The 72,089-nt window shown below is 42.9% G+C and overlaps 2 protein-coding genes, 1 long non-coding RNA gene and 2 other non-coding genes across 6 annotated transcripts; all 5 read right to left on the bottom strand.

Moving 5' to 3' along the window:
* Positions 1–717: 717 nt before the first annotated feature.
* On the bottom strand, positions 718–12,404 carry tcp1 (t-complex 1). Of its 2 annotated transcripts, none has more exons than XM_042095058.1 (12): positions 12,246–12,404; positions 11,438–11,523; positions 10,784–10,912; positions 9,856–9,953; positions 9,458–9,568; positions 8,596–8,777; positions 7,633–7,759; positions 6,596–6,771; positions 6,138–6,261; positions 4,989–5,181; positions 2,718–2,881; positions 718–1,245 (listed from the first exon to the last, which is right to left on the bottom strand). In XM_042095058.1, the coding sequence occupies exons 1-12, from the start codon at positions 12,316–12,318 to the stop codon at positions 1,032–1,034; spliced, it is 1,677 nt and encodes a 558-aa protein (XP_041950992.1). In that variant the 5' UTR covers positions 12,319–12,404; the 3' UTR covers positions 718–1,031. The 2 variants fall into 2 exon arrangements, with proteins under 2 accessions (XP_041950992.1, XP_041950991.1); XM_042095057.1 differs by having other exon boundaries at positions 718–1,248.
* LOC121712411 lies at positions 9,018–9,156 on the bottom strand. Its single transcript, XR_006032626.1, has one exon. It is a non-coding gene; the product is annotated as a small nucleolar RNA SNORA29 (small nucleolar RNA).
* Positions 10,089–10,227, bottom strand: LOC121712412. Its single transcript, XR_006032627.1, has one exon. It is a non-coding gene; the product is annotated as a small nucleolar RNA SNORA29 (small nucleolar RNA).
* Positions 12,405–22,945: 10,541 nt separating the features above from the next.
* On the bottom strand, positions 22,946–39,119 carry LOC121711908 (elongation of very long chain fatty acids protein 4-like). Its single transcript, XM_042095788.1, is given in 8 exon segments — positions 22,946–24,768; positions 24,770–24,924; positions 25,595–25,722; positions 26,018–26,189; positions 33,036–33,116; positions 35,459–35,646; positions 36,734–36,828; positions 38,835–39,119. Coding segments are annotated over 7 exon segments (924 nt in total). The 5' UTR covers positions 36,801–36,828; positions 38,835–39,119; the 3' UTR covers positions 22,946–24,635.
* A 782-nt stretch (positions 39,120–39,901) lies between these two features.
* Positions 39,902–56,009, bottom strand: LOC121711834. The gene is made up of 3 exons (XR_006032459.1): positions 55,999–56,009; positions 48,176–48,182; positions 39,902–40,021 (listed from the first exon to the last, which is right to left on the bottom strand). It is a non-coding gene; the product is annotated as an uncharacterized LOC121711834 (long non-coding RNA).
* Between the last annotated feature and the right edge of the window lie 16,080 nt (positions 56,010–72,089).

Genomic DNA, 72,089 nt, shown 5'->3' on the forward strand with positions numbered 1-72,089 from the left:
CGAGGTCCACCTTGAGGAGACATTGGCATTATGTGCCTCTATGTTTGATGTACAAGCCACAAGTGACTAGTCTATGATCTGTTACCCTATCAATGGAGAAATGGTTCATTAGTGTTGGGAGTGTTGTAGATCGTAAGTATACTGCCCTCCTTTGATTGTGATGAGAACTGCAGATGCAAGCTCTAGCACTAATGTTAATAATGGTCTGAAAGGTAGACTATTGAATCTCACTGTTCCTAGAAACGGTCAATCCAATATAGCTGCCATTCATATATTATGGTTCTTCACGAGTTAAAGCTGCATCTCATCTCAGGTTGAGAGATTCATTCTGTAGTGTTATTATATGTTTGCCAGATTATCTAAATGAAAGTGGCAGGTGAAATATTGCTATGAGCAGCCTTGGGTTGCTATGCACAACTACTTCATGTCCAGTATCAGTTTGCTCATGGTGCTTCGCACCGACTGGACCAGTAACACTATAGCACACTGAAAACTCCCCTTGTGGTTCTGAAACTGATTATTTCAGGCACTGTAATTGAAGCTAGTTGGTTTCTTGAGTTCTGAAACTGAAAACACCAATCATGCTTAATCATTACAACCAAAACCCATGACCGTGTTTGTTTAGGCATGTTAATGTGGGTTAGCTATGTATGCAGTTAATCTGTAACGTGTCACCAATATTTCGTGTAACAAAAAAAAGATCAGAAACTTTCAGTATTTCAGTAACAAATGAATGGCCACTCAACCATTTGGGTTTATTTTTCTGTAAGTGTCCCAAAAACAATAGCAACCAGATGATTGGATGATGTTTCAGTCCCCATGGCAACCTGTCGTCATCTCCTACATAATACACAGGCAAAAAGAAACAAAAACACAAAGTGCACATTCTACTCTAGCGACGGAACAAGCAGAGTGCTTCCATGTATATAAATACACACAAGGCCTTCGCTCGACTCTCAAGGAGAACCGCTGCTGGACCCAGAGAGAGTCGGAGTGGAAATAGGACAAAGAACCCGACCTCCCCTTTCCCTCTATCCCTCCAGGGATCCAGAATTCACGGCGTCCTGGTAAGAGGGGCCGCCCTCCTTCTGGTCGGGGAAAAGCTTGATGAGGTCGTCGATCCTCAGGATGGTGATGGCGGCTTCGGTAGCGAACTTGAGACTCTTGGTCTTCACCATGGTAGGCTCGTAGACGCCAGCCTGCTTGTTGTCGCGGGGCTTACCATTCACCAGATCCAGACCAATCCTGCAGTAAAAGAAAAAGACAGGCAAAATAAGTACACACAAACGCAAACATCTGATTATTGAGCGTTTCAAGAGTTCCATTATCAGCATCATAGTTGTTCCCACAAGGCTTCCGTTTTAACATTCCATGTGTTATCTTAATGAAGCGGAAGTAGATTGGGAACAAAATAGAACTGTTGAAACAAACAAAATTATTGTCGAAAGGGTCTAAAAAAGGAGGAACGGACATTAATTACAATAGTGATTACAAGTGGTTACGCCTGTTCACTTTGCAGATGTATTTACCCAACATGTTTATCAAGGTTCTGGTTCTCAAGTTCAAGATTTAACATTTTTATTTGTCATTAAAAGGAGAATTCCGGTGTGATATTGACCTAAAGTGTATTGAAACATGATACCGAGTGTGAACGTATGTCTCATAGCCCATCTCGGCTTGTCCCCTGCACTCCAAAATCTGGCGCTAGTTAGCCGATGCTACCAACAGCTTTTTCAATGGTGGTGCTTCGGCATTTGGCTAGCCATGCAAATAAATCACTGTTTTACACCATTTACGAGGCTCAATGCATCTCCACACTTCATTGGTAGACTTCCGAGGACCCTGACATTTAAAACGAGACATTGAGAACTTTGAAAAAGCACTGGATTCCAAAGCAGATTCCAAAAATAATTCAGTGGAAATGCATGGATTCCAGTTTCTTCCAGTAGTAGCAACTGGAATCCATGCATTTCCACTGAATTATTTTTGGAATCTGATCCCTCATCATACCTGTTCATTCTTACTCGTCGCTCGACTTATCGTGACTAAATTCAAGATGGCTGCAAACGCTAAACTTCGTGAAGATGCTGTCTGTATAAATCGTCTAGTAAGTAAACTACCAGTGCTTTTTCAAAGTTCTCAATGTCAGGGCCCTCGGAAGTCAACCAATTAAGTGTGGCGATATATTGAGCCTCGTAAATGGTGTAAAACAGTGATATATTTGTATGGCTAGCCAAATGCCGAAGCACCACCATTGAAAAAGCTGTTGGTAGCATCGGCTAACTAGCGCCAGATTTTGGAGTGCAGGGGACAAGCCGAGATGGGCTATGAGACATACGTTCACACTCAGTATCATGTTTCAATACACTTTAGGTCAATATCACACCGGAATTCTCCTTTAAACAGTTGCCTTTACAACGAAATGTTGCCAGCAAGGCCACAAAGGTGCAAAGAAGTCAAAGACTAAAAGTGACAATTACAAGACAAAAAAAAGAAAAATGATCAAGTATTATCAAAGTACAAAAAACTGTGTGTGTGGGGGGGTTATATACAGGGGCATCATAAATAATAATAATAATAATAATAATAATAATAATAAAGATAGCGTCTGTAGAGGCAGTATGACTATGAGAACCAGTTGCTATAAATGCCATTGAAAGTGCTCAAAGGTAAACTTCGTCAACCGATCCATTTCAATTGGACTGTTAGTCTCTCACCATTTGAGGTTCTTGCGCTCAGGGTTGACCTGGGCCTCATTGTGGAAGGCACGCAGCTTGGCCACAAGGTCAGTGGAATCCTGTGCTGCATTCACCGCCAGCGTCTTCGGGATGACCAGCAGGGAACGAGCGAACTCCGCTATAGCCAGCTGCTCCCGTGAGCCCTGACAGACAAACAAACAAACACGTGTTAGGAGAGAACATCTCCATACCTCTCCATAGACCGTCCACATCTGACAGACATTAACATAACAGCTTGCGTGCCTGGGCTTATGCTCTTCATACTGACTGGATGCACTCCTTAGTGACGTCAGATTCCCTGGGGTCAAAGGTCAAACTTACAGCCCATTACCCGCTAGGACTGGATGATCAAGACAAGTTTCTCTCTACTTATTAAAGTTCCCAAGATAAAACCATGCTGCTCAATATCAACGGCAAAGTCTCAACCCCAATGATTATGCAGGATAGACACATAACATTCACATATTTATTTTGTACAGCAAAATACTAGTACTTTGGTCAGTGGCCGCTATGTTTAAATGTGCTCTAAATTCTTCATATGAAAACACATGGACACCTGAAGTGTCTGATTGCCAACTGATAAGATCTTTGAGTGAGTGTCCAGTCCTTAGGCTTTTCAGAAACACCAGAGATGAGGTGCTTCTGTGTTTAAAGCTTCAGACTGAGATTACTGTATCCCACGCGTATAACCACACACACTATGGTTAAGTGAGGCGGCAATGTAAATGGGAAAGACTCAAGATGTCGGAGGGAAAACATGGATGTTCGCACTGACGTGAGGATTACTAATCGAGACCTGAGGTGTTAAATGCTGGTGCATTCCTGACTTGATGAGCTAGTCGGGTCTTGCCATGTCTAGTCCACTCTCTAAATGGCCACTGATTCTTTTCCATTTAACAGCATTCCTGCAATAACACACACATTAACAGCTTGCATGCAGGGCTCTACAGTGCGCCCATTTCACTCGCACATGCGAGTAAAAATGATGCCGTGCGAGTGCAAACAAATATTTAGGCGCACTGGTGCGACTTCTAACCATGTCAATGTTTGTCTACAAAATACACCGCAACATCGAGAAACATTACTGGTGCAAACCATAGAATCACGTCGCGAATGCAGCATAAAAACTACACCTCCCATCAACGTTAGCAGTTTACCGTTGTGACTCGCTAGTAGTCGCTTCTATCAAATCCAAGAGCACGCAGAAAAAGCGGAAAGTTAGACTAGCCAGCCAAGATGCAAAGATTGAAGAAATTAGTTCTTCTATCCACCGAATTCATTGGATATAGGAGGAACAGGATAAGATTCTGAGAATGCAGTGAGAGAAGGAAAGGTAACCTAACATGCCTTTTAGCCCAGTTGACGTATTGGCTGCAATATGCAAAATATAGCTGTAGCGAACGAACCGGCACAAAAGTACCCTCCCGTAATACTACCATTTTATTCAAAGGTAGAACGCTACTGACAACTCCAGGCTTCCACGCATGCATGTTTGTTTACACCGAATACAAGCTGAAGTGCAAAACGAAAGTAGGCCTAACGTTTGCCTACTGCCCCCATCAATGCAGATATTTCAAATAAAAACTAAAAGTATAAAACGTATATCCTTGATTAGCCTATGTTGGGTTTTGTGGAAGAGAAAATGGACTGTTTTAGTAGTAGTATTAGGCAGTATGCAGTCAGATAGGTCACCATGGGCATATTTGGATTAGCTATAGATGGATTCACAAATAAATAAATTAGCCTACATTTGGCAGGATACTTGATATACAGGCTAAATGCAAATATGGCAATGTATTATATTATTTTACATTAACAAAATGTAGGAAAATAGAACAGACTGAAAATAAAGCAGGCACTGATCTTTAAAATCCTGTTTCCTGTAGCCCAAATGTTGTCAGTCATTCTTAATATTCGCAATTGGTGCACTGGCATGTTTAACTGTTAGCTGCAGTATAATGTTAGATTATGTGCAAGTTAAGTACAGAACTGACTGTGCACCCAAATTTTTGTCTGTGCTCCTAAATTTAACTTGGGCGCACAAGTGCTCCTGAAAAAAAATGTTACTGTAGAGCCCTGCTTGCATGGCTGAGCACATGATCTTCATACTTAATAGACAAATGAAATATTCCAGATGCATCCGTCTATCGGTGTATGCGTGTGTCCATCTATCTGTGTGTGTGGCTCACCATGCTGTGTGTCTCTATGCAGGTCTGTGTGTGTGTATGCATGTGTGTGTCGCTCTCTCACCATGCTGGTGGCGTAGTTCTCCAGATAGATGGACAGAGCTGCCTCCACAGCGCCCCCTCCTGGCACCACAGACTTGGACTCCAGCACCCTCTTGACCACACACAGGGCGTCATGCAGCGAGCGCTCCATCTCATCACACATGAAGTCGTTGGCCCCGCGCAGGATTATGGACGCCGACGTACGCGCCTTTGTACTGATGCAGAGATAAAGACAGATTAGGCACTTGTGTTGCACTGACGGATTATCATATTATAAAACAGACCTGCCAAAATACCCTGCATATTAGAAAAAACTGGATAAACAAGGGCACCTGCCCCTTGGACTTAACCAAGCACCTCACCTATGCTTATTCATGTATAGCTCTTCCATCATTATTTAGTTCTGTGAATATCACTACACTGGACATCACTAAAGCATGCCTACACTGGTTTTATGTCCTGGCAGCAACTTGGGGCTAAGTGCCTTGCTCAAGGGCACAACTGTGGAAGCCGGGAGTTGAACCCACCACTTCTCAGGCTACTGCATGCAAGCCCAGCTCCTTAACCACTACCACCACTCCTTCAGATGATCATTCAATTAAAAGATCATGTTTAAATATTACATGTTTATATTCACTTTGGTCAGTGATAGTGGTGTTTAAATGGGCCTTGCTTTAGTAAACTTTAGATATGAGAAATCACAGATTGTCTGTGAAAGTGTTTGAATGCCAACTGATAGATCTTTGAGTGTGTCCAGTCCTTAGGCAGTTCAGAAACACCAGAGTGCTTCTGTGTTTAAAGCTTCAGACTAAGATTACTGTATCCCACGCGTATAACCACACACACTATGGTAAGTGAGGCGGCAATGTAAATGGGAAAGACTCAAAATGTCTGAGGGATTTTCATGCCTAAACTGGTTTAATGGATATCACTAAAGCTTGCCTACACTAGTTTTGTGCATTATTCGGTGAGTGAAAGGGGGGGGGCGCTATGAGTTGCGCCTCTTTTCTCCTGCTCTAGGGGGCGCTATGAGTTGCACCTCTTCTCTCCTGCTCTAGGCGCTCGTCTCCATCCCTACCACATGCCTTCCCTGCATTTGGCTTCCGGAATCTCACGGAAGACTCCCAATGACAATGGCTACATTGAGGAGTGAAAGTGCGGCCATGCTCACTTCTTGACAAGGATGAGTTCGTCATCACACACTCTCTCCTGCACCACTTCCTCTGCCGCACCCAGCATGGACGCCTCGAACGTCTCCTCACCCTCCAGGTTGGACAGCGATGCACAGATGGTGGCTGGGCAGGGACAAACAGCACCATCAGACTGTTAAGACGCAACCATTCCTACTGACCACTTAGGACATTAATTTGTTTACAAATCAAATGGCAGTTAAGTCACCATGGTTTCACTCCTTGGATTTTCTTATATGGCAAATTACTTGGGAATATCATCTGACATACATAATAACTTTTAAGAAATGCAATACACAACAATGCATTTATTTCTTACCATTTCATGCCTTTATTAATTATCTACCACTTTATAGGACTTCATTCCAACACCTCAAGAGGCAAGAGAAGAATCAGGGCTGAAACAAGGCTGAATTAATCCCCATCCCTGCCAACCTACCTCCGGTTGCCTTGGCGATGCGTTTGAGGTCCCTCTTGAGCACTCGGCGCACGGCCATGGCTCCGACGTCCTCGAAGTACTTGAGGCACATGTCATCGATGCCCCCAGTGGTCAGCAACACATTGGCCCCTGACGCCAGGATCTTCTGGATGCGCTCCTTGGTGATGTCAGATTCCCTGAGGTCAAAGGTAAAAATGCACATTCCATTACATACTAAGTCGGGATGATCTGGATGACAAGTTGACCACTACTGATGAAACTGCTGTTGAATATCAATGGAAAAGTCCTCCAGCAGGGGGCAGTGTCCCTGGAGCAAGTCAGGGGGATAACCCTCAGCTAACCACCACACTATAATTACATGTATTCATTTAGTAGACACTTTTAATCCAAAGTGACTTACATATGTCAACTACATTACAAGGGATTACATTGTCCCCGGAGAAACTTGGGGCTACGCGCCTTGCTCAATGGCACAACTTCTCAGGCTACTGCATGCTAGCCCAGCTCCTTAACCACTACCACCACCCCTTTAGATGATAATTAATTTAATAGATCACGTTTAAATATGACATGTTTATATTGACTTTGTAACACACTTGGGTCAGTGAAAGTTGTGTTTAAAATGGGCCTTACTTTACTAAACTTTAGATATGAGAAATCGCACAGATTGTCTGTGTAAGTGTTTGAATGCAACTGATAGATCTTTGAGTGTGTCCAGTCCTTAGGCAGTTCAGAAACACCAGAGTGCTTCTGTGTCTAAAGCTTCAGACTGAGATTACTGTATCCCACGCGTATAACCACACACACTATGGTAAGTGAGGCGGCAATGTAAATGGGAAAGACTCAAGATGTCTGAGGGAAATCATGGGTGTTCGCACTGACCTGAGGATTACTAATAAAGCCCTGATACGGGTCCAGTCCTGACGTGATGAGCATGAGAGACTGAGTGTGTATGTGTGTCCGCATGAGAGACTGAGTATGCATGTGTGTATGTGTGATGGAGGGGCAGTGTGATTGTGTGCATGCTCCTGTTTTACCTCTGTCTGATCTGGTCGAGCTTCTCTGGGTCACTGATGACCACCTGGACACCCAGTTTCATTTTGGTCTTCTGCAGGCTGAAGTCCAGACAGGCCACCTTCGCGTTGGTCACACGCTTCGTCATACCTAAAAACACACACACACACACACACACAGTTGCATGTTAAAAGCTTTTTACTGTGCAGTTAATACAGACATTCAAACATTTACACTGTCAAACGCAAGTATATAAACCAAATTCTCATCTATGACCACTAAGTTACAAGATCATATTTATCTTCAGATCTTCATATTGACTGATGCTCAGGACAACCATATATTTCTACATTAGAGTTAGATATGCAATCACATGGAAGGCATTATAGTTAGTTATTACACGGCTCTTCAGAGTGCTGCAGAAAGTTCCATTCACATGAATGGGCCTTCCCAACTTTCGGGCCTATGTTAAATCTATAAATCACCGGCAAAGTATATAATCACCGCTGTCAATGGCAACAGGTTGATTAACATCTTCCATATCCCTCCGCAAGAATTCCGTTCGCTTATTGCAATGGAATTTCATTGAAAAGTTCAATCCGCTGCGCGTCGGGGTTCTGTTCTCCCCGTCGGGACTTATTTTCTGATAATTACCGGTGGACAATACATTATCCCTTACATATGCAGTCACATGGAAGGCCTTTTCCAAGTGTCCAGTCCTCAGGCAGTTCAGAAACACCAGAGATGAGGTGCTTCTGGGCTCAAAGCTTCAGACTGAGATTACTGTATCCCACGCGTATAACCACACACACTACGGTAAGCGAGGCGGCAATGTAAATGGGATATAGGGCTCCAGACACGTTTAGCCTCGGTGCCACACCTCCAGGGTGTCATGTCAAGGGTGGCGAGCTCAAATCCAGTGCATGACTGTACCATCATTTAATGGAAACCAGTAATGCGCACACACACACACACACTGGCCTTACCTTGGGAGCCGACGGTGCAGTTGAGCGCGTAGCCGTTGACCAGGTAGCTTTCCTTCTGACTGCGTCCGTGGGCCTTGAGCACGTTGACGGAGTTGATGGGGTAGCGGGCCACGCCCCTCCCGTCCACAAACTTCACCGCCAGCGCCGCGTCCACCACCATGTTGGCGAAGAAGTCAGCGTCCCTGAGAGGCGAACGGGTCAAGGAGCGGCACGTCTAGATGGCGTCTGATAGCACAAACGGCTAACAGCACAGCACAGCACACAACACGGATCATGTGCTCTTGTTTCAATGATGTACTTTCCCCTGGGGATCAATAAAGTATCTATCTATCTATCTATCTATCTATCTATCTATCGGTCAGTTATGTAACGCGACAAGCCTGCATCACTGCCAGGCCCAAGGGTGAAGGAGCAGTATGTTTAGATGTCTGTACTGTCAACACATATAGAGGTAGCAGAGGACAGCTGCACACCCCTTCAGATCTTGACAGAGTTGCTCTTTCCTGTTAGCATAGCCACACATCCGAATATGGAGCAGATGTACAGTACTAAAACAGGAAGTGAATAACCATTGTGCTATATGGGGGAGCCAATCACCAGTAAGCACACTGACCACTGTCCACGTCCAAGCTAGCAAACTGGCAATTACTTCAAACTCCTGAGAAAGCCTTTTCTTGAGTTACAGAACCTCATTAATATTTCCTGACTAATCGTTACTGATGACCCTAGTCATTAACTCCAAATGGAACATATACAGAACAGAGTAGGAATAGCAATACATTACTACATTTGGAAAAAAGCATACATAAGATACGGGTATTGTGTTTAAGCCCTGAGCAGTTAAACTTGAGGGAAAGGATACACTCCGATGATTTTGGAGGACATGGAGGTCTTGGCGGCGTTGACCAAACATTCCCTGCCCAGGTCATCTGTACCGATGGTCAGGTTCTCATTGATGTAGCGCACAGCCTCCCTGTTAGTGGACAAGACACAGAACACACAGTCAGTAGAAATAATTATTAGCAAGGCTAATGGGTGAAATGCACGTTTACGTGAATGGGAGTGTTCATGCATAACAGTCTAAAACTAGTGGTTTTGAGTATGTGTGTGCATCTGAATGCAGGCGTTCTATTATGCAGGTCACTAAATCTCCCAAGGTGTGTGTGTGTGTGTGTGTGTGTGTGTGTGTGAGAGAGAGAGATATGCCACCTAGTGTGTGTGTGCATGCATGTGTGTGTAGGGGAGGAAGGGATTGCATACTTGCAGGCTAGCCGGTATCCACTGATGATGGAGGTGGGATGGATCTTCTGTTTCACCAACTCATCTGCATTCTTCAGGAGCTCGGCAGCAATGATCACCTAAACAGACACATACCAATTACATCATGCTCTCAAAATAACTCCTTACCGTTTACTTTAATCAACACACACACATTCCGCAGGGCACTGAAAACATCTGCTTGCCACTAACATTGCAATGCCTCAATCATTTATCTGTGAATGTTCTATCAATACATATAGAGGTAGCAGAGGACAGCTGCACACCCCTTCAGATCTTGACAGAGTTGCTCTTTCCTGTTAGCATAGCCACACATCCGAATATGGAGCAGATGTACAGTACTAAAACAGGAATTCATCATTGAATGATCAGATCATAACTGTAGTCCAATGCAGCATTAGCTGCACAGCTAAAAACAGAGCACCACATCAAAGTACAGATGAGGAGAGTTCAACACACAAACAAAGCTACTTTCCTGGACTTCATTTGCCCATGAGGTGTGTGGCAGAATATACGATTAGCATCATTGTCTGTTAAATGGTCAACCCGGAAGTGAACCCAAACTTTGCAAGAAGCTGTTGCTTTATCTGAAAGCATCTGCCACTTTCCATTTTCTTTAAATTGCTGTCTTCAGTTGATTGGAATGATCACATAGCCCACCCTACCCTCTTCTGTTTTATTAACATCTTCTGAGAACACTAAATAGACCTCTGAAGTTTGCCTACAAAAGGACCCGAAAGCTGCCATGTTCGCCCATATAAGGAGATCCGGATCTCCTTATATGGGCAAAGATGGCAGCTCTGGGTCCTTTTAATAGGCGAACTTCAGAGGTCTATGACCAAACACCACTGCATGGGCCCACCCGTGTGTGTGTGTGTGTGTGTGTGTGTGTGTGTGTGTACCAACTCACCACAGATGTAGTGCCATCTCCGACCTCTTTGTCCTGCAGTTCTGCCAGCTCACAGAGCACCTTGGCAGCCGGGTGCTCCACCTCCAGCAGCTTGAGGATGGTGGCGCCGTCGTTGGTGATGGTCACATCCTGTCCACACACACAAATTCACATCATCTCTCGCTCCTTCACAAGCAAGTCACAGAGCACTTTATGGATATTTGCTGATGCTGGTTGGCTGAAGCACTGACCGGTACCAGCTTCAACTTGACCATCTTTCATGTTTTACGTTGGTATAATTCAAAGCAAGTCAGGGCAAATCAGCCATTTCACAATTTTTTTTTTTTTTTTTCAAGCGTATACATTCCTAAATATTGTACTCAACCCAAAGGGATTTCAGAAACAGCAAAGTGCCACGTCTCTTAGTTAAATGTTTGGGCTGAATTTACTTTATCCCACGCGTATAACCACACAAACTACGATCAGTGAGGTGGCAATGTAAATGGGAGAAAAATGTTCAATGTATTTGGCAAAGCCTCAAGCAAATACTAAGCAATAAGTAGCATGAATCAGATTATATCCCCATAATCAGATGCCTAAGAGGATACAATATATTTCAGTAAGTGATGTAAAAACAATAACCAGCATAACATCGCTGACAGACAGAGCACTTACCCCAATGTCATCCACCAGCATCTTGTCCAAGCCCACTGGTCCCAGAGAACTCTTGACGATGTTGGCGATGGAGGATGCGGCCATGACTGTGCAAGACAGACGCGCAATTTAATTTAATAGCAGGGAATTCAATTATCCCCGTACAGATCAAAACTGCGTCAGTCAAAGTTGATGCAGCCAACATACAATTTAGTGTCTTGTCAGTTTTGTGCACTGGTTGGACGACTAAGAGCATCCACCCAAAATTGACCACTGACATTTTTTCTGTTCCCCGCTAGCGAAGCCATTCATTGCTATGAAGAGGAATGAATGGTACTAGAGCGGGACTATATATGATCAAAACAGCTGTTCTGTTACAAAGACAACATTGCGCACCACCAACACCTTGAACATTAATATAACATTAATATCAGAACATCACAAGGATAACTTATTGACAACCTCAAAGAAGCTGCCAACTTAGCATGCTAATATTAGCATCAGCAACCACACAACAGACCCGTTATGTCAAATGATTTCGCATAACACTAGCCTGCAAGCTAGCACATGTTTTGAGCAAGTTCCAGTTTTTGACGATCATTACCACCACCATTTACTATGCTTATGGATATCGACAACCGCAATCTAGCTCATAGAACAGCCAAAATAAAGTTGATAACTGCAAGTCATCTGCACACGTGCGGCATTAGCCAGATAGCTAGGTGGCTACTTTACCTACGTAGCTAACGTCATATCTTCATCACCCTACCGTGTCGGCTCGCAACATCATGTCGTGTGATTTTACATAGAAAAGAGACATTTTCCTCACCATTTTGACTCCTAACGGAGTCTCCAGACGTCCTCTGGCCGAGCACAGTTAATGGACCTTCTAGCATCGACATCTTGAGCCACCACCTACCAGCCAAGAAGAAAGGGAACGATGGACACAGTGCATTGTGGGTAAACCGGTTAAACGCACGGATTTGTGGGTCGACTCCAGAGTTCGGTGGAATGTTCCAGATGGGCGTTTAGAGAGGGCACATCCAAAAGCCTGTCCTCTTGGATAGCGGCTGTTTAAAAAATGCTTGAAATATGTTCATGAATGTCATAAGATATGTTGATATGTTTTCACTTTCTGTGGAGAATTGTATCCCCCAGCCAGTTTTCCTATTAGCCTATGCGTAGGCTATAAACTACATCCCCCATAAGGACATGCGACTACAGTAGGCTATGTGTGCGGGTTACCTCCACTGGGTACTACATCAATGTATTATTAGGTTTGGACCTGTGATTAGGTTAAGTCCCTGGTTTGCTCACAACCAGGCTTGTTTTGACAGGTTTACTTTGGGCAGATGCTGTATCGTATGTAGGTCTCCTAAGCCTAAAGTAACCTCCTAAGACCCAGTAATTCATTTTTGTCCTCTGGGGGGCATGACTCTAGCCTTTAAGTCAAAGACCATTTATGCCATCTGTTTGAGTCCTAGTAGGACTCAAACAGATGGACTCTAGAAATGACACGAGCTTTCTGATTATGTCACAATTATATGTGTGGGGTTAACAGAACTCACTGTCTGTCTTTCTTTTCTAAATGGCAACATTGCATTTTTGTTATTTTATAGCGAAAAGAGGTAGGCTTAATTGATTATTTTTTGCAGATATTATGTTTTCATTGCTAATAATCAACTTGTTTCCTGAATATGAGTCTTAACTTCAATTAAGAGAGTTTTCAGAAATGGCCAGTCATTTGAACATTTTCAAAACTTTTATTCAATGTCCTTACAGTGGACAGCAGATGTTACTAACTCTTGATTTTAAATGTCCGTGCTTCAGAAGATAGAGGGCTGAGTGAGGCACGTATGGGTTTTCTCATAATTTTTCTTAAATGTTAAAGGGTAGTCAATCTTAAAGGTGCAATGCAAGGTGCAGTCAAAGATTGTTAAGGCGGAGCAAGATACTTCGTCGTAGTTCATGTCTATGGGCGCGAAATGGGGATCGAATCCTGTCTGCATAAAGAGGCGTGTCGATGACGTATTGACGAGCGTAAGTTGCAACCGGCCAACAGCAGCGGCAGAAATAACCGGCGCACACCTGATATAAGGTTGATTTTCTCCAGACTGGATTGCTCAAAAATGCTAAAAATGTACCTGAAATGTTCAGAAGGGTTTGGGATTTAGGGATTTAGTATAGCCTGCTTTTATTATCCATGCCCACTGTTCTATGTGTTGTACGCCTAAGGACAATAAACACGAACGAACCATTAGCCTGCTAGCCTGCTTGCTCATTGAAAAGAGAACTGTTATAAAAGGGTGTTTAGCGAGTGGAGCGAGTGAGACAGCTCCCATGCATTGCAAGAGGGACGATCATGAAAGGTAACAACTGTACCTCTGCCATTCTAGGGTGCCCCACACACACACTCATCACTAGGGTGCCCCACACACTCATCACTAGGGTCCATAACACATTCATCACTAGGGTCCATAACACACTCATCACTAGGGTGCCCCACACGCACACATCACTAGAGTCCATAACACACTCATCACTAGGGTGCCCCACACACACTCATCACTAGGGTCCATAACACACTGATCACTAGGGTCCATAACACACTCATTATTAAGGTCCATAACACACTCATCACTAGGGTGCCCCACACGCACACATCACTAGAGTCCATAACACACTCATCACTAGGGTGCCCCACACACACTCATCACTAGGGTCCATAACACACTCATCACTAGGGTCCATAACACACTGATCACTAGGGTCCATAACACACTCATCACTAGGGTCCATTACACACTCATTACTAGGGTACATAACACACTCATCACTAGGGTGCCCCCTACACACACACTCATATAGGCTCCATAACACACTCATCACTAGGGTCCATAACACACTCATCACTAGGGTGCCCCCTACACACACACTCATCACTGGAGTCCATAACACACTCATCACTAGGGTCCATAACACACTCATTACTAGGGTCCATAACACACTCATCACTAGGGTGCCCCCCACACACACACTCATATAGGCTCCATAACACACTCATTACTAGGGTCCATAACACACTCATTACTAGGCTCCATAACACACTCATCACTAGGGTCCATAACACACTCATCACTAGGGTGCCCCCCACACACACACTCATATAGGCTCCCTAACACACTCATCACTAGGGTGCCCCACACACTCATCACTAGGGTGCCCCGTAGTAACCGTAACAGCACTCCATCACAGTGCTCATCTCTGGAGGCAGCCTTAAAATCACTCCAAGGGCACACTCCTTCCTTGGCACATCTATTTTCATTTAATGTTGCAAATACCGTAAGATCCCATTGTAACTCAATGCAATAATATTATGTTAAATTGATATTTTCTGAAGAATGATGACCCGATGTCCACTGCAAGGGACATATGATAAAAAAATAATATTTTGCAATAGTTTTCTTCAACCATAAGAGGCTATACATACATCAATGATCCTCTGCGAATAGGCTTTAATCAGATCTGTAAAGTGTATACAATTCTTGGAGAGGGTGAGTACTGTGGAGTCTTTGGAAGTCTGACTCTGTGGAATTAGAGACAAATAATGGTTTAATTAATGTAATCGCTCCAAAAAACACGGCCCACAACAGGGCAGGGGGCCAAACTCTCCTTTTGATGAAAAGGTACAACAACTACTGTAAACTTCAATACTCCAGGAATATAACAAAACAATTTAAAATATGGAATAGGCCTAACTGCACTAAAAATTCTGATGCTTGTAGTGATGATCAAGATGATGATGATGATCAATAGTCGCTCATTTAGACCATGATTAGAGCTGCAGGAGCTAAAGCTAAAACCCACAGTTCTCCTCTTGGCCAGACGAGGGCAGTGTATTCATCATACCATATGGTTCCAACCACAGCTTTCCTATCAGCTGATTCTAATTAGCACAACTCTTCGGCCAGATAAAGATGAGCTAATTAGTGACAACACCTGTTGAGCACAAAATGAAACAAAAGCAGATGAAAAGCAGATCCAAAGTCCACAGGATAGGGGAAAAGCGATTGGAATGAGAGATATGACATAAATGACACTTGGTTGGTGGCATGTTGAATCTGCAACGAGTGGCTCTGTTGTAATGATTCTGCTGAGCATGCTAGGGTGGGACCCTAAACCCAACCCTTATACCACCTTATACACCGGTAAATGACCGAGGTGAAGTTAGTTTGATATTTGATATTCGGATATTCAACAGATATTCAATTTTTTTTTTAATGTGGCCGGTTTCACCCCATGTTTGCAGACAACGTACAAACAGATGACCTGTCTACTTGCCCGTCTATAAAGTACCTTCTGAATTACCTTCATAGTCTTTTTTGTCAATAGCTTTGACATCATGTGACCTAGTGACTCCAAACCAATGCAGAATAGTTATCCTATATGGGACTCAATAGACACACCTCTTTCTATGGTCACTGTATGCACACTGTATTTTATATGAATATTTTAAAGAAAATACATTATTTCCCATAAGGAATGCTCTTCTTTTTTCAATACCTCCCAACCCATGTGACCTAGGGACTCCAAACCAATGCAGAATAGGGGGGGGGGGGGGGGGGGGGTAGGGGGTGTCGGGGATTCCATGTTCCATATGTGTTGTGCATGCATTACTTGAAAAGAACTAGCTCCAGTTATGTATGAACAGTGAAGGTAACAATCTCTTGTGAAAAACGTGAACTTGAAGATGTGAAAATTGAACAATATGAACTATGAATATTGAACAACTTGAAGCTAAAGTGTGAACATGCTTAACAAAATATGGGGACAAAACATGGGAACTAAACATGCATTACGAATATAATCAGTGTGAGCCCTGCTTGTTTCCCTGCAACAAGAAGCTTCCATCTGGGGGTGATGGAAGACAGTGACACCCTCAGTGTGTTTGAAATGTCCAGTCGATTGCGCAATTTGGTCTTAGTTGCAGTCATTGCCGAAAACCCGGCCTCGCATAGATATGATGATGGGAAACGTTTTCAGCGCTTTTACAGTTATCTCGGGATATTCTGCTTTGGTTTTGATCCAAAAACCCGCCAGAGAGGTTTCCTTATACACACTCTTAAGACCACCGTCATTTGCAATTTCGATCAACTGCTCTTCCTCCTGCGCTGACAAGTTAGGACTATTCGGGATATTGACAAATGGGTTGCGGACCCACTCATTGGTTTGCCGTGGATCTTTGGAGGATGGGAAGTAACGCTCAAACTCATTTGAAAGCGCAACAAGGTGATCGCGCACCAGCTGCGAGAGAAAGGGCCCTGCCTCAGTCTCTCCCAAAACCCCCACTACTGTTTGGAACATATCAAATACACCCCGGTCCACTCGTCGTCCCCACAAATCAAGCTTGCTTTAAATGCAGCGACTTTATCTGCCAGTTTAAAGACAGTCGTCATTCTCCCCTGGAGTGACAGGTTGAGGTCATTAAGCAACCCGAATATGTCACACAGGTAAGCGAGTTTTGACACCCAGTCCTCATCACTAAAATGTGCAGCTAACGGTGACTTTTTTCTGTAAGAAATCTCTGCAGCGGCTCTCGCAACTCAAACACTCTGGCCAGTGACCTGCTAAAGATGCTTGTTTTTTGTTGCTCATTCTAGCAGTTTAGCTAACTTCATGTGACACTACCGTTCGCCATGAACTGATCAAGTGAAGTGAGCTGACCTGAGGCTGCGCAGCGCTGAAGGCAATATGTAAAAGTGTTGAAGGCGGGACAGACAGACGTAAGAAAATAGACCTTGCAAAATGCAAACATGCGTGCAATCAAACAACTGCATATAGACCTATGCCATGTAAAAACGTGACATTATTGCGAATTAAATTTAGTTTAGTTTGCATGCATTTTTTTTTTTAACTCATGTCGTAGGCTACGGCCTGGTTAGGAATGTCCTGCGGCCCGGTGGTTGGGGACCGCTGTTTTATATGAATATTTTAAAGAAAATACATTATTTCCCAAAGGAATGGTCTCCTTTTTTTCCAATACCTCCCAAGTCATGTGACCTAGTGACTCCAAACCAATCCAGAATAGTTACCCTATATGGGACTCATCAGACACACCTATTTTTATAGTCACTGTATGTACATTGTATTTTATAGTAATATTAAAAAAAAAATACATTATTTCCTATAAGAAACGATCTCCTTTTTTCAATACCTCCCAAGCCATGTGACCTAGGGACTCCAAACCAATGCAGAATAGTTATCCTATGTGGGACTAATAAGACACACCTCTTCTTATAGTCACTGTATGCACACTGTATTTTATATGAATATTTTAAAGAAAATACATTATTTGCCTGTCACAACCAGTCCAGAATTTTTTTTTGCCGGTCCAGAAGCCTCGTTTCCTAGCCTGTGACTTGAGATGGTCCTCACCGGCCCTGACAGTACGATCTGGCCATCATGAAACCAGCAGAGATGGAACAGCTGAAGGTGGCTGTGGAGAAGCAAGGTGCGATGCTAGGCAATCATCAGCAGGAGCTCGTACAGGTGAATCAGAACCTCGTGACATTCCTTGAGAGATTCAACACCCTCTCTGGTCAAGTGCAGCAGCTGCTTAACCCTCCTCAGGCTCCAGTGCCACTTAGTCCTGCACCTCCAGCTCCTGGTCCATCTCCCTCTCCGTCACCTTTCAGAGAACCAAGGCTCCCTGCTGCCCAGCCATATGATGGAGATCCAGGTACCTGCCGTTCTTTCCTCTCACAATGTTCTCTCTCTCTTGAACTGCAGTCCCTAGCTTTTCCCACAGAACGCTCCTGTGTAGCTTACGTCATCACCCTCCTTACTGGAAAGTCTCGAGAGTGGGGGACAGCCCTGTGGGATTCCAATGCTCCATGCTGCTCCAGCTACAGGGACTTCACTGAGGAGATGAGGAGAGTTTTTGACCGCTTTTTTTCCGGAAGAGAAGCAGCGAGGGAGATCATGGGACTCCGACAAGGCTCACGGTCAGTTTATGATTATGCCATAGAGTTCCGCACGTTGGCAGCGTCGTGATAATGATAATGATAACGCCCTGTTGGATGCTTTTTAAATGGCTTGTCTGATCCTGTCAAGGATGAACTGGTCTCAAGAGAATTGCCCTCAGATCTCTGTAGTCTAATGGATTTGGCTGGTCGAATCGATGCCCGCATCAGGCAGAGAGTGAGGGAAAGGACTCCCGCTCCTCTCCGGTTTCAACCTCCTGCCTCTCCTTCACTCACTGCTCCACCTGTGGAGCCCATGCAGGTTGACCGTGCCCGGATTACAGCAGAGGAGCGTCAACGCCGGCGGGACATGAAGGCATGCTTCTACTGTGGAAAGGTGGGCCATTTTTGTCAGGCATGTCCTTTAAAAGTAAATGCCCACCAGTGAAAGTAGGGGGCCTGGCGGGCACAGTCCAGCATCACTCCCCTATTAATCGTTCCTATCTTCCAGTCACGCTCATTCATGAGAATCAGTCCCATGTCCTTCACGCCCTCATTGACTCAGGTGCCGATAGGAATTTAATTTGTTCAGCTGAGGCCTACCGTTTTGGCATTCCTGTAGTTGCTCTTGATCAGCCCCTCACTGTCCTGGCCCTTGATGGTAGCTGTTTGAGTTTGATCACCCACAGAACAGTTCCTGTTTTGTTGAGAATTTCAGGAAACCATTCTGAAATAATATTTTTTCATGTCATTGAGAAACCCCATGTCCCTATTGTTCTTGGATTCCCCTGGCAGTCCTTGCATAATCCCCATGTTAACTGGTCAGATAACACCATCTTGGGATGGAGCCCCTTCTGTCTGTCCTCCTGCCTCAAATCTGCTTTCGCTCCTGTTTCTCCTACCCCAGCTATTGAGGAGTTCCCTGACCTGTCAAAGGTTCCCCACGAGTACTTGGACCTCAAGCCTGTATTCAGTAAATCACAGGCAGTCTCCCTGCCCCCCCATAGGCCATATGACTGTGCTATTGAGCTCCTTCCAGGCACCTCTCCACCTAAGGGTAGACTCTACTCCCTTTCTCCCTCAGAAAGGGAGGCCATGAGCAAGTACATTTCAGAGTCACTGGCGGCTGGCATCATTCGTCCGTCATCATCCCCTGCTGGAAGAAGGATGGTTCCTTGCGCCTCTGCATCGACTACCGTGGACTGAATGACATCACTGTTAAGAACAGATATCCCCTTGCATGGTGGAGGTGGTGACACGCTCTCTCCCTCTCTCTCTCCCTCTCCCTCTCCCACACACACACATTAGGTCATGCATAGTCTATCACAAGATGATGGGAATGCCGGCCCTGTATGGATAGGGATAGGGAGTCATTATCACTACAGCAAAAGGCCTGCTACATAAAAAAAAAATGTCAGCCATTTATTAGTAATGATTTACACTGTTGATTTGCTATCTATTTCCCTGATCATTTAGGACATACACTATGTGTTCCTTTTTGTGTGTTCATGTCCTTGTGATGTGTGTGTCTTTGTCAGCTAAGAAAAAAAACAAAAAACATCAACAAAAACAACAAAAAGAAAAAAAAATACTAACATTGTCTCTTGTCTTGTCTCGTCATCTCACTCCTGATCTGTGCCTTGCCGTGGCAAATGAGCTTTTGAACTAAACAGGTCTTGTCTACTTGTGTTTGTGTGTCATCTGAATAATATATATGTGCCCCATACATGGAATCAGAGTGCCTACTGTATGTAGTAAATGGAAAATCTCTACAGCAAAAGGCCAGTCTACCGCTACATGCATTTGGTTTGTTTCTGCCATTTATTAGTAATGATTTACACAGTTTGTTCACTACTTACTATTTACCTGAGCATTCAGTATTGTGCAATATAGCATACAGAAGGTGAGGGACATTTTGGGGGGGAAGAAGTGGTGCATTTTATCATGCGACTTTTCATGAAAATTCTATAATCCAAGATGGCCGCCGCCATATGACATCATAATATGCAAATTAGATATAAACATTTAATCTCTACCTTTGGGTCATCCTTAATATTTCTCTAATTTACAGAAAGTCTCTATCTCTTATCACTTTTAAGATATAGCCTTTTGAAATGAAGATGTCAAAATTGATCGTTTCGGAAAAAAACCTCTGGCGCCTAAAGGGTTAAGTCATGCCATGTGGAACACTCTTTGCCAGATCGTCACGTCTTTCAGTGTGGATTCTTGCGTTGTCTCATGTTCTTGCTGGATTTACTGTTTTTTGACCAAGGATTGTTTTTGGACTTTTGTGATTTTGCCTGAACCTTTTTGGAAACCTTTGCTTGCTCTTTGTTACCGACCTCTGCCTGTTCTGACACGTGAGTCTTGCCTAGCCCCTTTGCTTAACTGCCTGCAGCCTACCTGTGTACCGAACTCTGCCTGTTTTTTGCCACTCTGGAGATCTGCTTGAGCCCTGCCTGTACTGCTGCCTGTGTTTTGTCTGCCTACCTGTGTACCGAACTCTGCCTGTTTTTGACACTCTGGAGATCTGCTTGTGTTCTTCAACATTAAAACCTAATTAACCTTTAATCAGCTTCTGAGTCTGCTTTTCGGTCCACAGTCCCTTACCTGGCCTCACCGGCCCTGACATTGCCATCATGAATGGTCTCTTTTTTTCAATACCTCGCAAGCTTTTTTCTCTCTAGACATCACAGATCAACATAGAACTGTTCTGCTATGTGATACTAATCAGACACATGTCAATGTGAAATAATATTTTGCATGAACTATTATATTTTTTTTTTTTTGGGGGGGGGGGTATTGAAAAAGGAGACCATTCCTTATAGGAAACGATGTATTTTCTTTAAAATATTAATATAAAATAGAGTGTGCTTTCAATGGTTATAGGAAGAGGTGTGTCTGATGAGTCCCATATAGGATAACTATTCTGCATTGGTTTGGAGTCACTAGGTCACATGATGTCAAAGCTATTGAGAAAAAAGACTATGAAGGTGATTGAGAAGGTACTTTATAGACGGTCCCTAAGTAGGTCGGCTGGGAGCAAGTAGACAGGTCATCTGTTTGTACATTGTCTGCAAACTCGGGGTGAAACCAGCTGCATTAAAAAAAATTGAATATCCGAATATCAAACTAACTTCACCTCGGTACCAAACCGAACCGCCCTCCAAAGATAGACTTTTCCATCCATCCTTTATATACTCTAATTCACTCTTACTGTATGTGGCACCTGGGTAAGTAATTAGCAGGAATTGCAATTACATAATGATGCGTTTTCTCAGCACCAACTTCATTAAATTCCCTCTGATAGCCTATTGTATGAACATGTGTGTCTCTGACCCTTTCTGTAGGGGGACTCCTTTGTGGCGGATTAGCAGATCTTCTCCCGTCTTGACGAGTGGCCTGAATTCGCCAGCGACGTGCAGCAGTGACGTGTTCGTAAGCTCTTTTCCACAGAAAGCCAATTTGACTGCCGGCTTAAGAGCCTCCTGTCTGCCAGAAGCCCAAAGCCCTAGAACTCCGGTGGAGCTCACGACCATGCAGAGCCGTGAACTCCCACACACACACACACACAACTCACACTTATATACACAGATACTCTCAGAACACACATTCTCTGCCAGTGACCAGGCACGTCCACCAACAGCATGCAAATGCTTGAGTTTCACTTGATATCATCGAAGACCAGTTTATGGCTCAGGTGACAGGAGTCACTCGACAAAAACTTTTATCACAGAATCTGATTGGATGACCTGACTTTGCACTAGTATTTTATTGACTGTCTATGCACAATTTAAACCAAATTTTGCTGCTCTTATTTTTTTCATTATTATATGTGCCCTCTTATTTACTTACTTTTTTGTTTACTGAATGTTATGTTTGTCTGTGGACTTAAATTGGTAAAATATGTCTTGTCTTCACCGTGGGATAGAGAGAATCGTAATTTCGATCTCTTTGTATGTCTGGAACATGTGAAGAAATTGACAATAAAGCTGACTTTGACTTTGACTTTGAGACTCACAGTTATGGGCAATGATCACGTCATGCAGCTGATAGGCAGCTTTAGGTAGGATATGGTCACCCAAGAGTGGATGCATCTATCTGGTTCTGAAAAAGTAACCTTGTTCATAAAATTAACCTTATCCCCAATCTCAGTCATCACTTTAACAATGCTTGTCAGGCTACAGATTGAAGACTTAGCTTCTAACTGGTGGAAGCTAGACAGTGTGTGTGTGTGTGTGTGTGTGTGTGTGAGGGTACAACATGGGGTGGTTTAGGGTTAGAATGACAGATGGCTTGCCAGTCAAGTGCTTTTTTGGGGTCAAAAAGGTCAAAGTGTTTATAATGGGGGGGGGATGGGGTAGCCTGTGTGTGCACATCTCTGTATAAGTGTGGTAGAGGGGATAGCTAAGGGGATACCTTAGTATTCAGCACGGAACACTTTAAACCACCCACACACACTCACACAAACAAACACACACACACACACATAATGCTATAAGGAATTATGCAAAAAAACAACTCTGCATGATATTATACACACACACACACAGACACACACAGATAGTAACTAGCAAGATGTGGCATCTTCTTTATTTTGGTATAATCTGCATCTGTTTTTGTCATGAAATAACAAATAAAAAGCCCTTCAGTTAGCAGGCTACTACTTTTAGTCTCTGTGGGCCACAGGTGACCTTCACAAAAATCTCACAGAAATACCTGCATGTAATCTTCCAGAAATGCACTAGTGCACACACACACAGTCCACAATACATACATGATCAAGCACAAATGCAATTGATTAACACATGACTTGAGGTACTAAATCAAGTCAGCTATTGTCAGACGCTCCGATATTCAATTGCTCTTTGGGGTTTTAATGAAACGGCTACAAACTGATTTCATTACCAAAAAAAAGAACCAAAAAAAAAAAAAAAAAAAAATTTGAATGTTTACATTGTACTGTTTAAAAGACGTTTAAAAAAAAAAAAAAAAAAAAAAACCTTCTATAAAGCCTGCATGTAATCTGAAAGATACCTAGCCCATATTTAGCACAAATCTCTTATTGACCAATACCGTTTTATTCCAGTTATAAAGCACTCCAGTAGACCCAAGTCCAACTACTGTCCCCAGCACTGAAACCACACACTTGTGTGGGAGGCTAATGAAGTTAACATTTTCTTTTTTGCCACAGGGGGTTCTTAATTCTGGAATGTTCTATCCCTAACCGAGTTGTATGGTGATTTGGCAGCAAAATTGCCTCAAGACGGTCCCAGCTCTGCTCCTTCCCCTTCGTCACAGCTTTTGAGGCCCGCAAAAAATCTGATTCTGTTTCTCCTGCATCATATATCATCATGTATTTTGATTGTTTTGGTTTATTTTGAGTTAGATCTTTTGGGAGTTGTGTGTTCAGGTTGCCAAAGACATCCCTCAATCCTGATAGGCTAAATGGCCATCATTCCATCATTTTGTTTAACATTTATAGACTGAACATGATAATGGTAATGTCTGCTTTTTCTTTTTGTTATTGCAGTTTATACAGCAGCACTCGTCAGCAGGGTGCCACAAGTAGGCCTACTGTAGGTATCACACAGTAGACCTGTCCCAACCTCCTAAAAACCAGACGAGAGCTTTGATTCCTGCTGAAAGCACAGAGGGTGGCCTGATCTAGCGCCTGCAGACCTAGTGCCCTGTGAGTGGTGTTGAAGCAAAGCCAAGCAGAGAGGGTGCTGCTAACATTAGATAGATGGGTAAATAGATAAGGGGGGGGGGGGGGGCTGGAACAAGCAGAAAAAAGTACGAAAAGAAAGAAAAGGGGGAGAAACTGACAGGACAAGAATGAAAGGAATAGGAGAGGGAGAGAGAGGGAAAGAGAGAGAGAAAGAGAGAGAAGAGAAAATCCATATCCTATGAATATCTGAGCATCTCTGTTTGGTGTGTGTTGTGGTGTGTTGAGAGAGAGAGAGAGAGAGAGAGAGAGAGAGAGAGAGAGACAGACAGACACTGAAGAAAATTGCACAGTTAGGTACATGCGGTACTGAGGACCTGAAAAGAGGGAGAGTGCGACACACAACAGGAAGTGAAACGGAAGCACCACCTACACACATCCTCTTCCCTTCCTGTCAATCAATCATATTCTCAACATAACCTGTGGGAGTTACACAAACCCCGCCTTCAAACCCCACCCCGGCTGGTCCTCCTCTGTGTTTATTGGTCCAGGCGAGACAGATCCCTCCCCTCTCCTCCTGGTATTGGCCCTAATCTCTCTTTGCCCTTCCTTTCTTCTGCTTCTTCCCGTTCTCCTCCGACATCACCTCGTCGGTCATCTTGCCGACGCCGTTGGTTAGTGTGGAGACGTTGCCGTTGGCGACAGCCTTGGCGGCGGGGGTGGCGCGGCTTGCGGCGGTAGGTCTGGTAGTAGAAGTTGCCGAAGAGGATGATGAAGGTGATGGCGTAGCAAATCAGAGTCCACTGCATCCAGCTAGGGAAGGGGCAGCCAGTGTACAGAGAGTGGGCCGCGTGGCCGATAGTCACGTGGAACTGGATCTGTCACACACACACACACACATATACACACACACATGCACACACACACATATACACACACACACGCACACGCACACACACATATACACACACACATGCACGCAGGCACACACACACACACGCACACGCACACACACACGCACACACACACATATGCACACACACATGCACACACACACACACATACACACATATACACACACACACATATACACACACACATGCACGCAGGCCCACACACACAAACACACGCACACACACACACATATACACACACACATGCACACAGGCACACACACGCACACAAGTATTGAGAAAACACAAAAACACACACATAGAGGTAAGCAAATGGTCACAAGCTCATCAACACTCAAACATAGAGATATTACAAATGCACACAAACACATGCACAAACACACTGTTAATGTAAGCCAGATCATATTATTTTGGACCAAACCCCCCCCCCCCCGACTGGTTCATGACATTGATGCATTGCTGTGATACGGTCTCCAAAGAGCCCTGCTGCTCTGCCTCTCTCACCATCTGAATGATAGACAGGTATTTCATTACTCTCTCCATCTGAATGATAATCAGGTATTTCATTTCCCTTACCATCTGAATGATAGTCAGGTATCTCTTACCATCTGAATGATAGTCAGGTATCTCTTACCATCTGAATGATAGTCAGGTATTTCTTCCACCACAGGTAGCGTTGGATGCTCGGGCCGAAGGCAGCCAGCCCGTAGTACAGGTACATGAGGACGTGGATACCTGAGTTGATGGAAGCACCGAAGAAAGCTGCCGAGAGATAATAATAGGGTTTACTTTAAACATCAGAATATTAGGGTTCACTTTAAACATCAGAATATTAGGGTTCACTTTAAACATCCAATTCAAGTTTGAGACACAGATTAAAGTTACAATCATCATTTTTTGCATAATTCCTTATAGCAGTTTGTGTGTCTGTGTGTGTGTGTGTATGAGTGTGTGTGTGAGTGTGTGTATGTGTGTGTGTGTGTGTGTGTGTGTGTGTGTGTCTGGGTGTGTATGTGTGTGCATGTGTGTGTGTGTGTGTATTCAGACATGTACTCACATTGCCCACCAGGAACCCACTTGATGCCAATCCACCAGAGGATGAACATGGTGCAGTGGTGGTAGACATGGAGGAAGCTGACCTGGTTGAACTTCTTCCTCAGGATGAAGAACACTGTGTCCAGATACTCCACTCCCTTCGAGATGTAGTACCACCACAACGCCGACGCTATCTGAGAGTGACCCAACACAGTAAACAAACAACACCGTAAACAAACAACACACCTTTAACGCAGTAAACAAACAACACACCTTTAACCATCTCTGCATCTACAATGTGTCTGCAAAAATATAAAAGAAGTATATCTAAGGTAAATCCAGTTATACAAGTATACTCTTTTGATCCCGTGAGGGAAATTGGTCTCTGCATTTATCCCAATCTGTGAATTAGTGAAACACACTCAGCACACAGTGAACACACATTGAGGTGAAGCACACACTAATCCCGGCGCAGTGAGCTGCCTGCAACAACAGCGGCGCTCGGGGAGCAGTGAGGGGTTAGGTGCCTTGCTCAAGGGCACTTCAGCCGCTTCCTACTGGTCGGGGATCGAACCGGCAAGCCTCCGGTTACAAGTCCGAAGCGCTAACCAGTAGGCCACGGCTGCTCCAAAATGGCAGTCATTGGAAGTTTCCTTCATACATTCCAATATGGACATGGTGAAGGCCTACACTGCTCACTCTGACAGGTAGGGTTGGGTATCGTTTGGGTTTCATCCGATACCGGTGCTAAATCGATACTATTAAAACGGCCAAAACGTGCCAAAACGGTGCCTAAACCAGTACTTTGTTTTTACAATAAAATGGTCTAAAGCATGAATAGCTTTTTTTGATTGATAAGACAAATTTGAACATGAAATTGAACTGTTATAATTGATTTACTATCAATATCTCATTGCTTTTTACGCATAATACATTTAAATGTTAAAACAGCTTGCCATGGATACATGCACAATGTAAGCTCTGCGTTTTCTGACAGGTGAGGTGAGAGGTCCTGAGGCAGAGCCTGAATTCGGACGGTGTGTGCACGTCTGTTTGGTTGCCATCTGTACCTTTTTGAAACGGGAACTGTGGACTAGCTGTAAGCTTAGGCTTTATCTAACCAAGCGGGGCCAGAGCGTAGGTTAGCCACGGATAAAACAGGCTGGCATCCCCTGGTTCATTCATTCACACATTAGCTTCATATAGACACTCTTTCACATCTTTGCACACTCTACCGGTTAGGGGCTCACAAGTTACCCAGCAACCAACATTCGTGCATAACGTATCTTCATAGTATTTTTGTGAGTGCAACATCAGTCATTGGCAGTCCTTTTTCACACATGACAGACTCTGCTAAGAACAAAAGAGGCATCAAAGGAAGTGCTCTCTGACCACAAGTTGAGCTTGCACAAGTCTTTGATCAGTTAGGACATCAAACGGCATCAACAGCAAGGGTTGCCACAAATGACCAGCATATCATTTGAAACTTCATTAACCCTTAAAGGAGTGACGGGAATGTTGGGAAATGAACATTCTAAAGAATATCTGGGTTCATTGAATTCAACATAGAATTTTAGAACCTTCAATTGTTGTGGAACTTAGAATGTTCAAAAACCTACACCTTTAAGGGTTAAGAACTGACGGCTGCTCTCTGATGTGTCCGGTCAAGCGTGAGATTAACAACGTCCTCAGAGACGTCATGGTGGAATGAGTCGGTAAACTTCGCACATGACAGTAATGGGGAACAGTGGAAACTGGGTGTGAACTGTCACCCAGTAAACCCAGTTTAATGCTTAGCGCTAAGTTAGGGGTGACTAATTGACCCCTGGGGGTAGAGTCTGCTAACAACCATAATCCTCTCTTCCAATAATCTAGCTGATTAAAAAAATCACTTTCTGAACTTTGCAAGATCCTCAAGCTGCTACTTCAGTCAGTTTTCTTCATTTTTCGCCAATCTATCCTCTTTTCATTCACTAAAGACATTTAGTATTCCGACAATATCACAAGGCTTAGAAGGTGTTGATGTAAAGTCATCTTGAAGTACACCCACCTTGCTCAACTGCAGTTCGCTGTAGGATACCGTGTATGTGAAAGTGTGTGTATTTGAGTGTATGTATATGAATGTGTGTGTGTGTGTGTGGGGGGGGGGGGGGATTCACCTTAGAGGATTAGTCTCAGCAGCATACCTGCGTCTAAGAAAGCCTGAATTACAGCCTGCCCGGGCTCACCACATACTACACATAAATCTCTACACAGGCAGTGTTGAAGGACCAATACTCTATTTATACAATTCTACAGCTACTACACACAAATCTCTACACAGGCAGTGTTGAAGGACCATTACTCTATTTATACAATTCTACAGAAAAAGTTGGCTTCCTTTATTTACATTTCTATATATGAGAATATTCCGCTCCCATTAATTGCTACGAATGCTGTGACCACTTGCTGTAAAATATGAAGTCAGCTAAATGTCAAAATGTGATTTATAAGTGATGAATAAGACACGCAGCAACAAATCTAAATCTAACCTGTTATTAATCTTATATTAAGATCATCTATTTGGTATTATTTGAAGTAGGGGAGAGCCGGAGAGTTGAAACACTTTTTAATTAAACGTAATTTACAAAGCGATCGTACCACACTAAAAGCTAATATTTGGTCACTAGTAACCGACATCTGTCCTCTGTCAAATACAGATGCATTTTCAGCTTTGAACAAAACCGTTCAGGAATTATTACAACAAAAGTGGGATGTGCGTAATGTTTCATTCGTCCCTCCTGGTCGGGACAGTTGAAACAACATAAGGGGATGAATGAAACATACAGTTTAAGGCATATAAACGTCCAACAACTTCGACATTTTACTATATATCATGAATGGTACTCCCAAAAGGTTTTATTTTAGATAGATAGGCTATACATCTTTTTGCATGTCTGTTAACAACTCATTGCCATCATCATGAAGCGTGTATGAAGCGTTTTTTGAAATATCATGCCCTGTGGATGATTCTGCCATGTTTATAGCTAGAACGGTAAGCTTTCCCATTTATATCATGTTTATATTGTTAAAAATGTAATTTCACTAGGTTTTTACATTGGTTAGGCCACTGCACATCCAAAAAAGTAGGCTTAATGACCCACTGGCCGTCAGTCTCCATAGGATAACATGGGAAAACTCGACCCCCTGTCTGGTGGGCCCAAATGTATTTTCATCTTCCTAAAACTGTTTTTCCATGTCTCACCTCCATAAATGGTTGTTTAAACACAGATATTTGTGCATTTAATTAAAATACATGGAGTTATAGCCTGGTCTAGCCCCGACAAAGACATATGTCACTATAGCTTGTTTTGCTTTCCATGTAAACAAGCATGCGATATGAAAGTCTGGGATTGTGGAGAACACTAAATGGTCTACTGAATAAGCATTAAGTCAAACCTTTAAATGAAAAACACTCATTGATAATCGGAAAAATGTAACCGCAAATGAAGTTTACTTTTGCGCATCAAAATTAGTTTATCGCCAGTAACTCCGTGATAAAATTACATAGCAGGAAGATATTTGGCTGATAGAAGGAGGTTAACATGCTCTATGTTTTGACCGAAGGACGTCGGTCTATCATCATTACACTCGGAGAAAACTGGATTGTTTCATTCGTCCCGTGTTTCAATCGTCCCGGCTCTCCCCTATGATTAGAATTACCTAGCACTCTCTCAAAAGATCCTTTTCACTTAATTTAAGAAGACTTTGACTTATTTTAAGGAGTCTTATCAAGACAAATTTGCTTGTTTTCAGGAAGAAACGTCATAAAATAAGTTAACCTTTTCTTAAATGAAGTCAAATGATTTTCGTGAGAAGTTATCAGTTTTTGCAGTGGATTATTTAAATACACATATTTGCAAACAATGTAGAGAATATACAGTATAAAAGTAGGACTGATATATCCTGTGAGAATATACAGTATAAAAGTAGGACTAGTATAAAAGTAGGACTGATATATCCTGTGAGAATATACAGTATAAAAGTAGGACTGAAACGTCCTGTGAGGCCAAAGATCGGAGTAGGGATACAGACTAGGACCTTTCACTTAGAAAAGGATATGCTGATGTCTCTAATCTTTAAGAAAGCCAACACTGCCAAGACTAGTATGTGAGTGTGAGTGTGTGTGTGTGTGTCCATGTCTGTCGGGATAGAGACACGTAAGAAGGCCATTGGCGGGCCCAACAAGTGGTCAGACACACGCCCCGCCCATTCGGCACAATAGTCCCTGCCCACTGTGACCTGGCCTCACTAGCGAAGGGCGTGGTGCCAACCGCATGCTGCCCAGGCCAACTCGAGCTCGGTCACACACACACACACACACCTACAGAGTGCAAGCAGTAGACTACTCATGCTAACTGCTAGAACAAAGTAGTAGTCAATTGACCTGTCGCTAAGCGCCACCCTTAGAACACTGATGAGCCAATGACAGTCCAGCCTCAACGGGACTCGGACATCAGCTCGGACAACTCCATAGGAAACAACAGGGAGGAGGCATAAAATGACAAATGAATGGTTATTTATGGAGTTTATTAACTCAAAAAACCCAGACGGATAACCACAGTCAAACATTTTGCATGGGGGACGTGTAATACTGATAGGCGGTACCCCGAGAGGCTAGAAAACGGGGTATATTTTCATCAACAGTACCCTACAGGACGTCTCTTGCGTTTGCAACAGCTCGACGTAATATAATGTAGGCTACTAAGCCAACAACGTGGGCACAGGTTCCATGTTAAATCCCAAGATGAAAATGCTCATTAACCAACTACTATATTTTTACTACATCAAATATTAACGTAACCTAACATAGCTTAGTATCAATCTTCCGCTAGCTAGCTAGCTAGCATTAACGTCAGTGGTTTTTGCACGGTGATTTGCACGGCTACTCGCCACAACTGCTTGTCACCTTGTATGTATTCTAAAGTTTTGAATACACCCCTCCATAGCATAATTAAGTCCCTTTTGATAGCTTCTGGAGGAAAGTAAATCCTTTATCGACCAAAACGTCCTCAAAGCCTGCTTTCATATACTGTCAGCTGCCATTGTCCACAATGTATTTCTAATCAAGTCTGGTTTGTTTGTCCGAGTTTTCACACGGTAACAATGGGGGGCGGGGCTTAGCAACAGGTCAATTGCCAGTGACTGTAATTAGCATCAGTAACAAGCCAGTGTTTCCCATACATTGACTTATTTGTGGCGGCCCACCACAATATCAACATTGACCACCACACAATGATTTTCCTGGTTGTACTAAATTGTGCTTCAATCTGGTTAGAATCATAACCACACTGCACTAATTTGTTAAAAACTGTTGCATTCAGGTTCATTCTGCAAACAATCACTTATTAGAACACACACCCTTTGCAAATGACTTGAAATAAACACGAGTGGGAAACCATTGCTCGAAAATGCAAAGGAAATTGTAGTCATGAAAGGAAGGGAACTATGTTTTATTATTAGCAAGGCTGACAATGACTGTCAGATCATACTACATTGACAAGGACCACTAGAGCATCATTAACAGTGGGATGTTATATCAGTAAACTGCCCGTACTTGTTTGCTATGCAGTTGCATTATTTCATTTATGAAACATGTCAACATATGTCATGCTTATTTTTTAACTTAGATGAGGTATAGATTTCTTTTCGTGGGTACTTTCTTGGGCAAGAAAAGGGAAGCTTTTTGGGTGTAATACACACTTCATTGCACCACAGGAAATGCCCTCTCTGTATTCTCAGAATAAGAGTGGTCAGTCACACAGTACGTCTCAATCACAAATACACTATATTAGCAACTCAGTCACACACTGCATATCACAATAACACTAACTCAGTCACACAGTACGTCTCAATCACAAATGCACTATATTAGCAACTCAGTCACAAACTGCATATCACAATAACACTAACTTAGTCACACACAACACTGCATATCACAATTCAACAAACTTCAAAACATCTCACAGGCTTCATGCCTGAGCATGATGCACTGAACCTACTGTATGCTCTTAATACACATGATGGTCAGATGGTCAGTGACTGGACACTGTGACTACATGCTTCTCTATGACACCTGCTTTAAATCCAGAGCTCATCATAAGACATCAGCCAACACCACAGAAGCAGTTACATACAGGATATGATGTCAGGGGAAGGATATCAAGAGAGGAACATTGACTGTAATGCCAGTTGTTGTATTGCGCTGTGCTGTACATGGAAACTACTAGAGGTGCAGTCCTGTGCTGGGTTCCGATTGGTTATCATCACTGAGTGAGCCTCCTACTTTGTTATAGTGCAACGTGCCATCAACAAAACACAACAAAAACCAACACAAGAAGAGAGATCAAATGTCAGAGGCCGGTGGTACAATGGAACATTGCTGACTGAACTGCACTGCATTCATACAGACCACGGTACTGATAGGGTGTTTGCCTTTGATTTCTTCTTTTCTTTTGTTTTTATTACTTTATTTAAATATAGTGCTTTCATTTACAATCCAATCATTATGACAGGTCTTCTTCTACTGCACTACTATTTAACATTTTTACATTTTGCCCTTCAAAAATAGACAATTGATTTCTTCTTTAAGGACGCTAGTTTTTGTAGTTTTGTAGAGGGCATTTTTCTTGGGATTTGGACGTTTTGAACTTTTTTGGGGCGCATTCGACTTTTTTTATGCATTACTATGAACAAATTTCCCAGACTGTGTCAAGGCGTTCCATACTTTTCCAGGCCTTGACTGGAACACAGTATTTCATAATTCCATACTTCTCCAGATCTGCCCAAGCACCCTGTACTGATGAAGTGAATGAACTCCATCAGACCATGTGAAGAGAGTGAGCAGAGAGGGGTGATTGACCCTTAAAGGTGTAGGTTTTTGAACGTTCTAAGTTCCGCAACAATTAAAGGTTCTAAAATTCTATGTTGAATTCAATGAACCCAGATATTCTTTAGAACGTTCATTTCTCAACATTCCCGTCACACTTTAACACTCTTACCCTGAGCTCATTGACATCCTTGGAGTCGCTGACTGGCTGGCAGAGGTAGCTGTAGCCGGCTGCTCTAGAACCCAGGAGGAGCTGTGAGAATCAGAGAAGAAAAGAGAAAAGACCAGGTGAGAAGACAGGCGAGACCAGGTGAGAGAGCACAGGTGAGACCAGGTTAGAGCAAGTGAGGCCAGGTAAGAAGACAGGTGAGACCAGGTGAGAAGACAGGTGAGACCAGGTGAAAGAGCGCAGGTGAGACCAGGTGAGAGAGCACAGGTGAGACCAGGTGAGAGAGCACAGGTGAAAGACTAGAGGTGCGTTCAAATTTGGCAAACATTAGCGAATGTTTGTAGCGAACATGTTTTCTCTGAACAGTTAAATGTGAACGATTTGGTGTTAACATTCCATTGTGACGGTAACTGCGTTGTTACTTTTGTCAAGCTGACGTCGAGCTCCAATGGATGTTCGCAGAGAACTACCTCCTCAGACTGTTTGCGAGTGTGCAAACATTCGCCAAAAACTCAAGGCAAACAGTAACTTGTTTGCAAACGCCTATGTTTGGGAATTCAGGTGAGACCAGGTGAGAAGACAGGAGAAAGCACTTTAATGTTACATTCACAAAGCTGTAAATGAAATGTAACATACATACACCGAAATGACACACTTTATACATATAAACATGTGCATGCTCCTGTATGCAAATGAGATGGACGGTAGTGTAAACACACACACACACACACACACACACATACACATGCTAACAGCCTTGAGAGCAATAAAAATACAAAAAAATGATACAAAAAAGTAAAAATATTCTTTCTGCATATGTAAACAGATCATCAACTCTATTTCTCTCTCTCTCTCTCTCTCTCTCTCTCACACACACACACACACACACACACACACACACACACACACACACACACACACAGACACACACACACAAACAAACAAACAAACATTCCACCACCCACATACAGTACTAGGGAGTAGAGTAGATCAGAGCTCAGGAGAGATGAGTAAAACAGAGTAAGGAAGAGGGTCTGGGATTCAGGATGTGTCTGTGGTGCGGCCGTAGTGTTTTACAGCCGCAGTCTGTCTGTGTGTCTGTGTTGCGCATACCTGTCAACATTGACCTGACAACTGTCTGTGTTGCGGCCGTAGTGTTTTACAGCCGTTGTCGGTCTGTCTGTCTGTGTTGCGGCCGTAGTGTTTTACAGCCGTTGTCTGTCTGTCTGTCTGTCTGTCTGCATTCTGCCTTTCGTGTGTTCAGGTCCCGCCTCCTCCTTGATTGCTGGAGTTCCTGGTAGGGCTGATTGGGCAGCCCTTTAAAGGCTCAAGTTGGCATTTGTTGCCAACAGCAGATCCGCGGTTGTGGGAATCGTGGATGACTGTGTGATATTGTGCTGTACTGTATTGTGGTGTGTAGTGAGTGTGTCTTCCACAGCTGAAGCTGTGTGTTAGTGCGTGCACAGGCAGTAGACCTGCTCATAGCCTAAAACTAATGTTGCAGTGTGTGCCAGGATCAGCGATCTACTCCCAGTGGGGAGGGTGTTTGTTTGTGTGTTTGTTTTTACTTCATACTTTAGTTTTGTTATTGTCTGGTGTTGCCGCATCTGTTCGTCTGAACTTTTATTTTCATTTAAAAATAACCCCATTCATCTTGTATGTTTACTTCCTTGCTTGTGTTTACTTTTTCTCATTAGTTTAAATAAACTGTTTAGGCCCCCGTATGCTCCTAGGCATTAAATAGGGCTCTGTATGGCCGCACAAAATCAGAAAATACTTTCAAATATAGTTTCGTGCCTTCATGTAGATTGGACAGTTTAGTGTGGGGGAGAGAGAGAGGTGGGATTGGGATTGAGAGAGGTGGGATTGGGATTGAGAGAGAGGTGGGATTGGGATTGAGAGAGGTGGGATTGGGGGAGAGAGAGGTGGGATTGGGGGGGGGTGGGGGGTGGGATTGGGGGAGAGAGAGGTGAGATTGGGGGGTGGGGGGTGGGATTGGGGGGGTGGGGGGTGGGATTGGGAAATGACTGTAGGCCATAGTTCAACACGGGTTCCTGTGGGGAATTTAGACCCGAATGTGGTATGGAGGCTTCTGCTGGCACCTCAGCACACACACACACGCCTTCTGCTGGCACCTCAGCTCCTCCCACTGCCTATGGTTTAACTTCTAGTGGACATGTGCACATACTGCTGATGAGGGAGAGCCCTTCTGAGGCTCTGATCACACACACAGATGTACACACGCTCATGCACATACACACATGCAAACACCCTTGTTGAAGGTGGGTTGCACGCAGTTGAGGAGGACCATGCTGAAGTTGTAGACGATGAGGGTCTCTGTCTGTCTCTCTCTCTCTCTCTCACACACACACACACACACACACACACACACACACACACACACACACACACACACAGGCCCTCACCTCTTTGCAGATATAGAAGTTGAGGAGGACCATGCTGAAGTTGTAGACGATGAGGGTCTTGCGGAGCTGGAAGGGCTCTCTGTTCTGCATGTAGCGAGGCCCGGCCCACAGGAAGAGCAGGTACAGCTGACTTATGGCCAGAGTGGGCCATGGAGATGACATCATCGGCCATGTCTCCACCCGCTTGTCTAAAGCACGCACGCACACACACACACACGCATACACACACACACACACACGCATATACACACGCATACACACACACACACACACACACACACACACACATACAAATGTGTGTAAATAAGTGAGACTCTATAAATACACCTGTAAATACACTACAGTGTGCACCATATACCTGTGATGCACACACACACACACAAAATGTTTCTCGCTTTAAGACACACACGCATGTGCACATACCACACACTCAGCTTCAAGTTCATTCTGTTTCTCCCTCACCATCTCTCTTTCTATAGGTATAAGTATATATACTCTTTTGATCCCTGTATTTAACCCAATCCGTGAATTAGTGAAACACAAACAGCACACAGTGAACGCACATTGAGGTGAAGCACACACTAATGCTGGCACAGTGAGCTGCCCGCTACAGCAGCACTCGGGGAGCAGTGAGGGCTTAGGTGCCTTACTCAAGGGCACTTCAGCCGTGGCCCAATGGTCGTGGGCTCGAACCGGCAACCCTCCGGTTACAAGTCCAGAGTGCTAACCAGTGGGCCACGGCTGCCCTAACACACATACACGCGATGCATGTGCACATACCACACAAATTCTCTCATTTTGTTTCTCCTGCACCATCTCTCTCTCTCTCTCTCTCTCACACACACACACACACAAACACACACCCTTGTGCTCAACATTACTGTCAGTTTCACAGGAGGATCTTATAAAGCAGATGTTACAACACCTCATTGTTCCTGTGTGTCATGAGGTAAGGCATGCTTGCAGATTAGCTCTGATGTGATTAAGTCATTCCCCAGAGATTGAGCACAACACTCCAATCTCCTATCATTTTGCAGGATCATGTGATGGATGAGAGCACCACCATGTTTCATTGCTGCCAGTGAGTATAACACTGCTGTAAACAGCATGCCATTCCATACAATGGTTGACTCATAAGCCACAGAGGTGACTACTTATCTCTATGATAAACCCTTTATGCACCTCCACACACACACACACCGATATTCTGACATGCATACAGTACGTACGCACAAAGACACACACAGACACACACGCACACCCTCTCTGTCTCACCTGCTATGGTAAGACTCCATTTGTAGAAATCTACCGTGTCGTTTATCCAGTGAGTGACTGTCTCCATGCTTGCAGTCGGGGGATAACTCTCCTGCCTGTCACAGAAACATGGAGGGTGTCACAAGCTTGGGACCACAAAGGTGAAACAGCCATGCAGCTGGTTCATCGGCATCCACGACACACTATTTTTCTTTTTTTCAGAAATACTGTGTGTGTGTGTGTATGGGTGGTAATGTCTTTAACCTGTTTGTCAAAGGTCTCTTAGCAACTTATCCTCTGTTGGAGACTAATCTGCACCAAGGGTCCACAAAACACAGCAACAACTCAGCACATTCATTAAAACATAATTTGTTACACTAAAACTTCAACAAATGAGGCCATTTCCTCTGCCACTGAAGGCCTCTGAGAGTTCTACAGTTCAATAACGGAACACTTCGCCATAACTGCATAGAACATGCAGAAGGTCCCAGTGATATTCCTTCTGTGTTGAGACTGTCTGCTAAGGCTCTGTTGTCCATGGTGACAGAATTGTAAGTTCATTACAAAGGATTGAGCTCTGCTAACATAAGAGGGATTCTATCTCTCTTTCTCTCTCCATCTGTGTGTGTGTCCTCAGTTCTACCTCTCTTCCCTCCCTCACACACACACACACACACAATGTGGTTATGCCACCCAGGATGTAAAATAGGGACACAAATGTGTAGACAAGTAAGCTAGTCACCCACGTAGGCCTCCATTAGAAAGGAATGTTACCCAAATGCCCGTGCTGTCGCTACTCTTAGACACAAAAAGGGAACAGCACTCCATTAGCCTCCATTAGCCTACATTGCCTTGTAATACAGATAGGCAAATGCCCCATCCACTTTTCGTAATCTTGCAGTGTGGTAATTCTAACTGTATTATTTATTAGCTGGTGGGCTATCCTTGTTGTTAGCATCAATTATGAACGAGAACTTTAGGTAGTCCTGGCGGCTACAAGTGGACGCTGACTTGCGAGACTGATAACATGGTGGTGTTGGGTGTCAGCGCCACGCACGTCTTTTCCCCCTGGGTGCCCCCAAACAGGTCACACCATCTAACTATTTTGTTAACGTGTTGTTGAAGATCACTGCGATTTTAAAACGTGACTTTGGTGTGTGGAATACACTGAAGCTATCTAACAATTGCATATTAGCGTCACATTAGACCAAGGGAGAGGCAACAGGACTTTTTTTTTTTTTTTTTTTTAAACATAAAAACAGGCCGGACAGTGCGCGGGGTGACCGAAACACAAAGCCTCGGGGCGCGTGTGTCAGCAGGTTTGTCGCGGACATATCAGGCTGCTTAATTCCATTTGATCTACGAGCTTAAATGTAAGTACACAGGCTGGCCAAGCCCGACCCACATCCTCTCGGGGTAACGTTTACAACGATCGTGCACCAGTGCGGCCTTTAGACCTTTAAACCAGCCGACGCTTCACAAAGGCGAACTGCTCAAAAAGAAACATGTTTTGTTTCCCCTTCCATGAACCAGTCACTCGCAGTATAAACAATTTAGCATGTGGTGGCCATATACCCACCAAAAGCCGGATGCGACTGAGCAGTACGTGCTCGGCACAGTCTGCCCAGGGTTGCAACAAGTTGCGGAATGAACGAAGTCTAGCCTATCCCCTTTTCCACAGAAATCGACATTGTTGATGGGACTCTGCTATGTAAGCCTATAGTCAACTGCCTGACCAAAATCCAAACCTAATAGTGAATGCCAACATGCAAGAGCATATGCGAGCCAATCCTGCTTGAAGTCACGAAGACTTGCAATAGTTGTCTAATCCCATATTCTCATAGGCTATATATGTGGACACCTGCATGTGTTTTAACACTGCTGTAGACACAAAGTTATCTCTGTGTAGCCTAAAAAGAACACACAGGCAGTCTGACGTATCGGTTACTAAGCTACTGCGTTCATTTCCTGAAAATGAATAAGACTAAACGGGTGATAGGCCTGTTTATACGTGGTCTATCGTGTCAATTAGTGGACTGCAATGCCGAAATGGTTAAGAACGCAGGTCTAATTTTGTTGCAATATATTGGAGATTTTGAGACATGAAGCTTATCATTCTTACCTTATTTAGATCACACTCTCCTTTGATACATCCGGTGAGATGCCGGGGACTTCCAATAATGTAATTAAATTGCAATGCGGCTAAAACAACGCAGCGTTACGGTAGACCTACATATACTGAAGCGTTTACAGTGCGTCATGAAATAAGGGATTTGTCAGAAACCCACACAGTACAAAAAAGCTAAAGAAATGTAACTAAATAGCTGTATCCACGAGGTCCGTTAGTGCGTGTGCGCGCATCTCCTTTCCTCACGACCGGGGAGACCGGTGCAGCCCATATGGGAGCGCGCATGTGCGAACGGGACAAGCCTGGCGTGGGAGGATGAGTGCGCTGAAGCTAGCTGTTGAAGGGTTAATTGAATAGTCCCTGAATAGCCGTTCCTAGATCAGCTCTTAAGTTCAGTCTTCGGTGACGAACCCGATAGACTATTAATGAACCGGAGAGGCAGATGGGAGGCGAAGTTTTATTAAGCAGGAATAGCGGCTTAACCTTTAAACACTGTTCGTTGCTTCCCCCCTTAATTTACTGCTCTTAAATACCAATACCATGACAAAAAGTATTATTTAATAGAACATTTGTTGTAAAGAGAGCCTTATTAGAACATTAACATCTACAAAATGTGTGTGGGTTTGTGGGTGTGGGTGTGTGTCTTTGTATGTATGGAACACTGGTGGTTCACATGCACGAGTGGCAAGATGACAACATGAACTGTGTGTGTCTGTGTGTGTGTGAGAGAGAGTGGGTGTAAATGTGTGTGTGTGTGTGTGTGTGTGCATACATGCATGTGTGTGCAAACATTGGTGGTTCACATGCACATGTGGCAACATGACAACATGAACTGACAACATGAACTGAGTGTGTGTGCGTGTACTGTGTGTGTGTACATGTGTGTGTATGTGTGTGTGTGTGTCTGTTTGTGTGTGCGGGGTGTGTAGGGTGTGTTGTGTGTGTGTGTGCTTCTGTGTGTGCGTGCATGCATGTACATGCATGTGTGTGCGAATATTGGTGGTTCACATACACAAGTAGCAACATGACAACATGAACTGACAACATGAACTGTGTGTGTGTGAGTGGGTGTACATGTGTGTGTGTGTCTGTTTGTGTGTGTGTAGGTGGGTGTGTTTCTGTATGTGCATGAATGCATATGTGTGCAAACATTGGTGGGTCACACGCACAAGTGGCAACAACTGAGTGTGTGTGTGTGTGTGTGTGTATGTGTGTTTGAGTGGGTGAACATGTGTGTGTATGTGTGTCTGTTTGTGTGTGCGTATATATATGTGTGGGGGTGTGTGTGTGCTTCTGTGTATGCATGCATGCATGTGTGGGAACATTGGTAATAAGTTGTAGGAGTGTGTGTAAGGAGATGTCTTTCATCTCCTGGATGAAAATTATACTCTTTCCTATTCATTTCCTATAGCGTTGATTTTTGACCGTAAACAAAAAAAGTGTTTCTAAGTTGAATAAATCACTCAAAATTCAAAGAAAGTAGTCACAGTAGGCTACGGACTTTTGGTGACAGAGCCTTCTGTGTTGCTGCCCCAACCCTTTGGAACAGTCTACCTCTCCATATCCGCCAAGCCCCCACACTGGCTACGTTCAAAAAGCACCTAAAATCACCTTTATTCACTGAGGCCTATGGTCCTTAACCACCCTGCCCCCCAACCCCACTTCTACCCCCTCCTCTCTTCTCCTCTCTATTCCCCTGCCCTATCTCCTTTTGTAAAGCGACCTTGGGTTACTTGAAAGGCGCTATATAAAACCAAGTTATTATTATTATTATTTATTACAATAAATTCTATGTGTTGAAGGATATCATAAGATCTTGAGTCAATCTGATGAAAAATGCCATATTTATGGTACAGGGAATGTGTAAATCGGTCATTTTTGACCGGAACAGTGGGCCAAGTGTAGCCTGCAACATTCATGTAGCCTAATAGGCTAATAGGGTAGATAGGCTACTCAATTAACCTACGAACAACCTGACTGGTTGGACAACGTGAGTTGCAAGTGGTAACCAAATAGACCAATCCACCTCAACATATATATTAGAATAAGGATGATTCTAATTATGTATATCATTATGAATAATAAGACGTATTTGCTATAACAGAGTGCATTTCTCAGTATTGCTTAATTAAACAAGACATGGCATGTTCTGTTCACGCCCAGTTAGAGTTATGGCTTTTAGGCCCTATACGCCAAATTACTGTGCCACTGGGTTTGCTGCACGCCTAAATATGGCTCAGTTCGCCTCTGTTACATATGCATACGTCCTAGTGTTAACACTACATTTATTGTGTTGCTTCAAGGTGCAATGCACCAAGAGCCTGATTTTGTACAGGAGCAAACTGCCTCAACGCCCCTTCCTCATCGTTGGTTCAGTGCGCAAAAGTTGGACCCTGGGCACTCACGGCTCCTTCCCTTCTCAAGTATTTCATGTTTAGTGTTTGGTGGGCACAAATTAATTTTGCACTGAATTTAATTAAAATAACCAATATACTTAGTTAGGTCCAAACTACTAATTCAAGAGTTGTATTGTGCTGGTAATTGCGTCATGCACAGTTGACCACTTGATGGCAGCACTTCATTAGGCTACTATAAATCGCAAGGATCTGGTGCGCTGCACTCGAAAACACGTCCTCAAATAAACTCTTTAAGGTAAAACTGGTTTTAACCACAACATGTACTTGAAACAACACCTAATGTATGCTATGGGGATATTTAAAGTTAAGACAATATGCCTTTAATTTCTCCCAATATGTTTGTCTGTGGTAGACAGTACAACTCCCCAATGGTGCATCTATAATTTCCCCTCGGATTTTACTATTAAACAAAACATTTTGTAATAAAAATAAGAAATAAGAAACTGCAGCGCTGCTAAAAATAAAGTGATAAAAATGCTGGACAGAGAGAAACTGCCAATTTAAAATATGGGTAGGCCATAGAGTTTTTCAATAAACATACTAATATTTCCACTTCTGAGGAATGCTGCGTTTTTTATTATTATTATTATTATTATTATTATTATTGTATCATAGCTGACAAACACGAATGCAAGCCATAAGATTTTCTATTGATAATAGCTAAATAGACTATGCACAAGTAAATCGGTCTAAACTTTTTTTGCTGGATTGTTTTGGACATGCTGTAAAAATACCTTGGCCAATTGCATGATTTGTGTGTGGGCCCTAAAAAAAAAAGCATATTTTACAGTGCCCTAATTTTCACTAATTATGAACCAAAACACTTCTTTTCAAATTATTCTTTGACTATTGCCCTTCTATGCTTTTATCAGCTATTCCTATTTGCTTTTGTTTATGTAAAGCACATTGAATGACCTCTGTGTATGAAATGCGCTATATAAATAAAGTTGACTTGACTTGACTTTATTTTGGACTGTTACTCACTTAGTTAGGGCAATTAGTTTTACATAGGCCATCTTGAGACATCTGCAAATACCATTTTACTGACAGAGGGCTGAAGTATGATTAAGGAGGATGTGGATGATGTGGGCTTAGAGATGTTGCTCTTGGAGATGTGGATGTGGGGGTGCTCTTTGTGAAATATTACGGATGTCTACTGCAAGGAGCACTAAGACAGAGAGAGTTGGACAGAAACACACACACACACACACACACAGACAGAAACACACACACACACACACACAGACACACACACACAAGGAGCGCTAAGAGAGAGAGATGCTGGACAGAAATGAAACCTGTGCAAGAATGTGTTTTAGAGGATTAAATAACAGGGCTAAAATAAAGACATCACACACACACACACACACACACACACACACTAACACAAAGCTAACTGGTACAATGCATAAAATTGCAAAATGTTAAAACATGTACGTACATGGCGCTGTACATTAATTTGCAAAAGAGAACATCTAAAGTGTTGGAAAGTAAATGAGTGTGAGAGTGAATGAGTGAATGAGTGTGTGAGAGGGAGAGAAAGGGTGAGTCAGAGAACAAATGAGGGGAGGGATATGACTAATAGACAGGAAATTGGTTTGAGAGAGAGAGAGAAGAAGAGAGAGAAGGATTTGACAAACAATAAATTAGTTTGAGAGAGAGAGAAGGAGAGAGAGAAAGAGAGAGCGCTTTGACAAACAAAATGAATTAGTTTGAGAGAGAGAAGGAGAGAGAGAGAAAGAGAGAGCGCTTTGACAAACAAAATGAATTAGTTTGAGAGAGAGAAGGAGAGACAGAGAAAGAGATAGCGCTTTGACAAACAAAATGAATTAGTTTGAGAGAGAGAAGGAGAGAGAGAGAAAGAGAGAGCGCTTTGACAAACAAAATGAATTAGTTTGAGAGAGAGCGCTTTGACAAACAAAATGAATTAGTTTGAGAGAGAGAAGGAGAGAGAGAAAGAGAGAGCGCTTTGACAAACAAAATGAATTAGTTTGAGAGAGAGAGGAGAGAGAGAGAAAGAGAGAGCGCTTTGACAAACAAAATGAATTAGTTTGAGAGAGAGGAGAGAGAGAGAAAGAGAGAGCGCTTTGACAAACAAAATGAATTAGTTTGAGAGAGAGAGAAGGAGAGAGAGAGCGAGACAGAGCGCTCTGACAAACAGAATAAATTAGTTTGAGAGAGAGAGAAGGAGAGAGAGAGCGAGACAGAGCGCTCAAACAGAATAAATTAGTTTGAGAGAGAGAGAAGGAGAGCGAGAGAGGGCGCTGACAAACAGAATAAATTAGTTTGAGAAAAAGAGAGAGAAAGTTGGACAGAAACACACACACACACACACACACAGACAGAAACACACACACACAGACACACACACACAAGGAGCGCTAAGAGAGAGAGATGCTGGACAGAAATGAAACCTGTGCAAGAATGTGTTTTAGAGGATTAAATAACAGGGCTAAAATAAAGACATGAGGGCCTGAGTTCGGCGGCGATATAGGTAGCGCGAAGCTATGTCAAGGTAGAAACACTGAAATGGACAAGACCTCTCCGATGAAGTGAAATTGAATGAACCAATCACATGCAACCAGTGTTTAATTCTAATCAATCTTTTATTAATAACATTTAGTCTGACTCAGATCAGTTGTCTCAAAAGGTCTCTGTCTATGTCATCCATGTGCTTACCAGCTCAAAGACACACACACACACTCCCAGTCTCCCAAAATACAAAACATAATATTTGATTGAATAAATGGCAGAAAGTGTTGGCAGATTGAATTGCAATACTTCCTCCGTGTATCGTGCACGTGCCCAGCATTCATCGTAAAAACAGGGACACTAACATTGTGTAGTGGCCTACATCTGCCTACGTAGCATTACCTCTGCAGCCAATTAGGACTCAATACAGAGCCTTTTCCTGGAACGCTACTTTCTGAGCCTGCAAGCAACCACACAAATGATGGCCTCAGAAATGATGGTGGAAGTTGGAAGTTCCCTGCGATGCAGAGAGACTCTAGAGAATACAATGGCACTGTAGGCACACACACACACACACACACACACACACACACACACAGACACACACACACTGAATCTAATATTCATGCATCAACTTTTTGTTTTGAATTGTATTCGTGTGTGTTTGCATGATAGGGGATTCCATGTATCTGTGTTGTGTCTGCTTTTGTCATGGATTTGGCTGCAGGAGAAAGAGTAACACAGTGAAGATGTGTGTGTGTGTGAGTCAGTGCGTCTGTGTGTGTGTGTGTGTGTGTCTCATTCCCTTTCCTCATAGAGGATCGAAACAGCCTGATACTCTCACACTGTTGCCTCAGATAGAAATGTTGCCTCAGATTGCCTCACTGTTGCCTCAGATAGAAATGAGCTACTTTGAGCCTCGTAAATGGTGTAAAACAGTGATTTATTTGTGTGGCTAGGCCAATGCCCGAGGCACCCCTATCGAAAAACTTTTGGTAGCATCGGCTAACTAGCGCCAGATTTCTGAGTGCAGGGGACAAGCCGAGATGAGCTATGAGACACGTTCACACTCGGTATCATGTTTCAACACACTTTAGGTCAATATCACACCAGAATTCTCCTTTAAGTTAGTGTTACACGGGAAGTCTATTTCCATCTGTAGTCCTTAAAACCATGTTCAGTTATTGGATACATTTTCACCCTGTACAGAGACAGAGCGAGAGACAGAGAGAGAGAGAGCAAGTTTACATTTCTAAGCTTGGGATGTTCTCATGAGTTAAAAACAGGCTTTCATAAATATACCCTTTAATGGAGTCTTTCAACACACTAAGCAGGATCACTGGCTTATGTACAACCATGCCTTTCAACGCAGGCACTGCTGACATACAGTACACACAACTCTTTCTCTCTCTCTTTCTCTCTGTGTGCGAGTGTGTGTGTGTGTGTATGTGTGTGTGTGTCCCAGCTCTGGTGTCCGTCCCTACACATATGTTTGGCAACCCCGGGTGGCTGCTGTCTTTCTCTTTTGCCTAATTACCCTAGATGCACACAGTTGCGTTGCGTTACTGCAGGCCGGTGGGTTTTCCCAACAGTCGGGGGGTGTGTACTGTAACTTGATAACCGTAATTTGATTGGCTGGTGCCTTGCGTTGCTGTCCGTTGGTGCAGCAAAAGTTGAACATTTCTCAACTTTTTTGACGGAGGTGACAGGAGCAAAGCAACAGAACGGAACCACAATTCGCTTTGGCAACGGATGACGTAAGCCAATGTAAAGTGAGCGAGATGCGTCTCCAGCGCTGCAGTCAAAGCAAGCGTCTGTGAGCTCCGTTACAGGTGAAGATCTGCACACTGTAGAACTCCCATTAAAGTATTTTCATTTTAGTAACGTTTCAAGCCCTTACAGTATACGGCGGAATTATACTTGCTCCGGTTAGTAGTACTGCGCCGAAAAGTAAACATAGAAGCGCACTCCAATGGGGATACCTAGTAGTAGCCTTGGTAATATCAGTATGCCGATGCGTTGCTTAAATGCCTACTACCAACTTCAGGGAACAAAGTATAACTATTGCAACGCGCTGCGAGGGTAGTTGTATTTCTTACACTATTCTATCAACACAGACATTTACATCGATTGTCTGGAATTTGCCTCAGGTGTACTTTGGAGTGGGTAAGACTGTTTTTAGTGGCAGGCTAACACATACCGATGACTTGCGCTAGCCTAGCACCTGCAAACTCTGCAATTAGAAGGACTGGATGAAACGTGTTGAAAACAGTCTCCACTGATAAATATTACACTTGCTTACTTGGAAATGAGGTCCTACTGTATGTCCAAAATCCTGAAAGGGTGGTGTCCGACTGCCTGTAACAGTGTGTGTGTGTTCAAATCACAACAATAGCTTTGACACACACTAAATTGTATAAATTTATGTTGTACACAATATGTTTTGTGTGTGTGTGTGTGTGCATGCATGTCTGTGTGTAGCTTTGATATGTGTGTGTGTGTGTGTGTGTGTGTGCATGCATGTGTGTAGCTTTGATATGTGTGTGTGTGTGTGTGTGTATTCCTCCATTTCATAACCACCCAATGTGCAGAGCCGGACAGTAACGGAGTACATTTACTTGAGTACAGTACTTGAGTACAATTTTCAGGGATCTCTACTTTACTCGAGTATCATTTTTGGGGAGTACTCATGACTTTACTCAAGTACATTTGAGAGGCAAATATTGTACTCTTTACTCCACTACTTTTCTATCCATAACCGTTTTTTCTTCCAAAAAAAAAAGAAAAATTTAGGAAACCCTCAATTTGTTGTTTCCCTCTCAAACGTGATTGGATTGTGCAGGTGCCACTGATTGGGACAGCCTATCAGCAATCACCTTCAGCTTTCCACCAAAGTCAACTCCATGGTCAGATTTAGATAAGAGACGAAACCATGGACGAAACAATAGAAAAAAGACGCAGCAGGTCCATCCCGGGAATGTGCCAAGCTGTGGCCCCACCTCGCCAGACTATTTCAATTTTCTGAACAAGTTAATGATAGTTTTCGCTTCAAGTGTTTCAATTACAAAATAGTATTTTTCTAATACGTATTTTATATACATGTATTAGAAATACTGCCCATCCCTGACGACATGGTAAAAAGATGAAAATGACTTGATTTTACTTTAAAGTGTCCATATTATGAAAAAATCACTTTTTCTGGGATTTGATGTGTTTTTGTGTGTCTATGGTGCTTCCACACGCATACAAACTTGGAGAAAAAAACATCCATGCTGTTTTGAGTGAGATAAGGGTTTCTGGATGTATCCTGCCTTCAGCCTCCAGGGTGAGCAGGTCAAAATCAGCAAGGCTTTTGACGTCACAAGCCGAAACATTTCAATATTCCCACCACCTCCTTTTAGGGCAATTACGTTACGTGGATATAATGGAAACCTATGGAGCTGCATCGAAGTAGGCAGGGAAAAGGATTTATACTTACTAAATTGTTGAACAAACGTGAATAAAAGGCACAAAATAAAGTTGGTGTAAGAGTTATCTGTTTGTTCATGGGATTCATTCTAATTCCATCACTTACATATTTCCTACAACTAGGTGAGATAGCTAAGCTTACAGTATCAGACATCCCAAGTCTCCCGGAAGTTCCGGGAGTCTCCCGCATATTCACCCCTTGCAAGTGACGTCACGTTTTGTTCGCGCCACAGCAAAATAGCCTAGTGGACGGCAAGAACACGAATCAAATCAATGGGTTGTAATGGGACATATCGCACAGCTAGGAGATTATAGTGAGATTTAACCGTAGTAATGCCCTTCCACGACTGTTGGCTTATTGTTTGGAATACAACAACATCCCATGTTCTTGCATAGATATATTTTGGTTTGTTTTCTTTGTGTTTCGGGAGTATTTCAACCACAATTGCATGCTTATCTCCTCAGTGTATGAAGCACAGCAGCGGTTGCTATAGCAACCATAGACTCTGAACAGGACGGCAGATAGCACTTAGGCAAAGTCTTTGGCAAGATCTGAATGTAAACAGATAATACCGTTCAAGTTTTTTTTAAATTTCCTATTTCTTTCAATTCTTTAACTTAAGACATGTAAGAAGTAAGTTTATTCGCTGGGCAACGTACAAACTGACGAGTTACATTAGCCCTAGCACTATGAGCTACGATAAACGTTAGCTAGAATAGCTAGCTTCTAAGTGTGGCAGCTAGTTATTATTTCATGTTCTGATATGACATTCTTAACGTTTTGACTATGTTACAACTGATAAAAGCAAGACAAATAAAGTAACCAAATCGCTTTGCAATATTTTAGTCCAGAAATACTTATGGGTGTTCATTTACCATAATGTTAATTACAGTAGCCTAACGTAACGTTATCTCCCCTTGCTGTTACCACCAGTTTTAATAACTTTACATTTGCGATCATGACCCATTTAATCTAACAACACCACTGGCATCTTCTTTGACTATCAGACCCCAAACAGCAATACATTGAACTACAAAGATGTTATAGTAATGGTGTTCAGTTCATCATAATCTTTATGACATAATGTAATTTGCCGTCCATCTCCCATCTTTTTGCCGTCCAGCATGGAGCCGTCACGTGACTTAAGTCACGTGTCTGCAAGGGGTGAATTGATAGCGGCTCCCTGACGCCCGCAAATTAGATAAAATCTCCCAGAATCTAGAGTGAGCGATCAAGAGCGCGCATGCGAGACCGCGTGTGCATCTGAGTGTAGCGCGCACACGAGGGGAGAGAGAGAGAGGGGTGGTGCGTGTGTGTCTGAGCGTATCCAAGACAGAGAGCATCCTGATTGGCCTGTTTCGCTAAATCAAACAATCAGTTTTCAGTGTAGGCGGGCTTTTATGTCTTTTCTCCCGAACTTAATTAATCAGTTCAGTAGAAACAGGAGCGTCATGGTAGAGTCAGTGCCTCAAAAAAAGGAAAATGTAAGACCCATTTCAAAGTGTAGGCTACCCTTGTCTCATAAGAGTAAAACATAATGATGGACCTAGTCTTGCACGCTGCACTGTTTGTAAACAGTGACTTTAGCATTGCCCATAGCGGGTTAAATTATTGCAAAAGACATGTTGAGGTGAGTTTAACAAGTGTCAATTCATGTGCATATTATTCAGGCCTATAGCCTACTAGATGGCTAGTTGCCAAGGCTACATGAAAAGACCAAACTACCAAAATCTACATATTTTATTTTCACAATTTCTATCAATAGGCCTTCCTTATTTGTTGTACTGACATTATTGTATAGGCTAAAGTTTTTTTTTTTTTTTTTTTGGGGGGGGGGGGGCTTCGTGATGCCTCCCTGACATGACTTTTTGCAAGTTGGGATGTCTGCAGTATGTTGTAGGCTACTGAAGTTCCACTTTTAGATAGCTAGCTAGCAAGCTAAACGTTTTACATAGAGATTATGGTAAGTGTTAGCAAGGGGCTAAATTCGTCCTGTCAACACTGGGGCATTGGAAACAAATTAGGTTGGTAGTGTACATAGTTTCGGCATGAGTCAATTACATATACACATTTCTTCATAACCATTGTGTTAGTAAAAGGATTGTCCTGTGAATCAATATGTAACGTGTGACTAGCATCTAGCTGTCTTTCCCATTGGAATCAATAGCCACATTTGCATGGACATTTTTATTTAAATCTGATTGAAATGAATCTGATTAAAGATTTCAACCGACTTGTTTACATGGACGCTAAATAATCTAATTGTCAATTATTGACCAAGATAATATCACAGTGCTTCATCTGAGAAGATGCAGTTCTGTAGCCTTAACTATACTATGTAAAACGAAGGTGTAGTAGATGTTAGGGGATTTTGAATTGGCGTGTTTCAGACGTTGCATAATCAACACCACCTCTCCGCACCAAGCCTACAAGTTCAACTTTGTTTTTTAAGCCTCCATATCTCAGAAAATAATGTAGATACAAGCTTAAACCTTTGCACAGTAGTTGTTGGGTAATATTTAGCATTATTGACATAAAGTATGAAGCACAGCGAAGATGGGCAGGCGAGGCTGGAGGCATTTGTTGATTTGGCACGAATGACCCTGGTAACAGTTAATGGAGTGGGGCGTGGGTAAGTGAGGAGCAGCTCATTAATATGTAATGAGCAGCAGAAACAGCACACTTTGAAAGGGACCGAAAAAGAGTGTAATAGAGGTAGGCAAGAATCTTTTCCTACAAGCTATTTCCAGCAAACAACTTCAGAAACATGTTTTCTGGAACTCATAGACCTATTTTAACTTGTTGAAAAATAGTCATAATATGGGTACTTTAAATTCCTTTTACATTCTCAAGGGTATTAACATTTTTCATAACTCCATGTAGGACGTTTCTGTACATAAATGTAAGCACTGTGGCAGTAGTAATGCAATATTTAGAAAATGTAGGCTACTCTTGTACTCTTGATACTCAAGTACTTTTAAAAACAAGTACTTCAGTACTTTTACTTAAGTAGACATCTGACTGTTGTACTTTTACTTGTACTTGAGTAAAATTTAGCAAAGGGTATCTGTACTTTTACTCGAGTAATGAAGCTGTGTACTCTGTCCGCCTCTGCCAATGTGGAGCGGCCACTGGTCAGGTTCAAAGCTCTGCATCAGTACCCTCACCATTAACCGGCCGTGACTTGGCCACAACAGGCTTGGGAAATTTTAACTGAGAGTTTCTTTCCCACTTCATTAAAATCTAATCAGAGCAAAGTGCTTTCCGTTGAGTTCTCACAGTGCATTACCATTGTTTGGGGAGGCATGGTCATCCTGTTAATATTTTATGAGCATTTTTACAGCAAAACACACACGCACTCTCACATACACACTCACACACATGCACACACACACATAGTCTTTTTGATGTGGGAAGGATCTTGCCGATTCCTCCGAGACCCACAATGGCAGAACCTGTAGTTGATTTTCAGTCTACTGGTGCTCTACTGGTGTTCTGTGGCACGCGGTTCTGCTTGTCTGCCAGACTGTGGCTGTTTCATATTTGTGCTATGAAAGGTTTTCACATGCCATGCAGTTTTGAGTCCACATAATTTAGATTGACCATAAAAGGAGGTGCTCACCATTGAAGCCCATTCCGTCAGCAATACTGAGAGAGAGGTGTTGTTGGCCTGGTTCTGCCTCTCATAGGCTCACGATGTCCGAGTAGAAGACGCTAACGTGACAATGAACGCTCCAGCTCCTGTCTGGTCCGATTGCCTGCCAGGGTTTTTGGCTCATTAATATGCCCCCAGAGTGTAGCGCTGTATAGCTGTCTCATGAATATGCCCTCAGAGTGTAGCGCTGTAGCTGGCTCATGAATATGCCCCCAGAGTGTAGCGCTGTAGCTGTCTAACTGTTGGCTGCAGCAGCTTGAGCTTGGTAGAACCAACTGTTTTCATTTTTCTTTTCATACCAACAGTGCTCAGTGACCTTGAAAAAACAGAGATCTACAGTATGTGACAAATGGCCAGTTACCTTTTCATATCCAACAGAGATCTATGTGACAAATGGCCAGAATTCTCCTTTACAGTAAGTGTGAGTTACCTTTTCATATCCAACTGAAAAAGATGCCCAGTGTCTGCCCGCCAGATGTGGTCACTCACACGGTACGTATCAATCCCATGCCTACTGATGATGTCACGGTACATATCAATCCCATGCCTTCTGATGATGTTTCCAAATGGGAGCAAATAGAGGCTGGTCCCAGGAGGGACCCTTGGGGAACCCCACATGTAGTCGCAGTGGTAGCAGAGGAGTGGTCACCGAGGGGGACAAACAACTCTACTAGATTAATAAATCCTAAACTGTTGAGAACCTGCCCAGAAAGACCAACATGATTCTGCAACCCTGCCGAGAGGAATAATATGATCTACAGCATGGGTCAGCAACAGGTGACCAGCTAGCAATATTAGTTGGCCCACCAGATTATTCTGGTGGTCCGATTTTTGTTATAATTTTTATTTTACAGTATCTATTTATAAATAGCCTATTCACCAATCAGTAGGGGTGTGCATTGGCACTGCCCTCACAATTCGATTCGATTACAATTCACCAGGTAACGATTCGATTCAATTCGATTCTACGATGCATTGCGATACATCAAAATTCTACTGCACACAACAAGGCAAATTATGAGGTCATGAGGCAATACAAGCAGTCAGATATTGAACAACAGATTTTATTGGCCGCTATGTGTGTATTATCACTCTCCTGTATCTTTGACATAAATTATTGTCATTAAATAAACTAAAAAATGTACAGGGTATTGGATATGGCATTTTAAAAAGTTTAATAATTTAAACACATTGTAAAACTTAAAGCCCACATTTGGAGACATCCATGCATGTCGAAATTTGCTGCAAATTTAAAAACTAGATTACTCTGGAACGGCTAACTGTACAGGGGACTGCTTTACACCCTTCTGTTCGGTAAGATCAGCTGTTTATTCTGATATATGGTTTGTTATGTGTTGAACGAAGGGTTCGTGAAGTATCCCACCGATATGAATGGGTAGGGAGATGGGCGCAGAACCTTCAGTAGAATTTATGATTAAATTGAATTATATTATTTACTTTTCTCATGAACCGTTCACCACAGCAATTAACGGCTAACATCGTTTAAAAGCTGAGAAAAAGCTCTGTGATGTGATAGGCTACTTGTGATGTCTGTGTGATGAGTAGGCTCGTTTGCGAGTAGTTCAACTGAGAAGAATGGTTGAATTTGGATGCACTTTCTTTCTTGCCGTGCGCTGTCACTTTCTCAACTGCATAAAAGACTAAATTAATTTGAGCTGTGAATGCTTATTTTGACAGGCCATAGGCTAAATAAAAATCGTTATTAGTCGGACGCAAAACAGAATATCGAAATAAGGGGACACCAAGGCCACCGTGGCCTGTAAACCTCTGATTTTCAAAGGGGCATCACAGCCACCTCAAGGGGCAACGATGGCCATGGCCGTCATGAAATTCCTACCCTGCACACACTGCACACACAGTAACGAAGCCAACTCAGGATGCCAACGATCGACATGGTTTGTGAAGTTAGTTGTATTGCCAACGTGCTTGATTTTAGTGTGGCAGGTTTTACACACCGTGTACGTCTTGTCTAATTTCCCATTAACTTCGTAGAATCTGAAATGTTCCCAGATGTCCGCTTTCCAAGCTTTGGGTGCGTTTTTAATTACCCGTCTATCGCGGTCATCTCCCTCCGTCATCTTGATTCTTTAGTGTTGTTGTTATGCTAGCTAGTGCTGCCGCTTAGCATGTAGCTACAGGCTGCGCATGTCATTACAACGTTGCTCCGGATATGCCCCCAGAAGTAATTGAAACTTCACAACTTTATTGTCCACTCAAGTCCGCCAGAAAATAAACAGTGACATAATCGATTATGGCCCGTTGCCGCATCGATGCTGAATCGTGCATGCCCCGCATTGCAATGCATCGCCAAATCGATTATTGTTGACACCACTACCAATCAGACCGCGGGTTCTTAAACAAATATGAGAAAGAACACCAGAACGCACTAGGTTTCTGCTATTCTGTGCATAGCCCTCTGCAAGCACTTCAATGTTGCACTTTCGTGCCTCTGTCTGGAGGGGATAGGCCACCTTGAAAGTGCCATTCTCCCAGCTAACTCCTAGCTGTAGATCGAAGGCCAAAGTTACCTGCCAACCCCTGATCTACAGAATCAAAAGCAGCACAGAGGCATGACAGGTGTGTTTAGCTGTCCTTCATATGACCAAATGCTTGCAAATCAGTTTATAGATACAGCGCTAGCTAATAAACATGCTTCAAAAGTGGCAAATGGCTCTCCATGGCCTTTTAAAAACATTTACGGTTAAAATAAACAAAAACTGGACACTGCATTCTCATTATAAAATAATGTATAAGTGAACAGTCAACATAACCATAAACATCACAAGGAGTAACTAGGTAATTACTTTTCTGTGAGGGATTAACAACTTGCTTTAAAGTAGGATTTATAGAGTTTTATTGGCTGTAAACACTGGAGTTAATTTTATGAAAAATCTTGGCAACATAAACAACAAGCCAGAGACCCATATGCTGCTGGGCCGCTCAGTCCAAGTCAACTATCTAAAATATCTCAAGATGAAACTTAATAATGAAAACTACATTCTAACTTTGAGCAATACTTCATTATTATTTAAAATATATTATTTGTCTTAATGGAGTGTTTTACCTTGCATATGACATCAGCCAGGATTATTGATTTATTACTTGCTTATATTATTTTGTGAAGTGCATGGGGACCACGCTGCATGTTGATTTATTTAATTCATTTATATCTCATTTATTTTTACAGAAATTCTGTTCTATAGAAAGAGTCTTATTCCTTTAACAGTGACCTAAGCCACTGTCACAAACCACAAATCCTCAACTCTCTCTTGCCCACACGCACTCACATACATTCACGCACGCACGCACACACACACAGATTGTCATCCTGCCAATACATGCTGTGCTCTGGGTGTTCCTTGGACGTCAGAGGGGAAATCCTGTCAGTGATGCCAACCTGTCTCCCAGCTGCCCAGGGGTCAGAGGGCCAACCCCTAATCAGCAATCTCATGTCCCTTCACTCCACTTACCCATGATTCACACACACACACACACACAACCCCGAGTCAGCAATCTAATGTCCCTTCACTCCACTTATCCATGATTCACACACACACACACACACACATACACACACACACCCACACACACACATATTCACGCATTCACCCATGGTTCACATTTCAAAAAGACACAGAAAGATAGTAAAATGATTTTCTATAGAAAAAGAAATTAATGAGATTGATGAATGTGCATGTGACATACTGTATGCAAATTAAGTTGTCTACACCCTCGCATCTACACCCTCTCATCTACACCCTCTCATCTACTCTATCTCATCTAGACCGTCTCATCTACTCTATCTCATCTACACCCTCTCATCTACACCCTCTCATATCCACACCCTCTCATCTACTCTCTCTCATCTACACCCTCTCATCTATCTACTCTATCTCATCTACACCCTCTCATCTACTCTATCGCATCTACACCCTCTCATCTACACCCTCGCATCTACACCCTCTCATCTACACCGTCTCATCTACTCTATCGCATCTACACCCTCTCATCTACACCCTCTCATCTACTCTATCGCATCTACACCCTCTCATCTACACCCTCGCATCTACACCCTCTCATCTACACCCTCTCATCTACTCTATCTCATCTAGACCGTCTCATCTACTCTATCTCATCTACACCCTCTCATCTACACCCTCGCATCTACACCCTCTTATCTACACCCTCTCATCTACTCTATCGCATCTACACCCTCTCATCTACACCCTCTCATATCCACACCCTCGCATCTACACCCTCTCATCTACTCTATCGCATCTACACCCTCGCATCTACACCCTCTCATCTACACCCTCTCATCTACTCTCACATCTACACCGTCTCCGTCCTCTTTCTGTCTATGTCAGTAGCTCTATCACAGTTAAGCTCAAAAGTGCCTTATTGCTGACAAGAATCTGTGAGCTCTCTCTCTCTCTGCACTGTCTGAAAAGTGATTGGGTATTACAACCTGTCAATCATGCAGGTGAATGGGAGGCGGAGCATCAGAGGCTGCCACTAGAGTACTGTGTGTGTCTGACGGCAGCGTTGTTCTAGAGTGTTCTGCGTAAGCCTCTCAGTCAGGCTCCGTCAGGCAGAATTAGGGCTAAGCCTCGCTGACGCCTAGGCCTCGGAACCTGCCCTCGCTGTCGCAGGACCTCTGACCTCGCTGGGGTCGGCGTCACCACCACCACCAGAAGAAAGAAATTGTGTGTGTGTATCTATGCTGGTGTGTGTGTGTCTGTGCAGCTGTGTGTGTGTGTGTGTGTAGAGCTGTGTGGAGCCACAGTCCAGCACATAGTTGCACTGAGTTCACACACACACACATACACACACACACACACACATACACACACACACACACACACAGGCCCCCTGGTGGGGGCTAGCAGACAGGGCAAGAGCACCACTGGGTTAGAAAACTTATGACTGATTACATGTGGAAACATCAGAGAGACTGGCGGAAACAAAGCGTGTATGTGTCTGTATCTGTGTGTGTGTGTGTTTTCCACGGCTGGTCTTCTTATGAAAACCCTAACTGGAAGCAGGCAGGTGCTCCAGTTCTAACTGGAAGCAGGCAGAGGCTCTTGCTCTTTTTAGGAGCTGTTTTTCCAAGTTGAGATGTACTCAACTGAAAATGGAGAAGAATTTATATTTTATCATCTCTGTGGCCTGCATAAAACTATGTGTATATGTCTGTTTTTTGACAATTGTTTGTGCTTCTGTATGTATGTCTGTGTGTGTGTGTGTGTGTGTGTGTGTGTGTGTGAGTGTGTGTGTGTTTTGTGCAAGCTTGTTTCTGCTTGCCTTTATAGACCGCTGAAGACTATTAAGAACAGCTTTATTAGTCGTGTTCTGGGAGCAGGGCTTTGAACCGGTTCAAGGAACGAAAACGAAAACCGGGAACTTTTTGTATTTTACAGGGAACAGGAACGAAACCGGAAACGTTATTATTTTTTATGTTCTGGAACAGGAACACTTATTTAAAAATAATGGTAACCGGTTAATACCGGTTTTATTTCGTTCCTCAAAGTTTTCATTGCCTAAAAAAAAAAGTAATTATTTTCCTGCACACGTTTACATGACGGCTGAGGTTCACTTCCTGTGTGACATCAGACATTCGCTGACTGTATGGAGAGAGAGCGGTGGATTACACAGTCTCCACTCCACATCTTAAATAAGGGGTAAATTACGATTCATCGTTAATTAAAACGCTCATTCCAAACACAATAACAATAGCTATATTTGTCGACTCCACGTTAATGATGGACTAGCGAACATTTGGCTAAATGGCGCCAACACCTCTGTTTGCCTAATGCACAGATGGCTTGTTACGGTATGAGTAGGCCTACTGGATGGCCTTTCCCCCCGACAGTTGGAATTTGTTGTTGCCCGAGTGGCATAACCACGTGTCTTAATAATGTTGTTACGTTTGTGTGGACATTTTCTCTTTTAACAATAAACTACACATTTGAAATAATTACATTTGGTTTAAGCTGGATGAGAAAGATGTGACATAATTCTATAGCATTAAACAGCTGACAGGAACGAAATTAACCGTTCCGGGAACATTATTTTTTTGTTCTAACCGGTTCGGGAACGTCAATTTATTGGTGGAACTCATAACCGGAAACGTTATAATTCCGTTTCTGTTTGGAACGAACCGATTGGGAAAAAAAATCGGTTCAAAGCCCTGTCTGGGAGTGCAAAAAATCAGTAGCTTTTTTTACTCATTTATTTTTTTTAAATATAAAAGACAGAGAGGGACTAAATCAAAAGTTCACCACCACAAATGTTCTCTGTGTAATAAGTCAGTTTAAAGTGGCCCGGAGGGGGCAGGGAGACATTTGCTTCTTGTTGCCGTACTTTCATTAAACACAGATCTGAAGCACAGTCATTGGGCTGCTGAGTGTGATCTCATGGAGGCTAAACAAGACTGGCAGCATTGTTGTTGTTGTTGTGTGTGTGTGTATTTGTGTGTGTGTGGGGAATGTGTGCATGTTTGTCTGCTTGATGGATGTGCATGTGTGTGCATGTCTCTCTCCCTCTGTCTGTGTGTCTGTGTGAGTGAGTGAGTGAGCGTGTGTGTGTGTGTGTGTGTGTGTGTGTGAGAGAGAGAGAGTGAGTGTGTGAGTGTGTGTGCTGTGTGTGTGAGTGAGTGAGTGTGTGTGTGTGAGTGAGTGTGTGTGTGTGTTGGATCAGGTGATGTGCTGGGTTTGTTTGTGTGCATACTGTTTTTCTGGGGCTGTTCTCCAGGAGTCATGCTGGGTGTTCCTCTAAAATTGCATTTGTCCTCAAATGCCCTCTCTCTCTCTCTCTCTCTCTCTCTCTCTCTCTCACTCTCGTCTCATTCATTCTTTCCTTCTCTGTCTCTCATCCCTCATTCCCTCTCTCCCTCTCTATTATATTCATTCATTCATTCACCCTCTGTCTTTCAAGGTCTTGTACAAACTGTCTCTCTCTGTCCCCCCCCACACACTCTTTCTCACACACACTCACCCTCTCTCTCTCTCTCTCTCTCTCTCTCTCTCACACACACACACACACGCACACACACACACAGAGGACACTCTCAGACTCACAGCATTTTACATAGTCAGCTTGTGCCCATCACACACATTTTTATCAAAAACAGACAACACACAACAAAGAACACACAACAAACACAAGACAAAGACGAAGAGGTTTGAGCCATTGCCGCATGCGTGAGAAAAAAACATGACTGATAAAGGAAAGCAACACCATGTGGGTAGAAATGGCTCGGTCAGACAGAGTCTTAGCGTGACGCCATGGTAACCACTGACTACCCCGGGATGTGTACTTAGTTTTCCATGGCGACTGATCGCTACCATGCTACATAATGGTGACTTTTGGGATGGTGGGTTAACCAAAGTTAGTGTCCAGACACCACACACCACACACACATGCAAGATGAGATGAGATCACAAATTACACCTTTAGGCCAGAGAATATGCAGCTTCCCTCCAATTTAGACTGTGAGGATAGTAAAGTCATGTTCTTAGCATTGGAGTCAATGTTTTTGAAACCTTTTTGAAAATCCTTTTGTGGTTCTGTCTGTGTACCTACCTATCATTATATGGGTAAAGCTTTCTCGCATCAAATGTGTACCAGTCTGTCTTTCTCTCTTTCTCTCTGTGCTTCATGTGTGTGTCTCTGCATGTGTGTGTGTGTGTGTTTGTGTGTGCGTGTGTTTCTTGCAAGTGGGAGATGGAGGAAGCAAAAGACCCTGATGAAGAGCCTGATGAAGCAACTGGCGAAACGCGTTGCTCAATAAAAATCACTAAGAAATATAACAGTGTGCGGTGGCTACCTCTTTTTATATATGAACTTTAAAACCTGCAATCCACCAGCACCTTTTTAAGTTGGCTGTGCAAAGGGATCTCTTCTATTTTTCAAGCAAAAGACCCTGTTCATGGAACTCGTGGTTGAAGGAAAGGTCAGACAGTAAGCCAGACCAGAGAGAGAGAAAAGAGATGACAAAAACAGAGAGTGAATGTTATTTATCATGCATGTTTGTTTGTCATAAAGAAAGTGAGAGGGAGAGATAGAAAGAGACAGAACATCTCTTTGTGATTTACACACTCTATCCATTTTTACCTTGGCAACCATTGCCCTGGCCTCCAACTCCTTAGTGCTCAGTCCGAGGTGCAACCCCCCCCCCCCCATAATAAAGCAAGTGAAGCAGCATGATTTTGTAGTCAGCCAGCACCGTACTAGCGCTAATACAACTCAACAAAATCATGCATTCTGTTCCCAGAGCATGCTTTTTCTGTCTATGATCTGCAGCGTTTCTCAAACTATGAGCCTACTCGACGAGTAGATTACTGGTCCTGGTATTTCAATTATGTCCAGCCTCTGCCTTTTAATTTGTGCCACCATTGAATGATTTTATGGAACTGTGGACCGAAAGAAACATAAACTAAAAGTTTCCGCGATCAGAAAATACTTCTTATCAGTCTAACACGATGGTTAGCTTGTGCACTTCATTAGCCTTTGCTAGGCTCTGTTAGCTATTCCTATGAGTTGTATGAGATTGTGTAGAGAGTAACAGAAGACTTTGTTTGTTCTTTTCAGTTTTACCTTTCTATCAATAAAACAACAGTTTTGCATCTACGTCTTGTTGATTGGGACAGCGTTTAGCTTCCTGTCAAATCATGCTCTGTGTGTGAAGAGGACAGAACAAAGTACCCAATGAACATGTGTGCATGTGCATGCAATTCTGAAAGTTGACATTTCCAACTCTATCTAGTGATTTTGACCTGACCCACCCGCAATCCGCAATATTACCAGGCCATCTTAACTGCACCCACCTGAGCCAAGGGCACCCACAAGTTATGGGTCGGTCCTTGCGTCACTTAAAGTCAGAAAACCACATAGGCTACCATTACCATAAAATAATTGAGAAACTTTCTACTATAGACTATAGTATAAGTGATAAACTGCAAGGTTTGATAAACATCAGTGAAGTCACTTGAGATATGATGCAGACATTGTATTACATGCAGGATGCCATGAAGTCTTGACCTTTGGTCCCCCAACTTTTAACCAGTCACTGTAGTGATGAACTGTGCAGAACTATACTTGTGCCGTTCAAATACAGACATACATTTGGGTGTCACTAAAGAATACTGTACCTATTTTTGTAGACTTGTCTAAGTGAGGTAGTGCACACAAGTTTGTGACCCTATAGAGTAGGTGTAACAGACATACACCTTCCTCACGGCCCTCGAATCCGCCACCTCAACACACACCGGCATGGGAGTCGAACGCTCTAACCACTGAGCTAAAAGCCCAGCGGTTAGAATCGTTGTTAAGGTTAGGGGTGTGAGGATTTACACACCACGCTAGCTCAGTTCGCCTCTGTTACACAGGGATGGAACGATTGTACACCCAACTCACGATTCAGTACGATCCACGATTTTAAGTTCACAATACGATTTTCTCAAATACCAACACATCAACTGTATAGACACACACACACACACACACACACGAAAAAGAGATGGGGTTGGATATCAGGACATCATATCAACAGCTCCCTTACAGAGCAGCAGCAGGGGACCATGAGTCATCTGAGGGAAGCCAAAAGCCAGCACACATGCTGAGGGGCAAATAAGATTACAGACAGCAGACACAGCTGTTCTCTCTCCTTCACACACACACACACACATACACACACACACACACACACACACACACACACACACACACACACACAAAGTAATAAAACAACGAGACACGTTGAGTACAATGAGTACGTTTCCCACCCAACACACATGAATGCAGTCACTAACATGCACATGCACACACAGTCAAACACACTTTTACACACAAGGGGCAGCCGTGGCCTACTGGTTAGTGCTTCGGACTTGTAACCGGAGTGTTGCCGGTTCGAACCCCGACCAGTAGGCACGGCTGAAGTGCCCTTGAGCAAGGCACAGATTTAAGATGAATTTCACTGCTGGTTATGCTCCTGGAAGTCGTAAAACGGAAAGTTTGGAAATGGGCGTCAATGGGATCCTTTCAAGATGGATGTGCAGAGCAAATTTGAATTAGTTCGTCTGGGTTCACCAGGCTAGGCCTCAGCAGTAGTGTGTATGACATACAGTAGGCCTACAGTATGTGTGTGCTAGTATGTATTACAAGCATTAGTGTGTATGTGTGTGCTAGTATGTATTACAAGCATGAGTGTGTATGTGTGTGCTAGTATGCATGTTTATCTGCATGTGTGTCTGTAGCTCACTGTCCACAGGTTTGTTGCACAAGCTTGTGTGTGTGTGTGTGCATCGGTAGTACTTGATAAACCTTTGCTTATGCCTGTCTTCTCTGTCCACATTGCATGATTATGTTTATACTCTCACATAAAAGGGGCATGAACAAACTCCAACACGTTTCGGCTACAGTAAGTGAATAGCCGAAGTAGCCGAAACGCGTTGGAGTTTTTTAGAAGGTTAACTTGACCAAGGCTTTTTAACTTTTTCAATACAGAGTGCCTTGGAGTTTCTTGATTCTTGGCATTTTAGTTTCCCATCCAAAGAGCACCTCTGACTTAACCAACCTTTAGAGTCCAAGAAGCGCTCCTCTACCCCCATTCTTTGTAGTACTTTTTAGTACTTTCAAATGACAAAAATACACTATTTTATTTTGATACATGGTGTGGCTAATGTATTTTGTAGTTTATTTTGACTTAAAATTAGGTTATTTGACGTTCTATTTTAAAATATATTTAGATTTTTGTCCATCCCTGCCAACAGCTAGAGTAGCCAGGCAGCTACAGTGCTACACTCTTCAATTAATTTACAAAATTATTTATTCAAATTTTCATCTTTAAAATCTTCGCTTCATTAGAATATGCGGATGCTACAGGCTCAACCTGCTAATAATTCTCTCTGTCACTTCACATGGCCAACTCTGCTTGTGCTGTATTGCTGTCTTATTCACTGTAGGGGACCACTGAATGTGTACATGATAGGCTCACTCCGCTAATGACTTACTCTACTAGAGGCGAATCCCTATACACTTTGGTAAAGGTTGTCGGTGAATTATGTGGCCAGAATCACAACGATATGGGCTATAGTATATGTGTAGCGCCAAGTGAACTCGGCTGAAAGAGAACGTATGATCATGTATATAACTTCGGTTCTCTGAAGGAGAACATGAGTCATTAACCCTTTCTGCCTCATTGACTCCTGAATCTGGCCAGCCAGTCACTTCAGAACGTTGAAAGAGGAAGAATATTTCACAGACACTGCCTTACAGTATATAGTGCTAAAATATTCCCCTAGACGGGTGATTGGAGAGTGGTTCAGATCGATGACATCATCAAAGATGGACTTTCCATTGGTTAACGTCAAAGTCCTTTTAGTCTAGTCTTTCCACTCGGCGGCCATATTGCATGTTGTTTTGGGCACTTATCAGGCATCTATTTTGGCCAAAATGCGCCTGCACAAGGCTTCACGACACCAACCTTGCTCCAGTGGCGAGATCACAACACATGATTGGCACGATATACTCACAGCACACCACGTGATTGGCATAATGTTTTCACATGTCGACTTTTCTGACGCGGAAGGGGTGGGATATGTGTAGACAACTGCAATACTGCCGTTACAAACTAACCCCATGTATTTCTGTAGAGGATTTTTTGAGTGCTGTGTCTCCTCATTAGAAAGTCTCCGTTAACGTCTCATGTTTTTCAGCAAACCAAGATTATACATAACTATGTGTTTGTACAGCTTTACGTAACATTGTGGAACACTTGCATGCAAAAACACACTGGCTCTATTTAAAGACTCAACAACCATTTCCATTGATTCAAAGGGCCAAAATGTAAAAATAGACAGCAATTGTGCAACAAACCAGTCTGAAATTAGCCCAAGAAATTCACTAACTCTTTGAAAATAAAAGAATGTTCCTCAATAAATCAAGTTAGATGGGGTCAGATATTCTTTGTTTTCTACAACATTCTAATTACAGTTTTGCCAGTATTTGTTGAAGGATAATGCATAACCACCCACCCACCCTCTATTTCACCGCTTTGAGTTACTAAAACTGGCTGAGCTGAATGTTTATCATAATGCCTGTCTTATGTTTCAAATTGTCAACAGGCTCAACCCTAGGTTGTGTAGTCTTATTCCCATCTCCAGCCCCCAGCACACATACCAAACAAGAACTAAACCACTCATTACAGGTAAATGTCGTCGACACGTGCGCGCCAGTATGAGTGTTGCCTGTAGGGGGCCACAGATTTGGAACAGGATTGATGATGGCCTCAAGGTGTTGCCCTCTATCTCCAACTTCAAAAGACAACTAAAAAACAATCTCTTACTAACCTATATCTAATATAAAACTGTTTTTCTCATGGACTACTGGGATGTATGTGTATGATTGTATGTGTATGTAATGTTGTATGTGATGTTTTGTGTATGTAATGTTAAGTATGTATGTTATGTTGTCACCATCTGGTGTCAGATGGTTACTGTGAATATCATTGTGTGTACACTCACAGATTAAAAACTGGTGATGGTGGACAGAAGAAAAAAGTGATGTAATTAGCATTTAAAAGATAGAACTGAAAACTGTGACCTCTGTCTCAGTCTCTATGTTTTGTCCTCCAGTAACTCCAATGCAACCACAGTGTGCTGAAGTAAAACTGAACGATGACCTTTCTAAAGGTCACAGTTACTGTAATAATGACTGTATCTAGCAGGTCGATGGGAACATTCAACATGGACTGTGTTTGTCATTTGTTTGTTTTTTTGTTTGCACTAAATCTTGTTAGGACAGGCAGTGTGGAAAAAATGTTGATGAAAGCCTTGACTACACTGAGATGGTCTAGGTTGACGCACAAAATCAGTCCAAATATTTGGTTTTACGTGGAGCAGGACGGCAGGCTGCACGCACAAGAGAACTACAGGAGAGAAAACAGGGAAGGAGAATAGTGGGTATCGCAGTCCACTATGGGATGATTTAGTGTATCTAGTGTGTTTGGTCAATAGAGTAGTTTGTGTGTGTGTGTGTTGTGGGTAAATAAAGTCCTCTGCAATGTCTGCAGCAAGGAATTTGCATATCACCGGAGTTTGTCAACTCTAAAGTCGCACATCAATGGAAAGAAATAGTGTTGACATTGAGGGGAGTGTTCATTTATTTTCATTGTGTCCCCTAGGTTATATCTGTGGACTGAAATGCCTTGTATGTGGAAAAAACTTCTTCCCGAAGAACTTTTGAATTTATTTCCTCAGCACATTAGGTCATATCATAGATTATTATGGCCATTATTTGAACAGTGAAAATAATAATAAAAGAGTTTTTGAACTTTAATGTCACTAATGCTGATTATTCAATGATTCATTTGAATTTAAATATTTAAAATACTTTCTTAGCAAAAATTATATATGCGATTAATTTAGATTAATTAATCACAGAGTATGTAATTAATTAGATATTTTTTTTAATCGATTGACAGCCTATATTATATATTATAATATTATAGGCTACCTATTTTGCTTTTCTGCCTCCTTTTAAGGTATTTTCTATCCTCTGTTTATGTTATTTTCTTTTCTGGCTACCAGATTTGTTTACAGACATTTTTTCCACTAGTTTAGCCTACCAAGAACCGAATCTCTCGTCTTAACGCTTGCCGATGGGCTAATGTTACTCCCCACGGGGTAGGGGGGACTTTTGATACATTTTTTTTTTTTTTTAAATGTCATCAGCCAATAGGGAAACTGCCAGAAGCAACATACAGGATATTTGCTTTGCTAAGTGAGACACAATTAGCAATGAATGCACTTAATGTAGAATATGCACAGAAATCATTTTATTTTGAAGCATTTTTTTTTTTTTTTTCTGGGCTCCCCTCCAGACCGGGCACGGTGCGGTTGCTTACGTTGCTACCTCTCCAGAACCTGCCCTGCACACACACACACGCACACACAAACACACACACACACAAACACACACACACACACAGTGGCATCTTGTTCCCCACCTTTCTCTTCCTCTTTATCTTCGTGTGTTATTTTTGTGCTGGACGTTGGGATCGCTGGTGTACGTGTTAACTCTGTTTCTCCCTGTTTTTCTCTGACTTCTTTGGACAATTAAAGCCAGCTGAGCCCCAGAGTTCAGCATTTAGCTTTTTCAGCTTCAGACTTCTGCCTGAATTCCTCTGCGAACACAACTGCTGTAGGGCTGCCAAGCTTCCAGGCTCGGATGTGACCGCTGGATGTTTCTCAGTGTGTTTGTGTGTGTGTGTATGTGTGTGTGTGTGTGTGGGTGTGTATGTGTGCATGTCTGTGTGTGTGTGTGTGTGTGTGTGTGTGTGTGTGTGTGTGTGTATGTGGTGTGTGTCTGTATGTGGTGTGTGTCTGTGTGTGGTGTGTGTGTCTGTGTGTGGTGTGTGTGTGTTTGTGTGTGTGTGTGTGTGTGTGTATGTGGTGTGTGTGAGAAGTGCAGGAAATGTATGACAACCCTTGTAGAGTTGTGTGTGTCTCTCTCTCTCTCTCTCTCTCTCTCTCTCTCTCTCTGCCTCTCTCTCTCTGTGTTTGTGTGTGTGTGTGTGTATGTTTGCATGTTGGCTCTCATGATTGGCAACAATTTGTGGGCAGGAGTCAGTTCATGAGTCAAGAGTCGTGAATCACTCTCCTGGTTTGACCTTGGTGGAGGGTGAATCACAGTGTTTGAGTGTGTGTGTGTGTGTATGAGTGTGTGTGTGTGTGCGTGCGTGCGTGCATGCGTGCGTGCGTGCGTGTGTGTGTGTGTCATGAGAGAGTCTAAAAGAGAGAGGGAGAGTGGATGAGATTAAGGAAGACAGATAATATTCTTTCACGTGAAAGTAAAAAATAATGAAGACATAAATAAAAAAAAACACACACATAAAAACACACACACTGCAACTGCAAGTGTGTGTGTGTGTGTGTCTGTCTGTGTGATTGTGTGTGTGTGTGTGTGTGTGTGTGTGTGTGTGTGTGTGTGTGAGAGAGAGAGAGAGGGAGAGAATATGAGTGGGTGTCTTTCTGCATATCATAGCTCAAATATATAATAAGGGCTGTCAATCGATTAAAAAAATGTAATCAAATTTAATTACATACTCTGTGATTAATTAATCTAAATTAATCACATATATATTTTTTGCTGTGAAGGTATTTTAAATATTTTATCATTGAATAATCAGCATTAGTGACAGTTCAAAAACTCTTTTATTCTTATTTTCACTGTTCAAATAATGGCCATAATAATCTATGATATGACCTAATATGCTGAGGAAATAAATTCAAAAGTTTTTCCGGAAGAAGTTTTTTTTTCACATCCACAGATATAACCTAGGTCCTAGGGGACACAATGAAAATAAATTAACACTCCCCTCAATGTCAACACTATTTTCATTGCATTGATGTGCGATTTTAGAGTTGACGAACTCCGGTAATATTTTTTTAGATTTTTATATATATATGCTGATTTCAGCATTTTCATGTTCGGACATTTTTATGTCTGGGAAAAATGTAGTGTTGTAATCTGTAAACAGGTGTGACTGTGTGTGTGTGCGTGCACAGACGTGTGTGTGTGTGTGTGTGTGTGTGTGTGTGTGTGTGTGTGTGTGGTGTGTGTGTGTGTGTGTGTGTGTGTGTGTGTGTGTGTGTGTGTGGTTTTGTGTGTGTGTGTGTGTGTGTGACATGAACAGAAGAATGAGATAATGACTATCATCAAGCACCAGGCAGTGGGAACATAAAATATGGGAATTCTGGCTCACAAAGATCACAAAGTGTTAGTGTGTGTGTGTGAGTGTGTGTTCATGGTTCATGCATGTGCACACAATGTACTGCCCAAAGTTTTATAAGTACTTGTTGGGAGCAATTATGCACCTAAATTGATCCTTAGAGAGGAACGGGTGGGACCAAATACAGTCTGCCATTGTAGACTGTACAGTTTACAGAGGCATGGGGAACACTAATATATATATTGTGTGTGTGTGTGTGTGTGTGTGTGTGTGTGTGTGTGTGTGTGTGTGTGTGTGTGTCTGTGTGTGTGAAAACAAATGCTGGGATTTTCACAGCACTTTTCTCAGGCTTTCTGTTAGTGACCAGGTCAGGTCCATCTTACAGATTAACACACACACACACACACACACACACACACACACACACACACACATACACACACAAACACACACTCAAATGTGTGTGACAAGACATTTTAATGCAGACATGACAGTTGCATTTGTATGTGTGTATGTGTGAGAGAGAGAGAGTTCTGTCCTACAGTACATGCAGAGTTCTGCTGATTGATCTTAAAAATCCAAAAGAAAACACCAACCAATGCATGCAGAGCAGAACTAGACAGATTCCCACTGGCTATCAACATGCAAAAAAGAGCCCTCAAATTCTGGATGCATCTCCAAACAAGTCCCACTGACACACTGCATTTTAATGCAATAAAAATTCAAGATCTAAACCCTGAAAAGAGTCCTCTGAGTCAGTTTGTACTGAGACTAAATAATCTCTCCCTAACAGACATTAATAACTTCTCTCAGACAAGTGCTGCTTTCAAAATGAACACCAATAAGATCATTTAAGAATCTAAAGAAACATATCTGGAACATTGGCAAAAGGAGACAAAAAACCAAAACAAATTAGAATGTTACCGGTCAATAAAATCTGAATACCAAGGAGGAATATCTCTTTACTATTAGAGATATAAAGCAGAGACAGATCCTGACCAAATACAAACTCAGTGACCACAGTCTAGCCATAGAAAAGGGCAGACTAAGAAAATCCTGGTTGCCAAGAGAGCAAATAATATGTGGTCACTGCATAACAGGTGAGGTTGAGACTGAGGTGCACTTTCTTCTTCACTGTGATAAATATACAACTATATGTAAGTCATACTTTGACAGGCTTACAAGCCTAATCCCAGGGTTCAGAAATCTAGAAGAAGAAGAAATAATGGCAGTCTTACTTTGACAGTAGGTACACACAGCAGATCATGCTGCCAAATACGTCACCGAATGCCATAAGGCAGGGATTCCCAAACTGTGGTACACGCAAGCTGCCACTAGGGGGTACGTGAGATGAAAAGGGTAATTTCGGAAAGGTGTTATGATACACTGAATAAATAATACACAATTTCGAATCGGATTATAATGATATGGAAACGTGAAATTAAAGGAAATCATTTGTAAACTCTATAGTAGGCTATGTTTTCATTAAAAAAAAATAAGCTACCCACAATGCACGTGATTTCCTGCGGGCAGCCAGAATATCTGGCTCGTTAGTGTCGTGGAAGTATAGGCTAGGTATGCAAACATGGAAAACTGGCTAAAAAGAGGGACACTGTCCAAAGGCCTAATCAAAGTGATCGAAGAGGATAAGCGAGAGAAACAGAGCAGGAGACAGGTAACGATGGGATGGGGGGGGCAGAATGATGAAGGCGGAGGTGGCTCCGGAGCGCAGGGGGATGAAAGAAAGGACGAGACAGAAAAGACTGCGTGAAGAAAACGAAATTATGATGAGGCATATAGGCCGAGGCTTCACGTGGATTTATCTAACCAGTCTAATGTTGTTCTCCACACTGTTTTTTAGCTCATAGACCAGTTGCACAGAGTGCTGGAGAGCTGGAGTGTGGATGGGGACAGAAGAGGCTGCTGCTCTGTGTGAAGAAAGAGGAGAGCATTTGGACATGCGCGCACACACACACACACACACACACACACACACACACACACACACACACACACACACACACACACACACACACACACACACACACACACACATATGCACACACACACACACACACACACACAAACACACAGACACACACACACGAGCACACACACAGACACACACAAATGCACACACACACAGACACACACACACACACACACGCCAGGAACAGCACATCAATCAAGCAGAGTGCTGGAGAGCTGGAGTGTGGATGGGGACAGAAGAGGCTGCTGCTCTGTGTGAAGAAAGAGGAGAGCATTTGGACATGCGCGCACACACACACACACACACACACACACACACACACACACACACACACACACACACATATGCACACACACACACACACACACACATATGCGCACACAAGCAGAGTGCTGGAGAGCTGGAGTGTGGATGGGGACAGAAGAGGCTGCTGCTCTGTGTGAAGAAAGAGGAGAGCATTTGGACATGCGCACACACACACACACACACACACACACACACACACATATGCACACACACACACACACACACACACACACACACACATATGCACACACACACACACACACACACACACACACACACACATATGCACACACACACACACACACACACACACACACATATGCACACACACACACACACACACACACACACACACACACACATATGCACACATATGCACACACACACACACATCAGTCCCGGCGGCATGGGGGGGCTTTGGGGGGCCGGGCCCGTCCTGGAAGCCATCTGTGCCCGCCCTGGACGAGCTTGGCTGCTCCAACCAACCACAAACCCATAGATTGATTTTGAACTCTTATTAAATTATGGCCTATATTATACGTTTGTCAATCTAGCAAGTAGCAAATAAAACTTGTAAAATCTGTATTATTCCGTAGCTAATCAATCAGGAACATTAGGTAAGCCCATCACCTAAATGGAGAGGAGGTTACGTGGCGCAGTCTACTTCATTTCTGCACTAACCCCTGTCATCCGATGACAAATATAGCTTATAGGCTCGCAGGTAGGCTATATCTCGTATCATAGTTAGTAGAAGTAGGCCTAGTAGTTTCTGGGTTTGTTTGAGAGCGTTAACCTTTACTGTTTTTTTCTTCTGACCTAGTCGGAGAACAGGGAGCTTTACCACTCCAGGGCCGAAGTTATCCGTAACTTCGGTGAACTCCCTAACACTATCTGAAAGTGGTTAGCAAATGAACGAGGATTTTGGTTTTATCTGCGGATTTATTTTTGCATTATTTTGAATATGACTAGCTCCAGTCTCAACAGCACGTACTTTTTCCACACGCATCTCAGTTCTAACACACATCCCCTCTCGCTTTCTCTCTCTCCATCCCTGCGCACGGGGCTCTCTTAAAGGAGCTGCACCATTTTACAACAACTGCATCTACATTTTCATATTAGAATGTTTTGTCAAGTGTAAGCTTAAACTACCGTGATCAATTTAAGTTCCCGTGCCCCCCCTGGAAAAGTGTAATGCCCGTCCGTGAATTTGTGTCTGGCGCCGGGTCTGACACACATACACACACACACACACACACATATGCACACACACACACACACACAAACACACACACACACACACATATGCACACACACACACACACACACACACACACACACACACACACACACACACACACACACACACGTACACACACACACACACATATGCGCACACACACACACACACACACACACATATATGCACACACACACACACACACACACACTCAAACACACACATATGCACACACACACTGAAATACACACATATGCACACACACACATGCATACACACACACACCCACCCACACACTCATACACACACACACACACACACACACACACACACACACACACATACACACACACACACACACGCGCACACACACACACACACACACACACACACACACACACACACACACACACTCAAACACACACATATGCACACACACACACTGAAATACACACATATGCACACACACACATGCATACACACACACCCACCCACACACACACACAATGACTACAATGTGCTGCAGATTTCTTACAGTTTTTTACAATTGTTTACACACGTTTTCAAAACTCTGTGTCTATTTTTCAAAACTCCACACACAAAACCCACAACTGCTCACACAAAATGCAAAATGCCCCAAATCTCCAGCAAAATGACACACAACATTCAAAATGTCAAAAACACATGTTTAAAGCAAACATTCGCTTCACATTACAAACACTTTTGTCATAATATGACATTTTGGATACATCATGTACACACTGTTGCTCAAAACCTAAAGCTCTTCTGTCTTAGGCTTTCTATATGTATTTCCATACAAGAGTGAAAGTTACGGTATCAACAAAGAGAAGTTGAAATACACAGTAAAAATGCAAGCAATATTGAAACATTTGCTGTTGTGAATACAATATTTTACAGCAAACAAGAAAAAAAAGCAAAGAAGAATACACTGACCACCAGATGTGGATGGAGTTTTGAAAACACTGATTTTGTTTTTTTCTAAAGACAAGTGTGTGTGTATTTTCTCTATTTTCAAAGTATCTGCGTTGGTTCTGAATATTTCAACCGGAAATCCTCTAGGAGCAGATTGAAAGGGTCTATACCTATATAGAGAGTATATCTATTCATAGACCTATACTAAGGCAATGATTGGATGGTGTTCAGTAAAGTAAAGAGTGTTTGCACATGTGAAGAGAAAGAGTGAAGCACTGGTGATTTAGTGTGCCATTTTGATGGGTTGTGTTTGAAGAACGAAATCAAGTTACTTCCTGTTAGAATTTTGTGTGTTAGGTAGAAAATTGTGTGTTGTGTTTTGCAAAATGTGTTTTAGTCAATTGAAAACTGAGTCAAACACTGATAATTAGTGTATGGTTTTGCAGATTTGGTGTCGGGTTATGATGTTTGGAGGACATGTTTAGAAAATTGTGTGACAAGCAAAGATTTAGTGTGTAAGCAGTTGAAAAAAACTGTAATGCTCCTGCTAATGAAATATTCATAGTAATATTGTTCCCAGCAATCACCATATTGAGTTTTTTTTTTCTGAGTTCATATATGTGGTGGCTAATCAGAACCCTCATGTGTTAGTTCCAATTCCAGTTCCAGTTCAAAAACAGTGGTCATTTCCAGAACAGTGGTTAGTGATGCGTGCATATGATTCCTGTTGTATCAGACCATATGCTGCTACTACATCCATCTGACACTGGGAGGCAGTCTAGCATACTGTAGCATAGGGAGAGGTATAGAGAGAGAGAGAGAGAGGGGGAGAGAGAGGGAGAGAGAGAGAGAGTGAGGCTGAGAGAGAGGGAGAGGAAGTGAGAGAGTGAGCTTGTTGCAAGAGACAGAGACATACATGCTCTGTAAGTGTGTGTGTGTGTGTGTGTGTGTGTGTGTGCGCGCGTGCATGTGTGTGTGCGTCTGCGTGTGTGTGAGTTTGTGTGTATGTGTGCGTT

Source organism: Alosa sapidissima, chromosome 6, assembly GCF_018492685.1.
Source record: "Alosa sapidissima isolate fAloSap1 chromosome 6, fAloSap1.pri, whole genome shotgun sequence".
In the NCBI taxonomy this organism is placed as follows: Eukaryota; Metazoa; Chordata; class Actinopteri; order Clupeiformes; family Clupeidae; genus Alosa; species Alosa sapidissima.

Bases quoted from the DNA above. Each gene is read 5' to 3' on its own strand.
- tcp1 (XM_042095057.1), bottom strand. From the start codon at position 12,318: ATGTCGATGCTAGAAGGTCCATTAACTGTGCTCGGCCAGAGGACGTCT. The intron at 8,778-9,457 runs GTATCCTTTCCC...TTCGCCTCTCAG, and splicing joins TCCTCCAAAATCATCGGAGT to GGACGCTGACTTCTTCGCCA. The intron at 7,760-8,595 runs GTAAGGCCAGTG...GTGTGTTTTTAG, and splicing joins CTGCACCGTCGGCTCCCAAG to GTATGACGAAGCGTGTGACC.